This window comes from Staurois parvus, unplaced genomic scaffold (genome assembly GCF_062004578.1).
Source record: "Staurois parvus isolate SC_StPar_1 unplaced genomic scaffold, SC_StPar_1.0 ptg002044l, whole genome shotgun sequence".
Classification (NCBI taxonomy): domain Eukaryota; kingdom Metazoa; phylum Chordata; class Amphibia; order Anura; family Ranidae; genus Staurois; species Staurois parvus.
Genome location: NW_028319840.1, coordinates 84,704 through 156,792, shown reverse-complemented (window position 1 = coordinate 156,792; position 72,089 = coordinate 84,704). Strand labels below are relative to the sequence as shown.

General features: G+C 42.2%; 1 protein-coding gene across 1 annotated transcript; it reads right to left on the bottom strand.

The window, feature by feature from the left end:
• Positions 1–37,894: 37,894 nt before the first annotated feature.
• PHOX2A (paired like homeobox 2A) lies at positions 37,895–69,705 on the bottom strand. Its single transcript, XM_089664792.1, has 3 exons — positions 69,375–69,705; positions 44,779–44,966; positions 37,895–41,264 (listed from the first exon to the last, which is right to left on the bottom strand). The coding sequence occupies exons 1-3, from the start codon at positions 69,595–69,597 to the stop codon at positions 40,836–40,838; spliced, it is 840 nt and encodes a 279-aa protein (XP_089520918.1). The 5' UTR covers positions 69,598–69,705; the 3' UTR covers positions 37,895–40,835.
• Between the last annotated feature and the right edge of the window lie 2,384 nt (positions 69,706–72,089).

Below are 72,089 nucleotides of genomic sequence, written 5' to 3'. Positions count from 1 at the left end.
TGGCGGACCTACTCAGAGCGTGGGGTCTAAGCCCGGGCTGTGCTTTCACCAGGGCCCCTGATGGTGGGGATGGACTTAAAACAGTCCCGGGCCAGGTCACGACCTCCGAGCAGGCCCCCCAGCGGCCGAGGAGACCTTTGGGGACAGGTACCGGGAGAGCCAGATGTGAAGTGGCTAACGGCCCTAGCAGGGTAACAACTGATCGTGAGCCCGTGAGGCAAGCGGGGTACAGGATCGGTAGGCCAAGAGTAGTCGGGTCACACGCAGGGTCAGCAGGGGGTATCAATCCGTAGAATGGTCAGGGCAATCCGGGTCAAACGCAGGAGCAGGCAGAATAGTCAGGGTCAATCCAGGTCAAAACGCAGGGGCAGGCAGAATAGTCAGGGTCAATCCGGGTCAATCACAGGGGCAGGCAGCGTAGTCAGGGTCAATCAGGGTCTCAGGCAGGTACAGGAACTTTAGGATCACAGGAAGACCTTGCGGCAACTTGTGACAGTGCAGGGCATCTTTAAATAGTGCGCCCTGCACTGTCATTGGCCGGCTAGGACGCGCCCCCGGCTGTCATTGGACGCCTGAGGCGCGCCCGCGGCTCCTACTGCGCATGCGCGGCGTCCTGTCAGCCGCGGCTCGCCGGGCCCTGGTGCCTGTGTCCCGGCGCGATCTGCCGCCACCGCGCATGCGCGAGGGACGGAGCCGCGATCGCGGCTCCATGGGCCGTGATCCCTGACATTGCCGATGACTTTGGCTCTGTCATGTGATCAGCTGTGTCCAATCACAACTGATCGCGTGTAAATAGGGAAATGCCGGTTATCGGCATTTCTCTCCTCACATGCTGACAGAGGAGAGGAGAGCCGGAAATCGGCATTCCTCAGAGCGGACATCTACACTGATCATCGGGGCACTGATGATCAGTGGAGCTTCGTCAGCTGTCAGTGTCCATCAATGCCACCTGTCAGTGCCCATCTGAGCTGCCTGTCAGTGCCAACTATCAGTGCCAGTCAGTGCCGCCTATAAGTGCTAGTCAGTGCTGCCTATCAGTTCCAGTCAGTGCCACCTAACAGTGCCAGTCAGTGCCGCCTATCAGTGCCATATATGAGTACTGCCTTTCAGTGCCCATCAGTGATTCCTGTCAATGCCCATCAGTGCCACCTACCAATGCCTCCTAATCAGTGCCGCCTAGCAGTGCCCATCACTGCAGCCTCATTAACGCACATCAGTGAAGGAGAAAAATTACTCCTTTACAAAATTTTAAAACAACATTTTGAAAAAAAAAAGTTTTTTTCTTAGTTTCTCAATAAAAAAACCGAGTGGTGATTAAATACCACCAAAAGAAAGCTCTATCTGTCTGAAAAAAATTATAAAAATTTCATATGGGTACAGTGTTGCATGACCGTGCAATTGTCATTCAAAGTGCAACAGCGCTGAAAGCTGAAAATTGGCCTGGGCTGCAAAGGGGGTGAAAGTGTCCAGTAGGCAAGGGGTTAATGAATGTGACAACGTGTTAGGTGTCATCATCCTGATTTTTGGTTGCTTGAACAAAGCAAGATTCATACCATCATGTTCATCCGTCTCTTCACCTTCGGAGAGTCTGAAGAGGCTGTTGTGCCTAGGGAGGCTACGAGATTGCTCATTGCTATAACATATAACCCCAAACCGAGGTGAATGGAAAACGTAAATTCATGTTCATCATGCAGTCATGTTTATCATGCAGTCATGTTCATCTGCATCTTCTTTCTTTGAAATGTTTGAAGAGGGCTGCTGTGCCTAGGAAGGCTATGAGATTGCTCATTGCTAGAACAGATAACCCCAAACCTAGGTGAATGGAAAACGTAAATTCATGTTCTTCATGCAGTCATGTTCATCATGCAGTCATGTTCATCTGCATCTTTTTCTGAAAAGTCTGAAGAGGGCTGTTTTGCTTGGGAAAGCTCCGAGATTGCTCATTGCTAGAACATATAACCCCAAACCGAGGTGAATAGAAAATGTAAATTCATGTTCTTCATGGAGTCATGTTCATCATACAGTCATGTTCATCTGCATCTTCTTTTTCTGAAAAGTCTGAAGAGGGCTGTTTTACTTGGGAAAGCCCCGAGATTGCTAGTTACCAGACTATGAAAATGTTTTGTAAGAGGTAGGAATCTGCAACAGAATTACAAAATCATTCTGCAATGTACGCAATCCATCCAAGGAATGATTGACATCATAAAGACCTCTTTTTTTTTTTTTCCTGAGCAACTGGAGAGCACAAATATAAAAGGGATGTCCTATATTCCCAACAGGCAATGCTGGCTATGGTAGTCATCCACAGGCGACTCCTCTGCCTTCTCTGGGAATGCTGGTCTTTTGAGGGGGCTGGCATAATGGCACAATATGAGAAGCCACCAGCAGGTCAATGCCGTGTGTGAATGGACAAAGTATTACTTTGTGCCCCTTTTATGCAGAGTACTCCCAGTGGAGGAGCTCAGGGTATGTGCCTAGAGGAGACTCTGCTGACACGGACCCAGCAGACCCCAGACGAGGCTGTTAGCCGTGATAAAAGACGCCAGCAGCGGGGCTCCATGGATTATGGGTCATTTAGCCGGTACACCAAGGACTGCGTCCAGCTGAAAGTCACACGCATGGACGGAAAGCCAGTCATTTAGACCAGCCCGGTAGAGGAGCACACCGAGGTTCTGCACATGGGAGGACCAAAGAGAAATGCCAAGGCTGCAGGTGGGCTCACATTTATGAGTTAGGTCCTGGAAGCAAGGGGGAGGGCTTACCCAGGAAAAAGGCCTGGAAAGACAAGACACCAGCTGAAATCAGTAATAAGACAGCAATCCTGCCCCTTGTCAGGTTCAGTCTCAACTGATGGTCCATAAAAAGGAGTCTCGTTACCAAAGAGCTCTCTCAAGACCTTCGCAACCTCATTGTTGCAAAACACACTGATGGCATTGGTTATGGAAGGATTTCTAAACTCCAGTGAGCACTGTTGGGGCCATAATCCGGAAGAGGAAATAACATCGTTTCACCACAAACCAGCCATGACCAGGTGTTCCTCACAAGATTTTTGAAAATAAGAGTTGTCCAAGAGCCAAGGATCACTTGTGGAGAGCTTCAGAAAGACCTGGAATTAGCAGGTGCAATTGTTTCAAAGAAAACAATAAGTAATGCACTCCATGGCCTGTATGCACGTCATCACGCAAGACTCCATTGCTGAAGAAAACGCATGTGGAAGTTCGTTTAACGTTTGCTGTACAACATTTAGACCAGCCTGGGGGAATATTGTCTGGTCAGATGAGACCAAAACTGAACTCTTCGGTTGCCATGTTTGGAGGTCACATGGCACTGCACATCACCCCAGAAACACCATCCCAACTGTGAAGCATGGAGGTGGGAACATCATGGTGTGGTGTTGGTTTTCAGCATACGGCACTGGCAATTGTCATGTTGTGGAAGGAAGGATGAATGGAAAAATGTACCAAGACCTTGATAAATATCTGCTGCCATCTACCTGGATGATGAAGATGAAACGAGGGTGGACATTTCAGCCAGTCAACGATCCCAAACACAAAGCCAAGGAAACACTCAGTTGGCCCAGCCAATCACCTGACTCGATTCCAATAGAAAATCTATGGAAAGAACTAAAGATCAGAGTTCATAGAAGAGGCCCACGGAACCTTCAAGATTTGAAGACTGGGTCAAAATCACACCCGAGCCATGCATGCGGCTCGTTTCTCCATACAGAAGGTGTCTTGAAGCCGTCATCACCAAGAAAGGATTGTGTTACAAATTTCAGTTAGCGTGTTCAATACTTTTTCCCCCGTGTCATTCCATTTTATCACACATAACTTCATTTCTGAACATGTTTGTGTTGGTTTCTTTGTATGTACGGATTGCACGGGTTGTCACCGACGTGGTGGGAATTTTGGGTCACTAGCAGGTTGACGTGTCCAATACCCGCTGTGATTTTTAACGCCACCGCTAGCTCCGCCCAATTGTGTACCATCTGACTCGCAAATGTCAGATAGCGGAGAGTGCTCAGCGGGTGCAGATGGGTCTGCGGGCATCAAGTTTAATTTTTCATTTTGGCGAGTTGGCGTCGCTGTGACAACGCTGGACGCTGTGATTGATGATGGATTACAACGATGGAACCATTTTTTTTGCTTTTTTTTTTTTTTTTTTACTTAAATAAAGGATTTGTAAAAAACTGTTGTGTTTTTATTCACATTGTACACCTCTGGTGAATTGTTTGGGATACCCCATACTCATTCATGAATTGGGGGGGCGGGATCCAGATAAGTCACACACCCCTTGCAGACCTCCATAGCCCAGGGTTGTAGGGAAAAGGCCTTTGTCCCAATCAACATGGAGACAAGCTGTTTTTGGGAGGGAGCCCCCCCCTACCCCAGAGCACCCCCCTCCCCCCCTACCCCAGAGCACCCCCCCACATATTGAGGACATGTGGCCTGGTATGGTTCGGGTTGGGGGCACTCGCTCGTCCCTACCCCCCTTTCCTGGACTGTGCTCAGATCAAGGGTCTTCCCCCCTTCATTTTGTGGGGTTGGGTTCCCCTAAAAGTCCTAAAGGACCTGGTATAGCTTTTGGGGGGGGGGAACTCTCTGCAAAAAAAAAAAAATGACTGTGCGGTCCCTCCTAACCTTCCCTCCAGACCGAAACGGTCTGGTAAGGATTGGGGGGGGGCATGCTGCTGTTTTTTTTTTTATTTATTTAAATGTCACTGTACAGGTAGTTTAAAGGGACCCCCCAGGCATGATATTTAAAATAATTTTTATTATTTTTTTTATTTTTTACTTTAAGAAATGAAAAATGTCTGCCCCTTTAAAAACAGTACTTTTTGAAAAAAAATTTTTTCGCAGATTCCTGTCCCTCAGGGCCGTCCCCGAGTCCCCATACCCCTTTTATGGCCAATAATTTGCATACAAGCCTTCAAAATGGGCATTGTTTTGAATTTACAAGTTCGAGTCCCATAGACTTGCATTGAGTTTGAACTTTCGTTAGGTTCAGATATTCGACCGCGAACCGAACAGGACTGATGATTCTGGCTGCACTAACCTCCGTCCACCAGTAGATGGCGGTATCAGCACACCAAATGGAAGCAGTGGTTAGTGGACTGTGTGATTGCTCCATCAGCTCCGGCCACTTACCGGCCTCCCAGCTTGGACATTTTTCATACATATGTTAAAATATGCATTTTTTTTACTAGAAAATTTGTTAGAACCCCCAAACTATATATATATGTTTTAACTGCTTCTAGTCCGGACACCTTCACCCCCTTCCAGTCTGGACACTTCCCCCCCCCCCCCCCCCCCCCTCCAGTCTGGACAATTTCACCCTCTTCCAGTCCGGACACATCCCCCCCTTCCAGTCCGGACCAGGGGCGGACTGACCATTTGGAAACTCGGGCACTGCCCGAGGGCCTAGGGTCAGTAGGGGGCCCCATGAGATGCCCCTGGTACCTTTTCATAGGCTTTTCTGAGTTTGGGGAAGGACACAGGGGCCCCATGATCCCCTATTGCCCAGGGGCCCCATGAGTTGTCAGTCTGCCCCTGGTCCGGACACTTTCCCCCCTTCCAGTCCAGACACTTTCCCCCCTTCCAGTCCGGACAATTTCACCCCCTTCCAGTCCGGACAATTTCACCCCCTTCCAGTCCGGACACTTTCCAACCCCCCCTTCCAGTCCGGAGAATTTCACCCCCTTGCAGTCCGGACGCTTTCCCCCCCTTCCAGTCCGGACGCTTTCCCCCCCTTCCAGTCCGGACGCTTTCCCCCCCTTCCAGTCCGGACGCTTCCCCCTTCCAGTCCGGACGCTTCCCCCCCCCCTTCCAGTCCGGACGCTTTCCCCCCCTTCCAGTCCGGACGCTTTCCCCCCCTTCCAGTCCGGACGCTTTCCCCCCCTTCCAGTCCGGACTCTTTCCCCCCCTTCCAGTCCGGACGCTTCCCCCCCCCTTCCAGTCGGGACGCTTTCACCCTCTTCCAGTCCGGACGCTTTCACCCCCCCCCTTCCAGTCCGGACGCTTTCACCCCCCCCCCTTCCAGTCCGGACGCTTTCACCCCCCCCCTTCCAGTCCGGACGCTTTCACCCTCTTCCTGTCCGGACGCTTTTCCCCCCCCTCCAGTCCGGACGCTTTCCCCCCCTTCCAGTCCGGACGCTTTCCCCCCCTTCCAGTCCAGACACTTTCCCCCCCTTCCAGTCCGGACGCTTCCCCCCCTTCCAGTCCGGACACTTTCCCCCCCTTCCAGTTCGGACACTTTCCCCCCCTTCCAGTCTAGACACTTTCCCCCCCTTCCTTTCCAGGCCAATTTTCAGCTTTCAGCGCTATCACACTTTGAATGACAATTGCGCGGTCATGCAACACTGTACCCAGATGAATTTTGTAGTATTTTTTTGAGACAGATAAAGCTTTATTTTGGTGGTATTTATTCACCGCTGGGATTTTTTTTTTTTGCTATGAAGATGAAAAAGTCCAAAAATTTTGAAATAAAATGTTTTTCTTATAAAATTTTGCAAATAAATAATATTTCCTCATAAATCTTGGCCAAAATTTATTCCGTTATCTTTTTAGTAAAAAAAAAAAAAAAATAACCCAAATTAGTTTATAACCAAAAATTATAATTTTTCAAAAAAAAGTAAACATTTTTATTTTATTTTTTATATTATTTTTTTACATACTGTCACCCTAGCTGTGCAGTCACCATGGTGACACTGTACTACTTGTGGGGGGTGAGGAAGATTTTTTTTTTTACACTGATTGCTTTTACACCATAAAGGCTGTAACGTCAATCATTTCTCCTTCTCTCTGGTTGCATTCTTGCAGCAATACTCTGAAAGCTGTGATTGGTCACAGCTTGTCACATGGTACAAGGCTGTTGTGAATAGCCCTGTACCATGTAATCTCTGTGATCATTCACATATTTCACACGTAGTAAGCAATGATGTTTGGAAGTGACATCTTGATGACTACTATTCATGTGATCACTGATTGGCCAATCAGTGATCACATGATCGGGACCTCACACAGAGGTCCCGTACAGCGATCAATGTTCTGGATCGAGGTGCCGTGCGCTCCCAGGCTAAAATGGCAGGCACCTTTTATGAACAGCAACCCGCCCCTGCACTGCCCCCGTGTGGCCGTTTATATACATGGGCCGGACAGGAAGGGGTTAAGCAGAGGCCCCAGAGAATGCAATGGTGGGCGTTGCAATTTTTTATGTTGCACTATAACATTTGCACAGCGTTTTCAAAAATGCAAATTTTCAGGAAAAAAATCAAAAAAGCAGTTTAGCGCGCACAAACACAATATAATACCCAATTTTTGGGGTAAACGCTAAGGAAACGTGTTTTATCGAGCGAATAGATACCAACGCGTCGACGTTTAAAATTGCTCACCCCTATGAAATGACAACAGACTGCAGAATCTAAAATTGTCCACAGGCAATGCTTTAAATGTCTTTACAGGTTACCAGTTTAGGGTTTAATGTAAGCGCTGGGCCTAGAAGCTTCGCTTTCATTCTGCCGTTCAGGGTGATACCTCACGTGTGTGTTTGAATTTGCTGGGAGGGATGGTGGGAACCCCTCATAATGGGCACAGCGGGCGTACAGACCAAGGAACTCAGCACAGGGATGGTGGGAACCCCTCATAATGGGCACAGCGGGTATACAGACCCAGGAACTCAGCACAGGGATGGTGGGAACCCCTCATAATGGGCACAGCGGGCGTACAGACCAAGGAACTCAGCACAGGGATGGTGGGAACCCCTCATAATGGGCACAGCGGGCGTACAGACCCGGGAACTCAGCACAGAGATGGTGGGAACCCCTCATAATGGGCACAGCGGGCGTACAGACCCGGGAACTCAGCACAGGGATGGTGGGAACCCCTCATAATGGGCACAGAGGGTGTACAGACCCGGGAACTCAGCACAGGGATGGTGGGAACCCCTCATAATCAACAACTTTGTTTTTGTTTGTACTACCCTAAAGTCATCACTAGATGGCAGTGGTGAGTGGAATGTATGGCGGAATTTGCACATTTTCCATGAGATCAGAAATGTGGATCTGATAGAGCAGACAATAGTGATAGATAAGGACCCATATTCATGTGTTGGAGGAATGTAGTGCCAGTCATTCTGGAAGGCACCCTGTTGCACCTTGCTGAAGGATTTTGCAGCAATGCAGTAAAGTGGTGCCAGAAATGCTATGCTCACCTTTATTGGGACATTAGACAGTCAACTGAATAGACGGCCTTGGTGGAATGCATGGTAACACGCAGCACAACACGCATGTACTCACACCCTGCAATGGCATGAAGGGGTTGTAGCAGAAAATATAGGACACATTTTATTTCAGACTTGCAGGGCGGATCATGCTGATACTCATGGGTGTCTTAGGTTTCTTTCTCCATCAGCTACACATATGGATCTGACGGCGGTGCCATGTCCTGCAGCTGGGCTTCCGATGTATGACTCCGCCCCTTCCTCTGTAACTCCTGAAATACTCTGCGCTGCTGGAGGACTCCACTCCTTACATAGTTAGTCTGGCTGAAAAAAAGGCAAAAGTTCAACCAGAAAAAAAAGTTGTAATCCTACACCCACAGTTGATACAGAGGAAGGCAAAAAAACCCAGCAAAGCACGATCCAATCTGCTCCTGCAGGGAAAACATTCCTTCCTGATCCCCCGAGAGGCAATCAGATATTCCCTGGATCTACTTTCCCTATAAATGTTATATCCAGTTATATTCTGTGTATCCAAGAAAGAATCCAGGACTTTCCTACAGCAATCCACTGAGCTGGCCACAACCAACTCTGGAGGGAGTCTATTCCACATTCTCACAGCTCTTACTGTGAAGAAACCTTTCCCTGTTTAGAGATTAAATTTCTTTTCCTCCAGACGTAAAGAGCACCCCCTTGTCCTCTGTGATGACCTCAGGGGGAATAACTCTACACCGAGTTCACTATATGAACCACTGATGTATTTATACATGGAGATCATATCCCCCCCTTATGTATTTATACATGGAGATCATATCCCCCCTTATGTATTATACATGGAGATCATATCCCCCCCTTATGTATTATACATGGAGATCATATCCCCCCTTATGTATTATACATGGAGATCATATCCCCCCTTATGTATTATACATGGAGATCATATCCCTCCTTATGTATTATACACGGAGATCATATCCCCCTTATGTATTATACATGGTGATCATATCCCCCCTTATGTATTATACATGGAGATCATATCCCCCCCTTATGTATTATACACGGAGATCATATCCCCCTTATGTATTATACATGGTGATCATATCCCCCTTATGTATTATACATGGTGATCATATCCCCCCTTATGTATTATACATGGAGATCATACCCCCCCCTTAAGTATTACACATGGAGATCATATCCCCCCCTTATGTATTATACATGGAGATCTTATCCCCCTTATATATTATACATGGAGATCATATCCCCCCCTTATGTATTACACACGGAGATCATATCCCCCTTATGTATTATATACGGAGATTATATCCCCCCCTTATGTATTATACACGGAGAGCATATCCCCCTTATGTATTATACACGGTGATCATATCCCCCCTTATGTATTATACACGGTGATCATATCCCCCCTTATGTATTACACATGGAGATCATATCCCCCCTTATGTATTACACATGGAGATCATATTCCCCCTTATGTATTATACATGGAGATCATATCCCCCCCTATGTATTATACATGGAGATCATATCCCCCCTTATGTATTATACATGGAGATCATATCCCCCCCCTTATGTATTATACATGGTGATCATATCCCCCTTATGTATTATACATGGAGATCATATCCCCCTTATGTATTATACATGGAGATCATATCCCCCTTATGTATTATACATGGTGATCATATCCCCCCTTATGTATTATACATGGAGATCATATCCCCCATTATGTATTATACTTGGTGATCATATCCCCCCCTTATGTATTATACATGGAGATCATATCCCCCTTATGTATTATACATGGTGATCATATCCCCCCTTATGTATTATACATGGAGATCATATCTCCCCTTATGTATTATACATGGAGATCATATCCCCCCCTTATGTATTATACATGGAGATCATATCCCCCTTATGTATTATACATGGAGATCATATCCCCCCTTATGATTTATACATGGTGATCATATCCCCCCCTTATGTATTATACATGGAGATCATATCCCCCTTATGTATTATACATGGAGATCATATCCCCCTTATGTATTATACATGGTGATCATATCCCCCCTTATGTATTATACATGGAGATCATATCCCCCCTTATGTATTATACATGGAGATCATATCCCCCCCTTATGTATTATACATGGAGATCATAACCCCCCCTCCCTTATGTATTACACATGGAGATCATATCCCCCCCTTATGTATTATACATGGAGATCTTATCCCCCTTATATATTATACATGGAGATCATATCCCCCCTTATGTATTACACACGGAGATCATATCCCCCTTATGTATTATACACGGAGATCATATCCCCCCCTTATGTATTATACATGGAGATCATACCCCCCCCTTAAGTATTACACATGGAGATCATATCCCCCCCTTATGTATTATACATGGAGATCTTATCCCCCTTATATATTATACATGGAGATCATATCCCCCCCTTATGTATTATACACGGAGATCATATCCCCCTTATGTATTATATACGGAGATCATATCCCCCCCTTATGTATTATACACGGAGAGCATATCCCCCCCTTATGTATTATACACGGTGATCATATCCCCCCTTATGTATTATACACGGTGATCATATCCCCCCTTATGTATTATACATGGAGATCATATCCCCCCCTTATGTATTATACATGGAGATCATATCCCCCCTTATGTATTACACATGGAGATCATATTCCCCCTTATGTATTATACATGGAGATCATATCCCCCCCTATGTATTATACATGGAGATCATATCCCCCCTTATGTATTATACATGGAGATCATATCCCCCCCCTTATGTATTATACATGGTGATCATATCCCCCTTATGTATTATACATGGAGATCATATCCCCCTTATGTATTATACATGGAGATCATATCCCCCTTATGTATTATACATGGAGATCATATCCCCCCTTATGTATTCTACACGGAGATCATATCCCCCTTATGTATTATACACGGAGATCATATCCCCCTTATGTATTATACATGGAGATCATATCCCCCATTATGTATTATACTTGGTGATCATATCCCCCCCTTATGTATTATACATGGAGATCATATCCCCCTTATGTATTATACATGGTGATCATATCCCCCCTTATGTATTATACATGGAGATCATATCTCCCCTTATGTATTATACATGGAGATCATATCCCCCCCTTATGTATTATACATGGAGATCATATCCCCCTTATGTATTATACATGGAGATCATATCCCCCCTTATGATTTATACATGAAGATCATATCCCCCTTATGTATTATACATGGTGATCATATCCCCCCTTATGTATTATACATGGAGATCATATCCCCCCTTATGTATTATACATGGAGATCATATCCCCCCCTTATGTATTATACATGGAGATCATAACCCCCCCCCTTATGTATTACACATGGAGATCATATCCCCCCCTTATGTATTATACATGGAGATCTTATCCCCCTTATATATTATACATGGAGATCATATCCCCCCTTATGTATTACACACGGAGATCATATCCCCCTTATGTATTATACAAGGAGATCATATCCCCCCCTTATGTATTATACAAGGAGATCATATCCCCCTTATGTATTATACACGGTGATCATATCCCCCCTTATGTATTATACATGGTGATCATATCCCCCCTTATGTATTATACATGGAGATCATATCCCCCCTTATGTATTACACATGGAGATCATATCCCCCCTTATGTATTATACATAGAGATCATATCCCCCCCTTATGTATTATACATGGTGATCATATCCCCCTTATGTATTATACATGGAGATCATATCCCCCTTATGTATTATACATGGAGATCATATCCCCCCTTATGATTTATACATGAAGATCATATCCCCCCCTTATGTATTATACACGGAGATCATATCCCCCTTATGTATTATACATGGTGATCATATCCCCCCTTATGTATTATACATGGAGATCATATCCCCCCTTATGTATTATACATGGAGATCATATCCCCCTTATGTATTATACATGGTGATCATATCCCCCCTTATGTATTATACATGGAGATCATATCTCCCCTTATGTATTATACATGGAGATCATATCTCCCCTTATGTATTATACATGGAGATCATATCCCCCTTATGTATTATACATGGAGATCATATCCCCCCTTATGTATTATACATGGAGATCATATCCCCCCTTATGTATTATACATGGAGATCATATCCCCCCTTATGTATTATACATGGAGATCATATCCCCCCTTATGTATTATACATGGAGATCATACCCCCTTATGTATTATACATGGAGATCATATCCCCCTTATGTATTATACATGGAGATCATATCCCCCCCCTTAAGTATTATACATGGAGATCATATCCCCCCCTTAAGTATTATACATGGAGATCATATCCCCCCTTATGTATTATACATGAAGATCATATCCCCCCTTATGTATTATACATGGAGATCATATCCCCCCCTTATGTATTATACATGGAGATCATATCCCCCTTATGTATTATACATGGAGATCATATAACCCCCTTATGTATTATACATAGAGATCATACCCCCCTTATGTATTATACATGGAGATCACACACCCCCTTATGTATTATACATGGAGATCATATCCCCCACTTATGTATTACACACGGAAATCATATCCCCCCTTATGTATTATACACGGAGATCATATCCCCCCTTATGTATGATACACGGAGATCATATCCCCCTTATGTATTATACATGGAGATCATATCCCCCCTTATGTATGATATATGGAGATCATATCCCCCTTATGTATTATACTTGGAGATCATATCCCCCCCTAATGTATTATACATGGAGATTATATCCCCCCTTATGTATTATACATGGAGATCATACCCCCCTTATGTATTATACATGTAGATCATATCCCCCCTTATGTATTATACATGTAGATCATATCCCCACCTTATGTATTACACATGAAGATCATATCCCCCCTTATGTATTACACATGGAGATCATATCCCCCCTTATGTATTACACATGGAGATCATATCCCCCCTTATGTATTACACATGGAGATCATATCCCTCCCTTATGTATTACACATGGAGATCATATCCCCCCCCTTATGCATTATACATGGAGATCATATCCCCCCTTATGCATTATACATGGAGATCATATCCCCCCTTATGTATTATACATGGTGATCATACCCCCCCTTATGCATTATACATGGAGATCATACCCCCCTTATGTATGATACATGGAGATCATATCCCCCCTTATGTATTATACATGGAGATCATATCCCCCCTTATGTATTATACATGGAGATCATATCGCCCCCTTATGTATTATACATGGAGATCATATCCCCCCTTATGTATTATACATGGAGATCATATCCCCCCTTATGTATTATACATAGAGATCATATCCCCCCTTATGTATTATACATGGTGATCATATCCCCCCTTATGTATTATACATGGAGATCATATCCCCCTTATGTATTATACATGGAGATCATATCCCCCTTATGTATTACACATGGAGATCGTATCCCCCCTTATGTAGTACACATGGAGATCGTATCCCCCCTTATGTAGTACACATGGAGATCGTATCCCCCCTTATGTAGTACACATAGAGATCGTATCCCCCCCTTATGTATTACACATGGAGATCGTATCCACCCCTTATGCATTACACATGGAGATCATATCCCCCCTTATGAATTACACATGGAGATCATATCCCCCGTATGTATTATACATGGAGATCATATCCCCCTTATGTATTATACATGGAGATCATATCCCCCCCTTATGTATTATACATGGAGATCATATCCCCCCTTATGTATTATACATGGAGATCATATCCCCCCTTATGTATGATACATGGAGATCATATCCCCCCTTATGTATGATACATGGAGATCATATCCCGCCTTATGTATTATACATGGAGATCATATCCCCCCTTATGTATTATACATGGAGATCATATCCCCCTTATGTATTATACATGGTGATCATATCCCCCCCTTATGTATTATACATGGAGATCATATCCCCCCTTATGTATTATACATGGAGATCATATCCCCCCTTATGTATTATACATGGAGATCATATCCCCCCTTATGTATGATACATGGAGATCATATCCCCCCTTATGTATTATACATGGAGATCATATCCCCCCTTATGTATTATACATGGAGATCATATCCCCCTTTGGTATGATACATGGAGATCATATCCCCCTTATGTATTATACATGGTGATCATATCCCCCCTTATGTATTATACATGGAGATCATATCCCCCCTTATGTATTATACATGGAGATCATATCCCCCCTTATGTATAACACATGGAGATCATTTCCCCCCCCCCTTATGTATTACACATGGTGATCATATCCCCCCTTATGTATTACACATGGTGATCATACCCCCCCTTATGTATTACACATGGAGATCATACCCCCCCCCCTTATGTATTACACATAAAGATCATACCCCCCTTATGTATGATACATGGAGATCATACCCCCCCTTATGTATTATACATGGTGACCATATCCCCCCTTATGTATTATACATGGAGATCATATCCCCCCTTATGTATTATACATGGAGATCATATCCCCCCTTATGTATTATACATGGAGATCATATCCCCCCCCCTTATGTATTATACATGGAGATCATATCCCCCCCTTATGTATTATACATGGAGATCATATCCCCCCTTATGTATTATACATGGAGATCATATCCCCCTTATGTATTATACATGGAGATCGTATCCCCCCTTATGTATTATACATGGAGATCATATCCCCCCTTATGTATTATACATGGAGATCATATCCCCCCCTTATGTATTATACATGGAGATCATATCCCCCCCCTTATGTATTATACATGGAGATCATATCCCCCCCTTATGTATTACACATGGAGATCATATCCCCCCTTATGTATTACACATGGAGATCATATCCCCCCTTATGTATTACACATGGAGATCATATCCCCCTTATGTATTACACATGGAGATTATATCCCCCCCTTATGTATTACACATGGAGATAATATCCCCCCTTATGTATTACACATGGAGATCATATCCCCCCCTTATGTATTACACATGGAGATCATATCCCCCCCTTATGTATTATACATGGAGATCATATCCCCCTTATGTATTATACATGGAGATCATATCCCCCCCTTATGTATTATACATGGAGATCATATCCCCCTTATGTATTATGCATGGAGATCATATCCCCCCTTATGTATTATACATGGTGATCATATCCCCCCTTATGTATTATACATGGAGATCATATCCCCCTTATGTATTATACATGGTGATCATATCCCCCCTTATGTATTATACATGGAGATCATATCCCCCCTGATGTATTATACATGGAGATCATATCCCCCCTGATGTATTATACATGGAGATCATACACCCCTTATGTATTATACATGGTGATCATATCCCCCCTTATGTATCATACATGGAGATCATATCCCCCCTTATGTATCATACATGGAGATCATATCCCCCGCTTATGTATCATACATGGAGATCATATCCCCCCCTTATGTATCATACATGGAGATCATATCCCCCCCTTATGTATCATACATGGAGATTATATCCCCCCCTTATGTATCATACATGGAGATCATATCCCCCCCTTATGTATCATACATGGAGATCATATCCCCCCTTATGTATCATACATGGAGATCATATCCCCCCTTATGTATCATACATGGAGATCATATCCCCCCTTATGTATCATACATGGAGATCATATCCCCCTTATGTATCATACATGGAGATCATATCCCCCCTTATGTATTATACATGGAGATCATATACCCCCCTTATGTATTATACATGGAGATCATATCCCCCCTTATGTATTATACATGGAGATCATACCCCCCTTATGTATTATACATGGAGATCATATCCCCCTTATGTATTATACATGGAGATCATATCCCCCTTATGTATTATACATGGAGATCATATCCCCCCTTATGTATTACACATGGAGATCATATCCCCCCTTATGTATTACACATGGAGATCATATCCCCCCTTATGTATTACACATGGAGATCATATCCCCCCTTATGTATTATACACGGAGATCATATCCCCCTTATGTATTATACACGGTGATCATAACCCCCCTTATGTATTATACACGAAGATCATATCCCCCTTATGTATTATACACGGTGATCATATCCCCCTTATGTATTATAAATGGAGAACATATCCCCCCTTATGTATTATACATGGTGATCATATCCCCCTTATGTATTATACATGGAGATCAAATCCCCCCCTTATGTATTATACATGGAGATCATATCCCCCCTTATGTATTATACATGGAGATCCTATCCCCCCTTATGTTTTATACATGGAGATCATATCCCCCCCTTATGTATTATACATGGACATCATATCCCCCTTTTGTATTATACATGGAGATCATATCCCCCCTTATGTATTATACATGGAGATCATATCCCCCCTTATGTATTATACATGGAGATCATATCCCCCCTTATGTATTATACATGGAGATCATATCCCCCCTTATGTATTATACCTGGAGATCATATCCCCCCCTTATGTATTATACATGGTGATCATATCCCCCCTTATGTATTATACATGGAGATCATATCCACCCTTATGTATTATACATGGAGATCATATCCCCCCTTATGTATTATACATGGAGATCATATCCCCCCTTATGTATTATACATGGAGATCATATCCCCCCTTATGTATCATACATGGAGATCATATTACCCTTATGTATTATACATGGAGATCATATCTCCCCTTATGGTGATCATATCCCCCCTTATGTATAATACATGGAGATCATATCCCCACTTATGTATTATACATGGAGATCATATCCCCACTTATGTATTATACATGGAGATCATATCCCCCCTTATGTATTATACATGGAGATCATATCCCCCCTTATGTATTATACATGGAGATCATATCTCCCCTTATGGTGATCATATCCCCCCTTATGTATAATACATGGAGATCATATCCCCACTTATGTATTATACATGGAGATCATATCCCCACTTATGTTTTATACATGGAGATCATATCCCACCTTATGTATTATACATGGTGATCATATCCCCCCTTATGTATTATACATGGAGATCATATCCTCCCTTATGTATTATACATGGAGATCATATCCCCCCTTATGTATTATATATGGTGATCATATCCCACCCTTATGTATTATACATGGAGATCATATCCCCCCCTTATGTATTATACATGGAGATCATATCCCCTCCTTATGTATTATACATGGTGATCATATCCCCCCCTTATGTATTATACATGGTGATCATATCCCCCCTTATGTATTATACATGGAGATCATATCCCCCCTTATGTATTATACATGGAGATCCTATCCCCCCTTATGTATTATATATGGAGATCCTATCCCCCCCTTATGTATTATACATGGAGATCATATCCCCCCCTTATGTATTATGCATGGAGATCATATCCCCCCTTATGTTTTATACATGGAGATCATATCCCCCCCTTATGTATTATACATGGAGATCATATCCCCCCTTATGTATTATACATGGAGATCATATCCCCCCTTATGTATTATACATGGTGATCATATCCCCCTTATGTTTTATACATGGAGATCATATCCCCCCTTATGTATTATACATGGTGATCATATCCCCCTTATGTATAATACATGGAGATCATATCCCCCCTTATGTATTATACATGGTGATCATATCCCCCCTTATGTATTATACATGGAGATCATATCCCCCCTTATGTATTATACATGGAGATCATATCCCCCCTTATGTATTATACATGGAGATCCTATCCCCCCTTATGTATTATATATGGAGATCATATCCCCCCTTATGTATTATACATGGTGATCATATCCCCCCCTTATGTATTATACATGGAGATCATATCCTCCCCTTATGTATTATACATGGAGGTCATACACACCCTTATGTATTATACATGGTGATCATATCCCCCCTTATGTATTATACATGGAGATCATATCCCCCCTTATGTATTATACATGGAGATCATATCCCCCCTTATGTATTATACATGGTGATCATATCCCTCGTATGTATTATACATGGAGATCATATCCCCCCTTATGTATTATACATGGTGATCATATCCCCCTTATGTATTATACATGGAGATCATATCCCCCTTTATTTATTATACATGGAGATCCTATCCCCCCTTATGTATTATACATGGAGATCATATCCCCCCTTATGTATTATACATGGAGATCATATCCCCCCTTATGGTGATCATATCCCCCCCTTATGTATTATACATGGAGATCATATTCCCCCCTTATGTATTATACATGGAGATCATATCCCCCCTAATGGTGATCATATCCCCCCGTATGTATAATACATGGAGATCATATCCCCACTTATGTATTATACATGGAGATCATATCCCCCCTTATTTATTATACATGGAGATCATATCCCCCCCTTATGGTGATCATATCCCCCCGTATGTATAATACATGGAGATCATATCCCCACTTATGTATTATACATGGAGATCATATCCCCACTTATGTATTATACATGGAGATCATATCCCACCTTATGTATTATACATGGTGATCATATCCCACCTTATGTATTATACATGGTGATCATATCTCCCCTTATGTATTATACATGGTGATCATATCCCCCCTTATGTATTATATATGGTGATCATATCCCACCTTATGTATTATACATGGTGATCATATCCCCCCCTTATGTATTATACATGGTGATCATATCCCCCCCCTTATGTATTATACATGGAGATCATATCCCCCCTTATGTATTATACATGGAGATCCTATCCCCCCTTATGTATTATATATGGAGATCATATCCCCCCCTTATGTATTATACATGGTGATCATATCCCCCCTTATGTATTATACATGGAGATCATATCCTCCCCTTATGTATTATAAACGGAGATCATATCCCCCTTATGTATTATACATGGTGATCATATCCCCCCTTATGTATTATACATGGAGATCCTATCCCCCCTTATGTATTATATATGGAGATCATATCCCCCCTTATGGTGATCAAATCCCCCCCTTATGTATTATACATGGAGATCATATCCCCCCTTATGGTGATCATATCCCCCCTTAGGTATAATACATGGAGATCATATCCCCACTTATGTATTATACATGGTGATCATATCCCTTCCTTATGTATTATACATGGAGATCATATCCCCCCTTATGTATTATACATGGAGATCATATCCCCCCTTATGTATTATATATGGTGATCATATCCCACCTTATGTATTATACATGGTGATCATATCCCCCCCTTATGTATTATACATGGTGATCATATCCCCCCCTTATGTATTATACATGGAGATCATATCCCCCCTTATGTATTATACATGGAGATCCTATCCCCCCTTATGTATTATATATGGAGATCATATCCCCCCCCTTATGTATTATACATGGTGATCATATCCCCCCCTTATGTATTATACATGGAGATGATATCATCCCCTTATGTATTATAAACGGAGATCATATCCCCCTTATGTATTATACATGGAGATCATATCCCCCTTATGTATTATACATGGAGATCATATCCCCCCTTATGTATTATACATGGAGATCATATCCCCCCTTATGTATTATACATGGAGATCATATCCCCCCTTATGTATTATACGCGGAGATCATATCCCCCCTTATGTATTATACGCGGAGATCATATCCCCCTTATGTATTATACATGGAGATCATATCCCCCCTTATGTATCATACATGGAGATCATATCCCCCTTATGTATCATACATGGAGATCATATCCCCCTTATGTATTATACATGGTGATCATATCCCTCTTATGTATTATACATGGAGATCATATCCCCCCTTATGTATTACACATGGTGATCATATCCCCCTTATGTATTATACATGGAGATCATATCCCCCTTTATTTATTATACATGGAGATCATATCCCCCCTTATGTATTATACATGGAGATCATATCCCCCCTTATGGTGATCATATCCCCCCTTATGTATAATACATGGAGATCATATCCCCACTTATGTATTATACATGGAGATCATATCCCCACTTATGTATTATACATGGAGATCATATCCCACCTTATGTATTATACATGGTGATCATATCCCCCCTTAGGTATTATACATGGAGATCATATCCCCCCTTATGTATTATACATGGTGATCATATCCCCCTTATGTATTATACATGGAGATCATATCCCCCTTTTTTTATTATACATGGAGATCATATCCCCCCTTATGTATTATACATGGAGATCATATCCCCCCTTATGTATTATACATGGAGATCATATCCCCCCTTATGGTGATCATATCCCCCCCTTATGTATTATACATGGAGATCATAGTCCCCCCTTATGTATTATACATGGAGATCATATCCCCCCTTATGGTGATCATATCCCCCCTTATGTATAATACATGGAGATCATATCCCCACTTATGTATTATACATGGAGATCATATCCCACCTTATGTATTATACATGGTGATCATATCCCCCCTTAGGTATTATACATGGAGATCATATCCCCCCTTATGTATTATATATGGTGATCATATCCCACCTTATGTATTATACATGGTGATCATATCCCTCCCTTATGTATTATACATGGAGATCATATCCCCCCTTATGTATTATACATGGAGATCCTATCCCCCCTTATGTATTATACATGGAGATCCTATCCCCCCTTATGTATTATATATGGAGATCATATCCCCCCTTATGTATTATACATGGTGATCATATCCCCCCCTTATGTATTATACATGGAGATCATATCCTCCCCTTATGTATTATACATGGAGGTCATACACCCCCTTATGTATTATACATGGTGATCATATCCCCCCTTATGTATTATACATGGAGATCATATCCCCCCTTATGTATTATACATGGAGATCATATCCCCCCTTATGTATTATACATGGTGATCATATCCCTCGTATGTATTATACATGGAGATCATATCCCCCCTTATGTATTATACATGGTGATCATATCCCCCTTATGTATTATACATGGAGATCATATCCCCCTTTATTTATTATACATGGAGATCCTATCCCCCCTTATGTATTATACATGGAGATCATATCCCCCCTTATGTATTATACATGGAGATCATATCCCCCCTTATGGTGATCATATCCCCCCCTTATGTATTATACATGGAGATCATATTCCCCCCTTATGTATTATACATGGAGATCATATCCCCCCTAATGGTGATCATATCCCCCCGTATGTATAATACATGGAGATCATATCCCCACTTATGTATTATACATGGAGATCATATCCCCCCTTATTTATTATACATGGAGATCATATCCCCCCCTTATGGTGATCATATCCCCCCGTATGTATAATACATGGAGATCATATCCCCACTTATGTATTATACATGGAGATCATATCCCCACTTATGTATTATACATGGAGATCATATCCCACCTTATGTATTATACATGGTGATCATATCCCACCTTATGTATTATACATGGTGATCATATCTTCCCTTATGTATTATACATGGTGATCATATCCCCCCTTATGTATTATATATGGTGATCATATCCCACCTTATGTATTATACATGGTGATCATATCCCCCCCTTATGTATTATACATGGTGATCATATCCCCCCCTTATGTATTATACATGGAGATCATATCCCCCCTTATGTATTATACATGGAGATCCTATCCCCCCTTATGTATTATATATGGAGATCATATCCCCCCCTTATGTATTATACATGGTGATCATATCCCCCCCTTATGTATTATACATGGAGATCATATCCTCCCCTTATGTATTATAAACGGAGATCATATCCCCCTTATGTATTATACATGGTGATCATATCCCCCCTTATGTATTATACATGGAGATCCTATCCCCCCTTATGTATTATATATGGAGATCATATCCCCCCTTATGGTGATCAAATCCCCCCCTTATGTATTATACATGGAGATCATATTCCCCCCTTATGTATTATACATGGAGATCATATCCCCCCTTATGGTGATCATATCCCCCCTTATGTATAATACATGGAGATCATATCCCCACTTATGTATTATACATGGTGATCATATCCCCCCCTTATGTATTATACATGGAGATCATATCCCCCCTTATGTATTATACATGGAGATCATATCCCCCCTTATGTATTATATATGGTGATCATATCCCACCTTATGTATTATACATGGTGATCATATCCCCCCCTTATGTATTATACATGGTGATCATATCCCCCCCTTATGTATTATACATGGAGATCATATCCCCCCTTATGTATTATACATGGAGATCCTATCCCCCCTTATGTATTATATATGGAGATCATATCCCCCCCCTTATGTATTATACATGGTGATCATATCCCCCCCTTATGTATTATACATGGAGATGATATCCTCCCCTTATGTATTATAAACGGAGATCATATCCCCCTTATGTATTATACATGGAGATCATATCCCCCTTATGTATTATACATGGAGATCATATCCCCCCTTATGTATTATACATGGAGATCATATCCCCCCTTATGTATTATACATGGAGATCATATCCCCCCTTATGTATTATACGCGGAGATCATATCCCCCCTTATGTATTATACGCGGAGATCATATCCCCCTTATGTATTATACATGGAGATCATATCCCCCCTTATGTATCATACATGGAGATCATATCCCCCTTATGTATTATACATGGTGATCATATCCCTCTTATGTATTATACATGGAGATCATATCCCCCCTTATGTATTACACATGGTGATCATATCCCCCTTATGTATTATACATGGAGATCATATCCCCCTTTATTTATTATACATGGAGATCATATCCCCCCTTATGTATTATACATGGAGATCATATCCCCCCTTATGGTGATCATATCCCCCCTTATGTATAATACATGGAGATCATATCCCCACTTATGTATTATACATGGAGATCATATCCCCACTTATGTATTATACATGGAGATCATATCCCACCTTATGTATTATACATGGTGATCATATCCCCCCTTAGGTATTATACATGGAGATCATATCCCCCCTTATGTATTATACATGGTGATCATATCCCCCTTATGTATTATACATGGAGATCATATCCCCCTTTATTTATTATACATGGAGATCATATCCCCCCTTATGTATTATACATGGAGATCATATCCCCCCTTATGTATTATACATGGAGATCATATCCCCCCTTATGGTGATCATATCCCCCCCTTATGTATTATACATGGAGATCATAGTCCCCCCTTATGTATTATACATGGAGATCATATCCCCCCTTATGGTGATCATATCCCCCCTTATGTATAATACATGGAGATCATATCCCCACTTATGTATTATACATGGAGATCATATCCCACCTTATGTATTATACATGGTGATCATATCCCCCCTTAGGTATTATACATGGAGATCATATCCCCCCTTATGTATTATATATGGTGATCATATCCCACCTTATGTATTATACATGGTGATCATATCCCTCCCTTATGTATTATACATGGAGATCATATCCCCCCTTATGTATTATACATGGAGATCCTATCCCCCCTTATGTATTATATATGGAGATCATATCCCCCCCTTATGTATTACACATGGAGATCATACCCCCCTTATGTATTATACATGGAGATCATATCCTCCCTTATGTATTATACATGGAGATCATATCCCCCCTTATGTATTATACATGGAGATCATATCCGCCCTTATGTATTATACATGGAGATCATATCCCCCCTTATGTATTATACATGGAGATCATATCCCCCCTTATGTATTATACATGGAGATCATATCCCCCTTATGTATTATACATGGAGATCATATCCCCCCTTATGTATTATACATGGAGATCATATCCCCCCTTATGTATTATACATGGAGATCATATCCCCCTTATGTATTATACACGGAGATCATATCCCCCCTTATGTATTATACATGGAGATCATATCCCCCCCTTATGTATTATACATGGAGATCATATCCCCCTTATGTATTATACATGGAGATCATATCCCCCCTTATGTATTATACATGGAGATCATACCCCCCCTTATGTATTATACATGGAGATCATATCCCCCTTATGTATTATACACGAAGATCATATCCCCCCCTTATGTATTATACATGGAGATTATATCCCCCCTTATGTATTATACATGGAGATCATATCCCCCTTATGTATTATACACGGAGATCATATCCCCCCTTATGTATTATACATGGAGATCATATCCCCCCCTTATGTATTATACATGGAGATCATATCCCCCTTATGTATTATACATGGAGATCATATCCCCCCTTATGTATTATACATGGAGATCATATCCCCCCTTATGTATTATACATGGAGATCATATCCCCCTTATGTATTATACACGGAGATCATATCCCCCCCTTATGTATTATACATGGAGATTATATCCCCCCTTATGTATTATACATGGAGATCATATCCCCCCTTATGTATTATACATGGAGATCATATCCCCCCCTTATGTATTATACATGGAGATCATATCCCCCTTTTGTATTATACATGGAGATCATATCCCCCCTTATGTATTATACATGGAGATCATATCCCCCTTATGTATTATACATGGAGATCACATCCCCCCGTATGTATTATACATGGAGATCATATCCCCCTTATGTATTATACATGGAGATCACAACCCCCCGTATGTATTATACATGGAGGTCACATCCCCCCGTATGTATTATACATGGAGATCACATCCCCCCTTATGTTTTATACATGGTGATCACATCCCCCCTTATGTATTATACATGGAGATCACATCCCCCCTTATGTATTATACATGGAGATCACATCCCCCCTTATGTATTATACATGGAGATCACATCCCCCTTATGTATTATACATGGAGATCACATCCCCCCTTATGTATTATACATGGAGATCACATCCCCCTTATGTATTATACATGGAGATCACATCCCCCCTTATGTATTATACATGGAGATCATATCCCCCCTTATGTATTATACACGGAGATCATATCCCCCCTTATGTATTATACACGGAGATCATATCCCCCCTTATGTATTATACACGGAGATCACATCCCCCTTATGTATTATACATGGAGATCACATCCCCCCTTATGTATTATACATGGAGATCACATCCCCCTTATGTATTATACATGGAGATCACATCCCCCCTTATGTATTATACACGGAGATCATATCCCCCCTTATGTATTATACACGGAGATCATATCCCCCCTTATGTATTATACATGGAGATCATATCCCCCCTTATGTATTATACATGGAGATCATATCCCCCCTTATGTATTACACACGGAGATCATATCCCTCTTATGTATTATACATGGAGTTCATATCCCCCCTTATGTATTATACACGGAGATCATATCCCCCCTTATGTATTATACACGGAGATCATATCCCCCCCTTATTTATTATACACTGAGATCATATCCCCCCCTTATGTATTATACACGGAGATCATATCCCCCCCTTATTTATTATACATGGAGATCATATCCCCCCTTATGTATTATACACGGAGATCATATCCCCCCTTATGTATTATACACGGAGATCATATCCCCCTTTATGTATTATACACGGAGATCATATCCCCCTTATGTATTTTACACGGTGATCTTATCCCCCCCTTATGTATTATACATGGAGATCATATCCCCCCTTATGTATTATACATGGACATCATATCCCCCCTTATGTATTATACATGGACATCATATCCCCCCTTATGTATTATACATGGACATCATATCCCCCCTTATGTATTATACATGGACATCATATCCCCCCTTATGTATTACACACGGAGATCATATCCCTCTTATGTATTATACATGGAGATCATATCCCCCCTTATGTATTATACACGGAGATCATATCCCCCCTTATGTATTATACATGGAGATCATATCCCCCCTTATGTATTATACATGGTGATCATATCCCCCTTATGTATTATACATGGAGATCATATCCCCCCTTATGTATTATACATGGAGATCATTTCCCCCCCCTTATTTATTATACACTGAGATCATATCCCCCCCTTATGTATTATACACGGAGATCATATCCCCCCCTTATTTATTATACATGGAGATCATATCCCCCCTTATGTATTATACACGGAGATCATATCCCCCCTTATGTATTATCCACGGAGATCATATCCCCCTTTATGTATTATACACGGAGATCATATCCCCCTTATGTATTTTACACGGTGATCTTATCCCCCCCTTATGTATTATACATGGAGATCATATCCCCCCTTATGTATTATACATGGACATCATATCCCCCCTTATGTATTATACATGGACATCATATCCCCCCTTATGTATTATACATGGACATCATATCCCCCTTATGTATTATACATGGACATCATATCCCCCCTTATGTATTATACATGGTGATCATATCCCCCCTTATGTATTATACACGGAGATCATATCCCCCTTTATGTATTATACACGGAGATCATATCCCCCTTATGTATTTTACACGGTGATCTTATCCCCCCCTTATGTATTATACATGGAGATCATATCCCCCCTTATGTATTATACATGGACATCATATCCCCCCTTATGTATTATACATGGACATCATATCCCCCTTATGTATTATACATGGAGATCATATCCCCCCTTATGTATTATACACGGAGATCATATCCCCCTTATGTATTTTACACGGTGATCTTATCCCCCCCTTATGTATTATACATGGAGATCATATCCCCCCTTATGTATTATACACGGAGATCATATCCCCCTTTATGTATTATACACGGAGATCATATCCCCCTTATGTATTTTACACGGTGATCTTATCCCCCCCTTATGTATTATACATGGAGATCATATCCCCCCTTATGTATTATACATGGAGATCATATCCCCCTTATGTATTATACACGGAGATCATATCCCCCTTTATGTATTATACACGGAGATCATATCCCCCCTTATGTATTATACATGGAGATCATATCCCCCTTATGTATTATACATGGACATCATATCCCCCCTTATGTATTATACATGGTGATCATATCCCCCTTTTGTATTATACATGGAGATCATATCCCCCCTTATGTATTATACATGGTGATCATATCCTCCCTTATGTATTTATACATGGAGATCATATCCCCCTTTTGTATTATACATGGAGATCATATCCCCCTTTTGTATTATACATGGAGATCATATCCCCCTTTTGTATTATACATGGAGATCATATCCCCCCCTTATGTATTATACATGGAGATCATATCCCCCCTTAATCTCCTCTTCTCCGTAGAGAATACATTCAGTTCCTCTAATCTTTCCTCATAGCTGATCTCCTCTATGCCTCGTATTAGTTTGGTTGCCCTTCTCTGTATTTTCTCCAGTTCCCCAATGTTCTTTCTTTGAATTGGTGCCCAAAACTGAACTGCATATTCCAGATGAGGTCCTACTAATGATTTGTACCGGGGGGGAGGGGTGATATCTCTCTCTCTGGAGTCTATACCTCTCCTAATACAAGAGAGGATTTTGGTTGCTTTAGAACCTGCAGCTTGGCATTGCTGCCATTATTAAGCTTGTGATCTACCATTGACCCCCCAGACCTTCTCCACCATTGACCCCCCCCCGATCCTTTTCCACCATTGATCCCCCCAGAACCTTCTCCACCATTGACACCCCCCAGATTCTTCTCCACCATTGAACCCCCAGTTGTACCCCCCCCAGTATGTATGATGCATATTCTTAGCCCCCAAGTGCAGAACCTTACATTTATCACCATTAGCCCTCATTGGCCCCATAGTCCCCCAATTACACAGAGCATTGAGGTCGGCATGTAAATTGGAGACATCCTGTAAGGACGTTATTCCCCGGCACAGCTTGGTGTCATCTGCAAAGACTGGAATGGGATTTATAATCCCCAACCCGATATTGTTTATACATACACGGCTCAAAAACCGGAAAGGAAGACTCTGACAACCCATCAGATCCCAATGGGGACGAATCTCCTGCTCGATCTCTATACTGACATGGACGGGGGATGGTTGAGGAACGTAAGGACGCCCCATCATTGGATGGAAATGAAAAGGATCGACCTACAGAGGACTGAATTCAAAGACACCCCGAAAATCAAAGTGAAGAAATGATGCAGCAGGCGAGTCCATGTTGGTGAAATGTCATTGCAGCAACTCAGAATGGTCCTCAGTAGTTTGTGTGGCCCCCACGTGCTTGTATGCATGCCTGACAATGTCGGGGGAGGCTCCTAATGAAACCACGGATGGTGTCCTGGGGGATTTCCTCCCAGATCTGGACCAGGGTGTCACTGAGCTCCTGGACAGTCTGAAGTGCAACCTGGCGGTGTCGGATGGATCGAAATATGATATCCCAGAGGGGTTCTATTGTATTTAGGTCAGGAGAGCGATTCCTTCATCCTCCAGGAACTGCCTGCATACTCTCCCTACATGCGGTCGGGCATTGTCTGCACCAGGAGGAGCCCAGGATCCACTGCACTCGGAGGAACCCAGGACCCACTGCACTCGGAGAAACCCAGGACCCACTGCACCAGGAGGAACCCAGGACCCACCGCACCAGGAGGAACCCAGGACCCACCGCACCAGGAGGAACCCAGGACCCACCGCACCAGGAGGAACCAGGACCCACTGCACCAGCGTAGGGCCTGACAATGGGTCTAAGGATCTCATCCCCATACCTAATGGCAGTCAGGGTGCCATTGTCAAGCCTGTAGATGCCTGTGTGTCCCTCCATGGATATGCCCACCCAGACCATCACTGACCCACCACCACTATGCTGAACCATGTTACAGGCAGCAGAACGTTCTCCACGGCTTCTCCAGACCCTTTCACGTCTATCATATGTGCTCAGGGTGAACCTGCTCTCATCTGTGAAAAGCACAGGGTGCCAGTGGTGGACCTGCCAATTCTGGGGTTCAATGGCCAATGCCAATCCAGCTGTATGATGCCGAGCAGTGAGCACAGGGCCCACCAGAAGATGTCGGGCCCTCAGGCCACCCTCATGAAGTCTGTTTCTGATTGTTTGGTCAGAGACATTCCCACCAGTGGCCTGCTGGAGGTCATTTTGTAGGGCTCTGGCAGGGCTCATCCTGTCCCTCCTTGCACAAAGGAGCAGATACCGGTCCTGCTGATGGGTTAAGGACCTTCTACGGCCCTGTCCAGCCCTCCTAGAGGAACTGCCTGTCTCCTGGAATCTCCTCCATGCTCTTGTCTCCTGGAATCTCCTCCATGCTCTTGTCTCCTGGAATCTCCTCCATGCTCTCGTCTCCTGGAATCTCCTCCATGCTCTCGTCTCCTGGAATCTCCTCCATGCTCTCGTCTCCTGGAATCTCCTCCATGCTCTCGTCTCCTGGAATCTCCTCCATGCTCTCGTCTCCTGGAATCTCCTCCATGCTCTTGTCTCCTGGAATCTCATCCACGCTCTCATCTCCTGGAATCTCCTCCATGCTTTTGTCTCCTGGAATCTCCTCCATGCTTTTGTCTCCTGGAATCTCCTCCATGCTCTTGTCTCCTGGAATCTCCTCCATGCTCTTGTCTCCTGGAATCTCCTCCATGCTCTTGAGACTGTGCTGGGGGAGACAGCAAACCTTCTGGCAATGGCATGTATTGATGTGTCATCCTGGAGGAGTTGGACTGCTTTTGCAACCTCTGTAGGGTCCAGGTATGGCCTCATGCTACCAGTAGTGACACTGACCCTAGCCAAATGGAAAACTCGTGAGAAACAGTCAGAAAAGAGGAGAAGGGAAAAAAGTCAGTGGCCTCCACCTGTAAAACCATTCCTGTTTTGGGGGTCGTCTCATTGTTGCCCATCTAGTGCCCCTGTTGTTAGTTTCATGAACACCAAAGCAGCTGAAACTGATTACCACCCCCCTCTGCTACTTACCTGACCAGATCCATATCCCGGGAATTTCATCGACTTGATGCTAGACTCGGATTAAATAGTCTTCCTTTCATTTTTTTGAGCCGTGTATATTAAAAAGTAAGGGTCCCAAAACCTTGGGGTACCCCACTAATAACACTGAACCTTGTGGTACACCACTAATAACACTGAACCTTGGGGTTCCCCACTGACACCCCTAGACCATTCAGAGTATGAATCATTAACCACTACTCCCTGAATACCATCTTTCAGCCAGTTTTCTATCCATTTACATTCGGATATTTCCAGCCTGTAGACTTTACCTTACATATTAGCCGTGTGTGCGGAACTGTGTCCAAGTATACCACGTCCACCATCACCCCTCTGTCCAAGTATACCACATCCACCGCCACCCCTCTGTCCAAGTATAAAACGTCCCCCGCCACCCCTCTGTCCAAGTATACCACATCCACATCCACCCCTCTGTCCAAGTATACCACGTCCACCGCCACCCCTCTGTCCAAGTATACCACGTCCACAGCCACCCCTCTGCCCAAGTATACCATGTCCACTGCCACCCCTCTGTCCAAGTATACCACATCCACATCCACCCCTCTGTCCAAGTATACCACGTCCACCATCACCCCTCTGTCCAAGTATACCACATCCACCGCCACCCCTCTGTCCAAGTATACAACGTCCCCCGCCACCCCTCTGTCCAAGTATACCACATCCACATCCACCCCTCTGTCCAAGTATACCACGTCCACCGCCACCCCTCTGTCCAAGTATACCACGTCCACAGCCACCCCTCTGCCCAAGTATACCATGTCCACTGCCACCCCTCTGTCCAAGTATACCACATCCACATCCACCCCTCTGTCCAAGTATACCACGTCCACAGCCACCCCTCTGCCCAAGTATACCACGTCCACCGCCACCCCTCTGCCCAAGTATACCACGTCCACCGCCACCCCTCTGTCCAAGTATACCACATCCTCAGCCACCCCTCTGTCCAAGTATACCACGTCCACTGCTACCCCTCTGTCCAAGTATACCACGTCCACCGCCACCCCTCTGTCCAAGTATAACACGTCCACCGCCACCCCTCTGTCCAAGCATACCACGTCCACCGCCACCCCTCTGTCCAAGTATACCACATCCACTGCCACCCCTCTGTCCAAGCATAACACATCCACCGCCACCCCTCTGTCCAAGTATACCACGTCCACTGCCACCCCTCTGTCCAATCATAACACATCCACCGCCACCCCTCTGTCCAAGCATACCACATCCACCGCCACCCCTTTGTCTAAGTATACCACCTTCTCCGCCACCCCTCTGTCCAAGTATACCACGTCCACAGCCAGCCCTCTGTCCAAGTATACCTTGTCCACCGCCACCCCTCTGTCCAAGCATACCACATCCACCGCCACCCCTCTGTCCAAGCATACCACATCCACCGCCACCCCTCTGTCCAAGCATACCACGTCCACCGCCACCCCTCTGTCCAAGTATACCATGTCCACCACCACCCCTCTGTCCAAGCATACCTTGTCCACAGCCACCCCTCTGTCCAAGCATACCTTGTCCACAGACACCCCTCTGTACAAGTATACCACATCCACCGCCACCCCTCTGTCCAAGCATACCACATCCACCCCTCTGTCCAAGTATACCACGTCCACTGCCACCCCTCTGTCCAAGCATACCACATCCACCGCCACCCCTCTGTCCAAGTATACCACCTCCTCTGCCACCCCTCTGTCCAAGTATACCACGTCCACATCCAGCCCTCTGTCCAAGCATACCACATCCACCCCTCTGTCCAAGTATACCACATCCACCGCCACCCCTCTCTCCAAGCATACCACGTCCACCACCACCCCTCTGTCCAAGTATACCACATCCACTGCCACCCCTCTGTCCAAGTATACCACATCCACCCCTCTGTCCAAGCATACCACGTCCACCGCCACCCCTCTGTCCAAGTATACCACGTCCACCACCACCCCTCTGTCCAAGCATACCTTGTCCACAGCCACCCCTCTGTCCAAGCATACCACATCCACCGCCACCCCTCTGTCCAAGCATACCACGTCCACCGCCACCCCTATGTCCAAGCATGCCACGTCCACCGCCACCCCTCTGTCCAAGCATACCACGTCCACCTCCACCCCTCTGTCCAAGCATACCACGTCCACCGCCACCCCTCTGTCCAAACATACCACATCCACCGCCACCCCTCTGTCCAAGCATACCACGTCCACAGCCACCCCTCTGTCCCATAAGCTACCTGCTCAGAGAGCAGAAGACCCCTTTCCAGGTTGTTGGTTGTGCCTGTTGTTGCCTCTCGCTCCTCCAGATTTCTAACACAAGCTTCCGGAAGGGCAACCCGCTCACATCTGTCGTGGCGGTACCGGTTCTGGAGCTGCGGCTCCATTGTTGCATACTTGCGGCACTCATTATCCCAGTTACCATGTTATTATAACGAACAGGAAATATCAGATGTCACTTACAGGTCAGAAGACTCCTGAGATCATTTTCAATTCAGTTTTTTTTGACTCGGCTTAAATGTCCAGCAAGCTGAAGACTGAGCATGCTCAGAGTGAGCTCTACAGATAGTTATATAGCCCCTGTGACCAAATAACCCCTCCCATTAACCAGCAGACTGACTCCTTCCTCTATAAAGGGAAGAAAACTGCCCGAAAAATTTCCTTGAACAAATGATCGACCGATTTTCTGTTCGTTGATGAGCAGGATGTTATAACCGATAAATTTTTCTCGATTGGTTAATGTGGGCCACGATTTCGACCAGTGAACGAACATGATCAGGCGTCAGATGACCGATCGGTCGATTTTCTTACCGCGTATTCCTGCCATAACTCTCCTCCCCTGAAATTTTTTTAATTTTATTTATTTCAGGTACTTATATAGCGCCATCAATGTATGCAGCGCTTTACATATATATTGTACATTCACATCAGTCCCCGCCCCCGAGGAGCGTACAATCTAAGGTCACTAACTCACATTCATACATACACATACTAGGGACAATTTAAACAGGAGCAGGGGCTGACTGACCATTTAGGCGCTCGGGCATTGCCCGAGGGCCTGGGGTCAGTAGGGGGCCCCATGAAATGCCCCTGGTACCTTTCATAGGCTTTTTTGGGTGTGGGCGAGGACACAGGGGCCCCATGATTTCCTATTGCCCGGGGGCCTCATGAGTTGTCAGCCCGCCCCTGGACAGGAGCCAATTCACCTAGCAGCATGTCTTTGGAGTGTGGGAGGAAACCATAGTACCTAGAGGAAAAACAAGCATTCACAGGGAGAACATGCAAACTCCAGGCAGGTGTTGGGATTCGAACCGACGATCCGAGTACTGCCAGGTCGGAAGTGCTAACCATTTGTGCTGCCCACATACTAGGGCCAATTTAGACAGGATCAATTAACCTACCAGCATGTCTTTGGAATGTAGGAGGAAACCCGGAGGAAACCCACGCAGGCAAAGGGAGAACATGCAAACTCCAGGCTGGTGGTGCCAGGGTTGGGATTCGAACCTATGACCCGAGTACTGCCAGGCGGAAATGCTAACTATTTGTGCTGCCCACATACTTGGACCAATTTAGACAGGATTCAGTTCAGCTACCAGCATGTCTTTGGAGTGTGGGAGAAAACCGGAGTAAACTCACACAGGCACAGGGAGAACATGCAAACTCCAGGCAGGTGGTGCCCTGGCTGGGATTCGAACCGAAGACCCGAGTACTGCCAGGCGGAAGTGCTAACCATTTGTGCTGCCCACATACTAGGGCCAATTCAGACAGGAGCCAATTAACCTACCAGCATGTCTTTGGAATGTAGGAGGAAACCCACACAGGCACAGGGAGAACATGCAAACTCCAGGCAGGTGGTGCTGCTGTTGGGATTCGAACCTAGGACCCGAGTACTGCCAGGCGGAAGTGCTAACCATTTGTGCTGCCCACATACTAGGAACAATTTAGACAGGAGCCAATGAACCTACCAGCATGTCTTTGGAATGTGGGAGGAAACCAGAGGAAACCCATGCAGGCACAGGGAGAACATGCAAACTCCAGGCAGGTGGTGCTGCGGTTGGGATTCGAACCTACGACCTGAGTACTGCCAGGCGAAAGTGCTAACCATTTGTGCTGCCCACATACTAGGGACAGTTTAGACAGGAGCCAATGAACCTACCAGCATGTCTTTGGGATGTGGGAGGAAACCGCTGCAGTGTGTAGTAATGAGGTGACGAAGCGTGAAGCTTTTCAATAAATTAGTCTTTATTTGGGATTACCATAAATTGCAGATGGATCAATAAACGACATATCGGTGATCTCCCATCGCGTTCCTTCCATTACCTGTATACAGCGTCGTCCAATCAGACCTCACCAGTTCAGAAGATATACGGAGGTACACATAAGATACGGGATCGTCTCATGGAACGTCCCGTCGCCTGCAGCGTTCCGGAGACTGCGGCCGGTTGCCTGCTCTCCCATTGGTTGGAATCCTCGGAGGAATGCATTTCTGGGACTATCACCTGACAATTCGATGAAAATTGTAAACTTTGTAGCATTCGTAGGGCGTGGTCGGGTTTGGAATGTCAGTCTTTGGATGAAGAGGGAAAATATCGGATTGTAGGAGTCCCGACGTCCCTAGACGGACAAACCGCATGGAGGAGGCATTCAGCGTCCTAGAAGTCCGTATAGCACTTTATTAATGAATACAAGTTCATCACACGAAATATTAAAAACCAGAAAGGATCGATCGTTTTGCTGCAAACCTCTCATTACATTCACAAGAAAAGATCGATGTATAATATCACATATTGTGTGCAGATAATTGGTGGGAAGACTCTTCATTCTCAACACATATAAACATACAAAGGATTGATTATCCTGATTGTTGTTCGTTGACTCCCACTATGCGTGTATCTAATAAATCGCAACACGGATCAATATATATAAAATTTTGTAATAAAAAAAAAAACTAGTAAATTCTCAACGCGTTTCGTAGACCAATGGTGCACTTCCTCAGGGGGTCATTGAAGATAATTATCGGTGCACTTCCTCAGGGGATCATTGAAGATAATTATCGGTGCACTTCCTCAGGGGGTCATTGAAGGTAATTATAAGTTCACTTCCTCAGGAGATCATTGAAGGTCATTATCGGTGCACTTCCTCAGGGGGTCATTGAAGATAATTATCGGTGCACTTCCTCAGGGGATCATTGAAGGTAATTATTGGTGCACTTCCTCAGGGGGTCATTGAAGATAATTAAAGGTGCACTTCCAATAATTAAGGTAATTAAAGTGCACTTCCTCAGGGGATCATTGAAGGTAATTATAAGTGCACTTCCAATAATTAAGGTAATTAAGGTGCACTTCCTCAGGGGATCATTGAAGGTAATTATCGGTGCACTTCCTCAGGGGATCATTGAAGGTAATTTTTGGTGCACTGCCGATAATTAAGGAAATTAAGGTGCACTTCCTCAGGGGATCACTGAAGGTAATTATCGGTGCACTTCCTCAGGGGATCATTGAAGGTAATTATTGGTGCATTTCCTCAGGGGATCATTGAAGGTAATTATTGGTGCACTTCCGATAATTAAGGAAATTAAGGTGCACTTCCTCAGGGAGTCATTGAAGGTAATTATCAGTGCACTTTCGATAATTAAGGTAATTAACGTGCACTTCCTCAGGGGATCATTGAAGGTAATTAACGGTGCACTTCCTCAGGGGCTCATTGAAGGTCATTATCGGTGCACTTCCTCAGGGGATCATTGAAGGTCATTATCGGTGCACTTCCTCAGGGGATCATTGAAGGTAATTATTGGTGCACTTCCCCAGGGGATCATTGAAGGTAATTATCGGTGCACTTCCGATAATTAAGGTGCACTTCCGATAATTAAGGTGCACTTCCTCAGGGGATCATTGAAGGTAATTATCGGTGCACTTCCAATAATTAAGGTAATTAACGTGCACTTCCTCAGGGGATCAATGAAGGTAATTATCGGTGCACTTCCGATATTTAAGGTAATCAAGGTGTACTTCCTCAGGGGCTCATTGAAGGTAATTATCGGTGCACTTCCTCAGGGAATCATTGAAGGTGATTATCATTGCCCTTCCTCAGGGTATCATAGAAGGTAATTATTGGTGCACTTCCAATAATGAAGGTAATTAAGGTGCACTTCCTCAGGGGATCCCTGTATTACATAGAACACAATGTGGGGGAGGGTTACCAAAACTTGAGCAGCTGTGCATGGCAACCAATCAGCTTCTTTGATTTTCAAAGCTTAACAAGCTGAAGATAGAATCTGATTGGTTGCCACGAACAGCTGCTCCAAATTCTGTCTACTCCACTTCCGATACATCCCCCACCCCCAATATTTTCTATGTACCCTGTTCACAGCATACATATGCAGCAAACGCAGCTCGAGAGGGTGAACTAATCCCTTAAAATATTATTTACAAAGCTGAGGACAACATTTGGTATGGCCGTGTACTGATACGCAAGCGGTCTCTCTGTAAAGGATATTGATACTTTTATTATAATGATACATTTATATACTTTCAATAATTACCTTCAGTGTTTCCCTGAGGAAGTGCACTATTGGTCTATGAAACGCGTTGAGAATTTTTTTTTTAATTACAAAATTTTGAGTCATATTATATGTTGATCCGTGTTGTGATTTATTAGATACACGCATAGTGGGAGTCAATGAACAAAAATCAGGATAATCAATCCTTTGTATGTTTATATGTGAAAGTTCTGCTTTGTCCGGTTTACCTGTACAGGTGAGATCCTTCAGGCTGGAATTATTTTCTATGAATGACCAAATGACATGACTCCTTGATTGTCCTGAGTGCCTGTCTGCTGTGTGACTAAGTACATCCTGGCATTTATGATATGCAGCTGGCTAGTCCGACGCCCGCCGCCCCGATCCCTAGGGGCTAGCAAGGTGTTTATCTCCTCAGTCCGCTGAATTGCAGCCGGGGCGCTCACAAAGTGAAGCTCCACCTCCTGTAGCGTAGAATGGTTGCACCACACGAATTCTTCCCCAGATGCACTATGAAAAGCCTGCTGAATACAGCTGCAGAAACCAACCTGGCAGTGAGAATCATGCAGGACGCTAGCCTCCTCTCTGGCCTGGCTGTCATACCGATCCAGTGTTTTCAGTATGCTAGCCTGCAAGTTTTGACAGCATTTGCCATGATAGCCGGGTGACTAGCATTTTCGGGGGGTTTCTGTGGAGGGGAAGCTTCCGGCTGTCCTGAATATTGTGCAGTTTTGACTGACCTAAAGAAGAACTCTACACAAAAAATGGTCTGTTTTCCCTGAAACTTGTCAAATGTTTAATAGAAGATGATTACAATGATGTTGATTCCTTATTTACACCCCATTCCCTTCACCCCCCTGCATACCCTCTGAAATTTCAAATCAGGTTCACAGCGAGTGAGGAGGGAGCAGGCGAACAGCTGGAGTGAGCTTCACAAACACCTCGGAGGTGGGGCTGTGATGGAAAAACTAACTCTGCCGGAGGTGGGGCTGTGACACCAAAACTAACTCTGCCGGAGATGGAGCTGTGACACCAAAACTAACTCTGCCGGAGGTGGGGCTGTGACACCAAAACTAACCCTGCCGGAGGTGGGGCTGTGACACCAAAACTAGCTCTGCCGGAGGTGGGGCTGTGACACCAAAACTAACCCTGCCGGAGGTGGGGCTGTGACACCAAAACTAACCCTGCCGGAGGTGGGGCTGTGACACCAAAACTAACTCTGCCGGAGGTGGGGCTGTGACACCAAAACTAGCTCTGCCGGAGGTGGGGCTGTGACACCAAAACTAACTCTGCCGGAGGTGGGGCTGTGACACCAAAACTAGCTCTGCCGGAGGTGGGGCTGTGACACCAAAACTAGCTCTGCCGGAGGTGGGGCTGTGACACCAAAACTAACTCTGCCGGAGGTGGGGCTGTGACACCAAAACTAACCCTGCCGGAGGTGGTGCTGTGACACCAAAACTAACTCTGCCGGAGGTGGGGCTGTGACACCAAAACTAACTCTGCCGGAGGTGGGGCTGTGACACCAAAACTAACTCTGCCGGAGGTGGGGCTGTGACACAAAAAATTTGCACTGTCAGAGGTGGGGCTGGGATGCAAAAAATTGGTCCTTTTGAAGGTGGGGATGTGATGTAAAAATTAGCTCTGCCAGATGGGGGGCCATGACTTCAAAACTAGCTCTGCCGGAGGTGGGGCTGTGACACCAAAACTAGCTTTGCCGGAGGTGGGGCTGTGACACAACAAATTGGTCCTCTCAAAGGTGAGGCTGTGATGTACAAATTAGCTCTGCCAGAGGGGGGGGGCCATGACACCAAAATTAGCTCTGCCGAAGGTGGGGCTGTGACACCAAACTCGCTTGGCCGGAGGTGGGGCTGTGACACCAAAACTAGCTTGGCCGGAGGTGGGGCTGCAACACCAAAACGAACTCTGCTGGAGGTGGGGCTGCGACACCAAAATGAACTCTGCTGGAGGTGGGGCTGTGACACCAAAACTAGCTCTGCCGGAGGTGGGGCTGTGACACCAAAAACTGGTTCTGCTAGAGGATGGTGTGGGACGCAAAAATGAGGAAATGGCCGAGCAGCTGCATCCAAGCCTTCCATCACCAAGTGCAATGCAAAGCGTCGGATGCCGAGGTGTAAAGCACGCCGCCACTGGGCTCTAAAGCGGTGGAGGCGTGTTCTCTGGAGTGACCAATCACGCTTCTCTGCCTGGCAATCCGATGGATGTGTCTGGGTTTGGCGGTGGCCAGGAGAACGGTACTTGCCTGATTCCATTGTGTCAAGTGTACAGTTTGGTGGAGGGGGGATTATGGTGTGGGGTTGTTTTTCAGGGGTTGGGCTTGGCCCCCTAGTTCCAGTGAAGAGAAGGAAACAATTTCATGCTCCCAACTTTGTGAGAAGAGTTTGGGGATGGCCCCTTCCTGTTCCAACATGACTACCCACCAGTGCACAAAGCAAGGTCCATAAAGACATGCAGGAGCCAGTTTGGGGTGGAGGAACTTGACTGTCCTGCACAGAGTCCTGACCTCAACCCCATAGAAAACCTTTGGGATGAATTAGAGTGGAGACTGTGAGCCAGGCCTCCTCCCCCGACATCAGTGCCTGTCCTAACAAATGTGCTTCTGGAAGAATGGTCCAACCTTCCCATAGACACCCTCCTAAACCTTGTGGACGGCCTTCCCAGAAGAGTTGAAGCTGTTATAGCTGCAAAGGGCGGGGCCAACTCAATATTGAACCCTACGGACTGAGACTGGGAGGCCATTAAAGGTCATGTGCGTGGAAAGGGCGGGGCCAACTCAATATTGAACCCTACGGACTGAGACTGGGAGGCCATTAAAGGTCATGTGCGTGGAAAGGGCGGGGCCAACTCAATATTGAACCCTACGGACTAAGACTGGGAGGCCATTAAAGGTCATGTGCGTGGAAAGGGCGGGGCCAACTCAATATTGAACCCTACTGACTAAGACTGGGAGGCCATTAAAGGTCATGTGCGTGGAAAGGGCGGGGCCAACTTTATACTGAACCCTACTGACTAAGACTGGGAGGCCATTAAAGGTCATGTGCGTGGAAAGGGCGGGGCCAACTTTATACTGAACCCTACGGACTAAGACTGGGAGGCCATTAAAGGTCATGTGTGTGGAAAGGCCGGCGGCCCAATACTTTCGGCAATGTAGTGTATCTATAGCCGGTTGCTACATAGAGGCCTTTGTGTGTGCCCGGTGTTCTCCTTTAAGAGGTAAAAATATACAATTCATTTCATATACAACACAAATCCTTTAAAAAGTAAAAATCCAAAACATAAATCGGTGTTTTCTAGTCAGAAAAGAACTGAAAGAAAAAAAGAAACCGAACTACTTAAATACAATAAATAATAAATAAACGTGAATAAAGCGGGCTGCGGCTTGATGGGCGGTACCGCGGCGTCCGTGAAAGGTGTACCGTACATCCGCTGGTTCAGATCCCTATTTCTTTTAAAGGGCGCCTCAGTCTCTCAATGTACATGGAAGTCGCCCGCGGGCCCTACGCCCGACACGGGGCAGACACGTGAGGTTATGGGGACATATACATGGAAGGTCCTTCTCCCCAAAACTGACGGTTTTCTATATATAACCACGAAGTCTATAAATCAGATTTTGGGGTCTGTCCGCGTTGTGTTGGGTTTTATTTTCGTTTTTTTATACAATTTGCGGGTTTTTGGGGGTTTTTTGGCCTTCTTCTAGAACAGGTTTGTTTTGAGGGCGTTCGGCTTCCGGTGGAAGGTGGAAAGGACTCCGGCGAAGGGTCCGGGGACGGCGTCGGCCGGCTGCCAGGCTTTGAGGAGGTCGGCTGTGTTGGCGCTGCTGCTGGTCGGGATGCCGGGCCACACGGGGGCCTTCAGGCTCTGGGCCGCGTGGCTCGGCACCAGGTTGGCCACCGTGCTGGGGCTGGGGCTGAGGCTGGGGCTGTTGAGGCTGGCGGCGGTGGGCAGGGAGGCCGTGCTGTCGGGCGTCGGGCTGCAGTTGGACTCTTTGGACTCGTCGTCCTCGGAGGAGGACCTGGGGTCTGACTTTTTACCGCTCGAGCCGCTGCTGGAGTTGCTCCCCGACTTGGAGTTGGCCGCCCGCTCCTGCTTGCGAAATTTGGCTCGCCGGTTTTGAAACCAGACCTGAAAAAAAAAAAAGATTGAAATTGCAGATTTTTACTGAGAGGCATCTTAGACCCTAACATTTATTTTTCTGGCAAAGTGGGTTTGGGTCGCCAAAAATCTGTTTTTGGTTTTGATTTGAGATATGTTGGAAGGTGCAATAGTGGGTTTGCAGCACCTTCTAGATACGTTGGAAGGTGCAGGTGGGTTTGCAGCACCTTCTAGATACGTTGGAAGGTGCAATGCTGGGTTTGCAGCACCTTTGAGATACATTGGAAGGTGCAATGCTGGGTTTGCAGCACCTTTGAGATACATTGGAAGGTGCAATGCTGGGTTTCCAGTACCTTCTAGATACGTTGGAAGGTGCAATGCTGGGTTTGCAGTACCTTTGAGATACGTTGGAAGGTGCAATGGTGGGTTTGCAGTACCTTTGAGATACGTTGGAAGGTGAAATGGTGGGTTTGCAGCACTTTCTAGATACATTGGAAGGTGCAGGTGGGTTTGCAGCACCTTTGAGATACGTTCGAAACAAAGGTGCTGCAAACCCACCATTGCACCTTCCAACGTATCTCGAAGGTGCTGCAAACCCACCATTGCACCTTCCAACGTATCTCGAAGGTGCTGCAAACCCACCATTGCACCTTCCAACGTATCTCGAAGGTGCTGCAAACCCACCATTGCACCTTCCAACGTATCTCGAAGGTGCTTCAAACCCACCATTGCACCTTCCAACGTATCTCGAAGGTGCTGCAAACCCACCATTGCACCTTCCAACGTATCTCACAGGTGCTGCAAACCCACCATTGCACCTTCCAAGAGGGCTGACAATACTGTAAGACCACTGCTGAAATTCCAGCAATGTGGTCCCCTCCCCCATTGCTTCTGGGGACTGACCTCCTGTCCTGGTCCTGGAGGAGGAAGTGACATGGCAAGAGGCCCCAGTTGCCACTGTACTGTGGGAGAACGGGACCTAATGAGGAGATGTTCCCTCGCCCTTACTCTTTTTTACCAGAAGATGTCCTCAGCCTCCTAGGTTGACTGACGCCCAGCATCACCATAGAAGTGCAGGGTGTCATAGACCCCTCCCCTGAGGGGGCAACGCTACAGAAGTCTGTATTCAAAGCGTAATGGTCATGTGACTTCCACTCTCTGCATTACGGAGGACTGCCCATGGCCAGTAGAAGGTCCCAGGAGGATCCAGTGGGTCATGTGACCAGAGCAAAAAAAAAAAAAAAAAGAAGGAGATCTGGTCTCCACTCTTCCACTCTACTGTACAAATATGAGAACATTTGTTTGTGAATGCCCAATTTTCAACTACAGCTGCCCCCCTGCTGTACCTCTTCTTCACCCCAAGATGTCCTCAGTCTTCTGGGTTGAATGATGCCCAGTATCGCTGAGGACATACTATGAGTGCAGAGTGTCGCAGACCCCGCCCCCGAGGAGGCATCACTACAACAGCCTGCATTCAAAGTGTATTGGTGCAGAGAATGGTGCTGATGTCATTCATTCTTTCATTATATGAAGAAAGAGGAGTCTACAAAGTCACATGACTTTGGAAAAAAAAATCAAGTAAAATTAAAAAAAAAAAAACAAACCCATAAAATGAATTTCAATAAAAAATTAATTAAATATTGTGGTTTTCTTTTTTATTTGGGAAATTTTGCAAAAATATTTATCAACGGCCAACTTCACGTAAATCTAATAATTGCGCTTTGTGTCGCCGTTCCTATTTCCACTCCGGTGGTAAGATCCCCCCCCCCCCGACTCTGTAGCCATCACAGAGGCAAAGGATGGTGTCATCCTCCCCCCAACCTTGTGGGAGGGGCAACCACACAAACCACTTCGAGGAAACATCCCCTAGATTCTCCTTTGGTATTTACTGAACGTTGGTTCCATGTCCTGATCCTCAGTATTATCACTATCCTGAAACAGGAAGAGCAGGTGTTCTGACAGCCCTTTCATTTCACTTGCTGCATGCTTGCAGTGGATCAGTGAAATTATGGCAGCCAGAGACAGCCAGGGAAACAGCATTCTCAGAAAGAGATCAGCAATGGCAGCCTTTGTGTTTTTCCCATGACACGGGGGGTTCAGGTTCTAGGGCTGCCATTCTGCCCCCCCCCCCCCCCTTCCTTACTACCTTTTGAGTTGCTGACCCTTAGGTTTGGGTTCCAGGGCCATCATCCTGACCCCGCTCCTGACTACTTGGTGAGTTGCTGATCCCCCTAATAAAAACATAGAAAAGTGACGGCAGAAACAGACCGAGTGGTCCATCAAGTCTGCCTGTTTTTTTTTTTGGGGGGGGGGGGTTGGGGGAGGAGGAGTGTTTGGCTTTTTTTTGGTGAGTTGCTGACCGTTGGGCTTGGGTTTCAGGGCCATCATCCTGACCCCCCTTTTTACTACTTGGTGATTTGCTTACCCTTGGGTTCAGGTTCCAAGGCCATCATCCTGACCCCCCTCCTTACTACTTGGTGAGTTGCTGACCCTTAGGTTTGGGTTCCAGGGCCATCATCCTGACACCCCCTCCTTACTACTTGGTGAGTTGCTGACCCTTAGGTTTGGGTTCCAGGGCCATCATTCTGACCCCCCTCCTTACTACTTGGTGAGTTGCTGACCCTTGGGTTCGGGTTCCAGGGCCATCATTCTGATCCTCCCAATGGAAACATAGGAGAGTGACGGCAGAAAAAGACCGAGTGGTCCATTGAGTCTGCCTGCTTTTTTTTTTTGGGGGGGGTGGGGGGGGGGTTGTGTGTTTTTTTTGTTTTTGTTTTTCCTTTTTTTTTGGTGAGTTGCTGACTGTTGGGGTTGGGTTTCAGGGCCATCATCCTGACCCTCCTCCTTACTACTTGGTGAGTTGCTGACCCATGGGTTTGGGTTCCAGGGCCATTATTCTGACCCCCCTCCTTACTACTTGGTGAGTTGCTGACCCTTGGGTTCAGATTCCAAGGCAGTCATCCTCATGCCTCCTTGCTAGTTGGTGAGTTGCTGACCCTTGGGTTTGGGTTCCAGGGCCATCATCCTGACCCCCTCCCTCCTTACTACTTGGTGAGTTGCTGACCCTTGGGTTCGGGTTCCAGGGCTGTCATCCTGACCCCCCTTCTTACTACTTGGTGAGTTGTTGACCCTTGGGTTCAGGTTCCAAGGCCGTCATCCTGACCCCCCTCCTTACTACCTGGTGAGTTCTTGACCTTTGGGTTCAGGTTCCTGGGCTGTCATCTTGTTCCCCCTGCTGACCCACAACCCACATGTCCTGAAACGTCACTGCCACTATGCTTGTTCCAAGTCATTGGCTGAGCAAGCCATGAAGGGAGGAGAAGGATGACAGTCCTGGAACCTGCTCTCTCACCAACAAGCCACAATGGCCAACACAATCATGGAAGCCTCCAATGACCTCCATTGAACCTTCTCCTTAAAACCTCCAACCTGGACTTGCCCACCTTGAAAATATCCCAGTCACCGGTACATCCAGCAAGTATAATTCTGAAACAAAAACGTTTCTGCTCCACTCAAAACTGAAAAGGTTCGGTGGGCTGGTTACCTGCACCCGGGCCTCTGTCAGGTCTATCTTGAGGGCCAGTTCTTCTCGGGTGTAGATATCGGGGTAGTGGGTTTCCGCGAAGACTCTCTCCAGCTCTTTCAGCTGTGAACTGGTGAAGGTGGTCCGGATCCTCCGCTGCTTCCTCTTCTCGTTGATGCTGGACGGGTCAGAGAAAAACTTGTAGGGGACTGTCAGAGAGAAAGAGAGACACCACCATCAACCCAACGTTCCTAAAACCACCGTCACCCCAACGTTCCTATACCCCCGTCACCACAACGTTCCTACAACCACCGTCAACCCAACGTTCCTACAACCCCCGTCAACCCATTGTTCCTACAACCCCCGTCACCCCAACGTTCCTACAACCCCCGTCACCCCAACGTTCCTACAACCCCCGTCACCCCAACGTTCCTACAACCCCCATCACCCCAACGTTCCTACAAACACCGTCAACCCAACGTTCCTATAACCCCAGTCACCACAACGTTCCTACAACCCCGTCACCACAACGTTCCTACAACCACCGTCAACCCAACGTTCCTACAACCACCGTCAACTCAACGTTGCTACAACCACCGTCAACCCCTACGTTCCTACAACCCTCGTCAACCCAACGTTCCTACAACGACTGTCAACCCAACGTTCCTACAATCCCCGTCACCCCAACGTTCCTACAACCCCCGTCACCCCAACGTTCCTACAACCCCCATCACCCCAACGTTCCTACAACCACTGTCACCCCAACGTTCCTACAACCCCCATCACCACAACGTTCCTACAACCACCGTCACCCCAACGTTCCTACAACTACCGTCAACCCAACGTTCCTATAACCCCCGTCACCACAACGTTCCTACAACCACCGTCAACCCAACGTTCCTATAACCCCCGTCACCACAACGTTCCTACAACCCTCGTCAACCCAACATTCCTACAACGACTGTCAACCCAACGTTCCTACAATCCCCATCACCCCAACGTTCCTACAACCCCCGTCACCCCAACGTTCCTACAACCCCCATCACCCCAACGTTCCTACAACCACCGTCACCCCAACGTTCCTATAACCCCCGTCACCACAACGTTCCTACAACCACCGTCAACCCAACGTTCCTACAACCCTCGTCACCACAACGTTCCTACAACCACCGTCAACCCAACGTTCCTACAACCCCCATCAATCCAACATTCCTTCAACCCAATGTTCCTACAACCCGCATCAACCCAACATTCCTTCAACCCAACGTTCCTACAACCCCCATCAACATGCAGATAATAGTTCCCGATTCTCACAGATCCCAAAGTCTGACCACTTGTGGTCTGTTCAATCTGGATTTTAAACGGTAAAACACTTGATGATCCTTCCAGAAATCTAGTGTGCTGATAACTTCCTGTGCTCTCTGCCTATGCTGTACTCTTCCCAGCTATTATCTATGTGGACTACAGAACACCTCTCCTTATGGAGAGATTGGGGGGGGGGACACTTCCGTGTCTTAGGGTGACAACGCTGAGTCGCTGCACTGTATCAATGGAGGAGCAGTGTTGTCACCTTAGACTACAATGCCTTCCCCTCTCCTCATCTCCATTGCTTAGGGAGGAAGAGTTGTATGGTTCATGGAAGTTAGCTGGGAAAGCTGATGACATTGTGCACAGGAAGTGACAAGGACACAGCATTTGGGGCGGGATCAACAGGTACTTTCTGGATCTGCTGAGAACGTCCTCAGCTGGATAAAAAAAAACCCAAAAAACGAAAAAAAAAAACTAATGCAGCCCCCCTCACCTAAGGACTGGTAATCTGCAATGTATGACTGCTTTGGGTTTGGATCCAGCTTAGCTGGGTTTATGTGTAACATTTTATTCCATTGTTTTTTTTTTCTATTAATTAATAAATACGTAATAATACATAAAAATAAGAATGATACATTTGGAATGAAAGATAGAATTATAATAAAGGTTCTGTGTGAGCAGGCGTGGTGTATTTTTATGTTCAACGTTCTCTTCAGTATGTTGTAACAGGCCCGTTCATTCATCAGCTGCATCGGGCGGCCCATTCATTCATCATCAGCATCAGGCGGCCCATTCATTCATCAGCTGCATCAGGCGGCCCATTCATTCATCAGCATCGGGCGGCACGTTCATTCATCATCAGCATCAGGCGGGCCATTCATTCATCAGCATCGGGCGGCACGTTCATTCATCATCAGCATCAGGCGGCCCATTCATTCATCAGCTGCATCGGGCGGCCCATTCATTCATCAGCATCGGGCGGCACGTTCATTCATCATCAGCATCAGGCGGCCCATTCATTCATCAGCTGCATCGGGCGGCCCATTCATTCATCATCAGCATCAGGCGGCCCATTCATTCATCAGCTGCATCAGGCGGCCCATTCATTCATCAGCATCGGGCGGCACGTTCATTCATCATCAGCATCAGGCGGGCCATTCATTCATCAGCTGCATCAGGCGCCCCATTCATTCATCAGCATCACCCGCCTATGTAATGATCAGATATCCCAGGTAATCGGGTGACATCACCACATCTCACATTCAGCATCAGGCGGCCCGTTCGTTCATCAGCAGCATTAGGCGGCCCATTCATTCATCAACAGCATCAGGCGGTCCATTCATTCATCAGCATCAGGCGGCCCATTCATTCATCAGCAGCATCAGGCAGCCCGTTCATTCATCAGCAGCATCAGGCGGCCCATTCATTCATCAGAAGCATCAGGCGGCCCATTCATTCATCAGAAGCATCAGGCGGCCCATTCATTCATCAGCATCAGACGGCCCATTCATTCATCAGCAGCATCAGACGGCCCATTCATTCATCAGCTGCAGCGGGCGGCCCGTTCATTCATCATCATCGGGCGGCCCGTTCATTCGTCATCAGCATCGGGCGGCCCATTCATTCATCAGCAGCAGCGGGCAGCCCGTTCATTCATCATCAGCATCAGGCAGCCCATTCATTCATCAGCTGCATCAGGCGGCCCATTCATTCATCAGCATCAGGCGGCCCATTCATTCATCAGCAGCATCGGGCGACCCGTTCATTCATCATCATCGGGCGGCCCATTCATTCATCATCAGCATCGGACGGCCCGTTCATTCATCAGCAGCATCGGGCGACCCGTTCATTCATCATCATCGGGCGGCCCATTCATTCATCATCAGCATCGGGCGGCCCGTTCATCAGCAGCATCGGGCGGCCCATTCATTCAGCAGCAGCATCAGGCGGCTCATTCATTCATCAGTAGCATCAGGCGGCCCATTCATTCATCATCAGCATCAGGTGGCCCATTTATTCATTAGCAGCATGTACCGAGCCCAGCAAGCTGAGCCAAGGAAGCATCACCCGCCTATGTAATGATCAGATATCCCAGGTAATCGGATGACATCACCACATCTCACATTCAGCATCAGGCGGCCCGTTCGTTCATCAGCAGCATTAGGCGGCCCATTCATTCATCAACAGCATCAGGCGGTCCATTCATTCATCAGCATCAGGCGGCCCATTCATTCATCAGCAGCATCAGGCAGCCCGTTCATTCATCAGCAGCATCAGGCGGCCCATTCATTCATCAGCAGCATCAGGCAACCCGTTCATTCATCAGCAGCATCAGGCGGCCCATTCATTCATCAGAAGCATCAGGCGGTCCATTCATTCATCAGCATCAGACGGCCCATTCATTCATCAGCAGCATCAGGCGGCCCGTTCATTCATCAGCAGCATCAGGCGGCCCATTCATTCATCAGAAGCATCAGGCGGCCCATTCATCATCAGCGTGTACGGAGCCCAGAGAGCTGAGCCAAGGAAGCATCGCCCGCCTGTGTAATGAGCAGATATCCCAGGTGATCTGATGACATCACCACATCTCACATTCAGTGGCGTTTCCCATTCCTCTGTAGGCCTTCTAAGGACAATAAGTTCTCGGCTTCACACTGTATGCACAGTTGGGGGCCCCTGCGGAGCCCCTGCGGAGCCAATAATGGCCGCCTGGGGACAGTTCAGTGATGCAAATTGCCGGGGAATTAGTGATTGCTTTGAAGCCGTAATCCTTTCTGGCATCTAATCCTCAGCTGGAGGACCACCGACCGGCCGCTGAGTCTCGAGGAAAACATTTTTTCCCTGGAATTCCTCTCGTTCAGTCACATGAAGTAGTGTCCCCCACTTGATGATTTTCCCCCTCTGTTCCTGTTTTGGTGACAACTCAAAAATGTTGGATTTCCCCTCGCTACCTGTCTCAGAGAAGGTGGCCACAGGGACAAAAAAAAGAAAGGATGACCATCCCTCGAGGTCCATAGGTAGCCATAAGCAACCTGCCGGAGGGTCTAACCCTTCCATGCTCCGTCCAAAACTATACAAGAAAAAAATTGTCTTTGTATGCCCTTTGAGTGACAAGTGTTCTGTAGTCCTGCCCCTAGGGTGACAACGCTGCTCCTCCACTGGTACAATACAGTGGGTGTTGTCACCGCAATACGGGAAGTGTGGTACTGGCAGGATCACCAGGTGCAAATAAAAGGGAAAAATCCTAAAAAAAGAAAACAAATGCAGCTGCCAGATCTAAGGACTTTCTGATGGCCTACAGACCCCCCTCCCATGTCATTGAGAAGAAGGGTAAGTGTTCTGTAGTCCTGCCCTAGGGTGACAAAACTGTTCCTCCACTGGTACAATACGGTCAGCGTTGTCACCCTAATACAGGAAGTGTGGTACTGGCAGGATCACCAGGTGCAAATAAAAGGGAAAAACCCTAACAAAATGGACTTTCTGTTGGCCTACTGAACCACCCCCCATGTCATTGAAAAGACAGGTAGGTGTTCTGTAGTCCTGCCCTAGGGTGACAACGCTGCTCCTCCACTGGTACAATACCAACGGTCAGTGTTGTCACCCTAATACAGGAAGCTTGGTACTGGCAGGATCACCAGGTGCAAATAAAAGGGAAAAAACTTAAATAAACTCATGCAGCTGCCAGATCTAGGGACTCTCTGCCGGCCTACAGAACCCCCCCCCCATGTCATTGAGAAGATGCGTAAGTGTTCTGCAGTCCTGCCCTAGGGTGACAACGCTGCTCCTCCACAGAGAGTGTTGTCACCGTAATACAGGAAGTGTGGTACTGGCAGGATCACCAGATGCAAATAAAGGGTGAAAAAGACTAAAAAAGAAAACAAATGCAGCCGCCAGATCTAAGGACTGGTAAGCTGCGATATACAACATTTTTATTCTTGGGTTTAAATATATCTTTACGATTTATTAATCAAAAATCGACGAGATTTTAGTGTTTTGGGTGCAACCAAATGGTGTGTGAAGTGCAGTGATCTGTACAATGCCTATGTCAGTTCCTGGGACCTGGCAGCATCCTCACGTTCTCAGTGAGCCTAGGAAACTACTGAGGAACCGTCCAATGAACATCTGAGGAACCGACCAATGAACATCTGAGGAACCAACCAATGAACATCTGAGGAACCACCCAATCAACATCTGAAGAACTGTCCAATGAACATCTGAAGAACCGTCCAATGAACATCTGAAGAACCGACCAATGAACATCTGAAGAACCATCCAATGAACATCTGAAGAACCGTCCAATGAATATCTGAAGAACCGACCAATGAACATCTGAAGAACCGTCCAATGAACAGCTGAAGAACCGTCCAATGAACAGCTGAAGAACTCACCAATGAATATCTAAGGAACCAACCAATGAACAACTGAAGAACCGACCAATGAACATCTGAAGAACCGACCAATGAACATCTGAAGAACCGTCCAATGAACAGCTGAAGAACCGTCCAATGAACATCGCAAGAACTGACCAATGAACATCTGAGGAACCGACCAATGAACATCTGAAGAACCGTCCAATGAACAGCTGAAGAACCGTCCAATGAACAGCTGAAGAACTCACCAATGAATATCTAAGGAACCAACCAATGAACAACTGAAGAACCGACCAATGAACATCTGAAGAACCGACCAATGAACAGCTGAAGAACCGTCCAATGAACATCAGAAGAACCCACCAATGAACATCTGAAGAACCGACCAATGAACATCTGAAGAACCATCCAATGAACATCGGAAGAACCCACCAATGAACAGCTGAAGAACCGTCCAATGAACATCAGAAGAACCCACCAATGAACATCTGAAGAACCGACCAATGAACATATGAAGAACCGTCCAATGAACAGCTGAAGAACTCACCAATGAATATCTAAGGAACCGACCAATGAACATCTGAAGAACCGACCAATGAACAACTGAAGAACCGACCAATGAACATCTGAAGAACTGTCCAATGAACAGCTGAAGAACTCACCAATGAACATCTGAAGAACTGTCCAATGAACAGCTGAAGAACTCACCAATGAACATCTGAAGAACTGTCCAATGAACAGCTGAAGAACTCACCAATGAACATCTGAAGAACTCACCAATGAACATCTGAAGAACCAACCAATGAACATCTGATGAACCGACCAATGAACATCTGATGAACCGACCAATGAACATCTGAAGAACCGACCAATGAACATCTGAAGAACTCACCAATGAACATCAGAAGAACTGTCCAGTGAACATCTGAAGAACTCACCAATGAACATCTGAAGAACCGACTAATGAACATCTGAAAAACTGACCAATGAACATCTGAAAAACCGACCAATTAACATCAGAAGAACTGTCCAGTGAACATCTGAAGAACCGACCAATGAACATCTGAATAACTGCCCAATGAACATCAGAAGAACTGTCCAGTGAACATCTGAAGAACCGACCAATGAACATCTGACGAACCGACCAATGAACATCTGAAATACCGACCAATGAACATCTGAAGAACTGACCAATGAACATCTGAAGAACTGACCAATGAACATCTGAAGAACCGACCAATGAACATCTGAATTACTGACCAATGAACATCTGATATATCGACCAATGAACATCTGAAGAACCGTCCAATGAACATCTGAAGAACCGACCAATGAACATCTGAATTACTGACCAATGAACATCTGATATATCGACCAATGAACATCTGAAGAACTGACCAATGAACATCTGAAGAACTGACCAATGAACATCTGAAGAACTGACCAATGAACATCTGAAGAACCGACCAATGAACATCTGAAGAACTTACCAAAGAACATCAGAAGAACTCACCAATGAACATCTGAAGAACCGACCAATGAATATCTGAAGAACTCACCAATGAACATCTGATGAACCGACCAATGAACATCTGAAGAACTCACCAATGAAGCAACTGATTATCCAGCAAGTTTACCAGCCAAGGAACTTACAAAGGAATAAACCAAAGAAAGTAACCAAGGAACCAATCGAGGAACAGACCAAGGAAATGACTGCGGAACTGACCGAGGAACCATCTGTGGAAACGACGAAAGAATTGACCAATGAACCAACCAATGACCTGTGGAAGCAATCGAGGAGCCGATCAATGAAATGACCAATGACACACCCTAGGGACTGACCAAGGAACCAATCGAGGAACAGACGGAACAGACCAAGTAAATGACTGCGGAATTGACCGAGGAACCATCTGTGGAAACGAACAAAGAATTGGCCAGAGACCTGAGGAAGCAACCGAGGAGCTGATCAATGACCCAACCAAGGAAATGACCAAGGAACCATCTGAGGAACTGACCATGGAAGTCACCAAGACACTGACCAAGGAACCATCTGAGGAACTGACTGTGGAAGTCACCAAGACACTGACCAAGGAACCATCTGAGGAACTAACCATTTAAGTCTCCAAGACACTGACCAAGGAACCATCTGAGGAACTGACCGTGGAAGTCACCAAGACACTGACCAAGGAACCATCTGAGGAACTAACCATTTAAGTCTCCAAGACACTGACCAAGGAACCATCTGAGGAACTGACCATGGAAGTCACCAAGACACTGACCAAGGAACCATCTGAGGAACTGACCATGGAAGTCACCAAGACACTGACCAAGGAACCATCTGAGGAACTGATCATGGAAGTCACCAAGACACTGACCAAGGAATCATCTGAGGAACTGACCATGGAAGTCACCAAGACACTGACCAAGGAACCATCTGAGGAACTGACCATGGAAGTCACCAAGACACTGACCAAGGAACCATCTGAGGAACTGACCGTGGAAGTCACCAAGACAATGACCAAGGAACCATCTGAGGAACTGACCATGGAAGTCACCAAGACACTGACCAAGGAACCATCTGAGGAACTGATCATGGAAGTCACCAGGACACTGACCAAGGAATCATCTGAGGAACTGATCATGGAAGTTACCAAGACACTGGCCAATGAACCATCTGAGGAACTGACCAATTAACAAATGACCAAACTAATGAACCAACCAAGCAACTGATCAATAAACGATAAAGGAACCAACAGAGGGAGTAACCGAATATCTAATAACCAAGGAACCAACCAAGGAAAACAGTGAGGAACTGACTGAGAAACCATCTTAGGAACTGACCAAGGAATTGACCAATGAACTAACCAATGACCTGAGGAACAAATCGATGAACCAACCAATGACCCAATTGAGGAACTGACCAAGGAACCAACAGAGGGACCTGCTAAAGAAGTGACAAAGAATCTAAACAAGGAATCAACGGAGGAGCTGACCAAGGAATCAACCATGGAAGTGACTGAAGAACTGACCAAGAAACTGACCAAGGAACCATCCAAGGAATTGACCAACGATCAAACTGAGGAACCAACCAAGTAACCGATCAATGAACTGACAAAGGAACCAACAGTGGGATCCACCAAAGAAGTGACCGAGCATCTGACCAAGGAACCAGACGAGGAACTGACCTAGGAACCATCTGAAGTACTGACCAAGGAAGTGACTGAGAAACTGACCACGGAAGTGACTGAGAAACTGACCAAGGAAGTGACTGAGAAACTGACCAAGGAAGTGACCAATTAACCGACCAATGACTAAACTGAAGAACCAACCAAGTAACCGATCAATGAACTGATAAAGGAACCAATAGAGGGATCAACCAAGGAAGTTACCAAGCATCTGACCAAGGAACCAAATATGGAACTGACCTAGGAACCTTCTGAGGAACCGACCAAGGAATTGACCAATGACCCAACCGAAGAACCAACCTTCTTTTATAGGCATGGTCACTGTTACTTGCCAGCCTAGGGACACAGCGTCTATTATTCATAAATTAAGAAGCACAATAATAATATATAATAAAAATAACTAAAAATCAATAAAAATATTACCTAAATAAAAAATAGATTATGATGAAAATATTTCATTCCTAAATTCAAAATAATTATTTGTAATAAAAGTAACTACAAATAAAAAAAAAATATGTCAATATAAATCTAAATCTTTAAATATGTATATCTATATCTGGAAAAATAAATATAAATCTAAAATAAAAAAATATAAAAATGGTTTATTCAGAAATGTAAAAAAAACATTAAATAAAAGTAACTACAAATCAATAAAAATATAAACATGTCAATCTAAATCTATACACGTCTTTATCTAATATTTCTGTATCTATAAATACGTAAATCTATATCTGTAAATATAAATCTTTAAATTTGTTAATAAATATAAAAATAGTTTTTTCATAAATTAACATTTTTAAAAAATAAAAGTAGCTACAAATCAATAAAAATATAAATATGTCAATATAAATCTAAATCTATAAAGATGTACATCTAATATTTCTGTATATCTAAATCTATAAATATGTAAATCTATATCTGTAAATATAAATCCAAAAATCTATTAATAAATACGAAAATATAAACATTGTTTAATTATAAATTTAAAAAATGTCATAAAAGAAACAAAAAAACAATAAAAATATAAATATGTCAATCTAAATCTATAAATGTCTTTATCTAATATTTCTGTATCTATAAATATGTAAATCTACATATGTAAATATAAACCTATAAATGTGCTAATAATTACAAAAATATAAAAAAAAAGTATTCAGAATTAAAAAAAAATGTAATAAAAGTAACTGTAATCAATACAAATATAAATATGTCAATATAAATATAAATCTTTAAATATCTATATCTAATATTTCTGTATATCTAAATCTATAAATATGTGAATCTGTATCTGTAAATATGAATCCATAAATATAAAGAAAAAATATAAAAATTGTTTATTCATAAATTTAATATTTTTTATAAAAGTAACTACAAATAAAAAAAAAACTAAATAGAAATAATTAAAATAAATTATTATAAAAAATATTTCATTCATAAATTAAGCATAATCGTATGTATGTAATGTATCATAAAAAAAACCACCATAAATCGATAAAGTGATTACTGGAGTAAAAATAATTAATATAAAATAAATTATTACTAAAATATGCCATTCGTAAAATAGGCGCAATTATGAATTGTAAAAATAACTACAAATCAATAAATATCTGACTTAAATAGAAATAATTAAAACAAAATAAATGATTATTATAATATTTCCGTTGTAAATGGATCATAGATCATAATAGCAACTTTCAATAAAAATATCACTTGAATAAAAAATATTTAGGAAATAAATGACCAAAATATCAAAAAAATATTAATAAAATATATTCAAATGTTGGCGTCTGTTTTTTTTGTGTTTGTTTTATTTCCTTCCATGTGATTGGGTCTTGAGGGATCACCTTATTCACGAACAGGTGACCAGACTTTATTTCTTTGGTAAACCGACCCCAATATCCCCGGTCAGGAGCTGGAGGAACGATCGTCTTACAGAAACTAGCCAGCGTGCTGGAAAACATCCGACGGCTCTGGTATTCCTCCAGCTCTGCGTCATCCTCATCTCCTCTACTTTGTACATCCAGCCAATCGGATCGATCGGATGCAGAATATCCGGTTTGCACAACAGATGAAAGACAGTGGGGTGGATTTACTAAAGGCGAATCGATCGAGCATTTTGCACTTCTTCTCCCCAGATACTGTAATTGCAGAGTAGTCAGCAGTGGAAAATCTGGGCTTGTCATCATTACCGGGACAAGTTCATCTAGTGCCACCCAAACCCCCCCAGACACACTCACCCGCACCCGTGTCCATTCTCTGCCCTCCTGCTCTACTGTGCCCAGGGCCGCTGCTCCTCCTGCCCACCCCTTGCCCCAGCCCTGATCCCCCTTGCTTTGCTGTGCCCACCCCTTGCCCCAGCAATGCTCCCCCCGCTCTACTGTGCCCAGGGCCGCTGTCCCTCCTGCCCACCCCTTGCCCCAGCAATGCCCCCCCGCTCTACTGTGCCCAGGGCCGCTGTCTCCCCTGCCTCCCACCCCCCCTTGCCCCAGCAATGTTCCCCCGCTCTACTGTGCCCAGGGCAGCTGTCCCCCCTGCCCCCCACCCACCCCCCCCCTTGTCCCAGCATTGCTTTTCATGCTTTGTCTCTAATTACTCTAATTAGATAGCTGGGAGGGTTGTGTGACCTGGGGGGGGGGGGGGCAGATAATTCCTCCCACTGACCCCACCGGGGGGTTACATTAGCATTGCTCTGGATTATTAATGGGGACAATGACAGGCCAGACAGGATCATGTGACTTCATGACATCCGAGAACTGCTGCAGATCCCACCACTGTCTGGGGATGGATCTCCTGCTACAGGAAATTATATGAAGTCCTCTTTAGTAATAGCAGTAATACTACTACTACTAATAATAATAATAATAATAATAATAATAAATAAAATAAAATTACTAATAATAATAATAAAAAAATGAATTAAATTAAATAAAACTACTACTACTAATAATAATAATAATGATAAAACAAATAAATTAAATAAAATAAAACTACTACTACAACCAGGGGCGGACTGACCATTTGGAAACTCGGGCACTGCCCGAGGGCCCGGGGTCAGTAGGGGGCCCCATGAGATGCCCCTGGTACCTTTTTCATAGGCTTTTTTGAGTTTGGGCAAGGACACAGGGGCCCCATGATCCCCTATTGCCCGGGGGCCCCATGAGTTGTCAGTCCGCCCCTGACTACTACTACTACTAATAATAATAATAATCAAACAAATAAATGAAATTAAATAAAACTACTACTAATACTAATAATAATAATATTAATAAAAAATTAATAAAATAAAATAAAGCTACTACTACTACTACTAATAATAATAATAGTAATAATAATAATAATGATAAAACAAATAAATGAAATTAAATAAAACTACTACTACTAATAATAATAATAATAATAAAAATAAATTAAATAAAACTACTACTACTACTAATACTAATAATAATAATATTAATAAAAAGTTAATAAAATAAAATAAAGCTACTACTACTACTACTAATAATAATAATAATGATAAAACAAATAAATAAAATAAAATCAAACTACTACTTCTACTACTACTACTACTACTACTACTAATAATAATAATAATGATAAAACAAATAAATGAAATTAAATAAAACTACTACTTCTACTACTAATAATAATAATAATAAAAATAAATTAAATAAAACTACTACTACTACTAATACTACTAATAATAATATTTATAAAAAGTTAATAAAATAAAATAAAGCTACTACTACTACTACTAATAATAATAATAATAATGATAAAACAAATAAATTAAATAAAATAAAACTACTACTTCTACTACTACTACTACTACTAATAATAATAATAATAATAATAAAAATAAATTAAATAAAACTACTACTACTACTAATACTACTAATAATAATATTAATAAAAAGTTAATAAAATAAAATAAAGCTACTACTACTACTAATAATAATAATGATAAAACAAATAAATAAAATAAAATAAAACTACTACTACTACTACTACTAATAATAATAATAATAATAATAATAATGATAAAACAAATAAATTAAATAAAATAAAACTACTACTTCTACTACTAATAATAATAATAATTAGCCACTTCCTACTGTACCTTTACCCCCTCCCTCCTAGATTGTAAGCTCGAAAGAGTAGGGCCCTCTTACCCCTCGTACGTTGTTTGTTGTTGTTGTACTGTGCCATGTATTGTCCCCCCCTCTATTGTACAGCGCTGAGCAAACCCTTTGGCGCTATATAAACTCGAAGTAATAATAATAATAATAATAATAATAATAATAATAAAACAAATAAATGAAATTAAATAAAACTACTACTACTACTAATAATAATAATAATAATGATAAAACAAATAAATGAAATTAAATAAAACTACTACTACTACTACTACTAATAATAATAATAATAATAATAATAAAAATGAATAAATTAAATAAATTAAAAATACAAGAACTACTACTACTAATAATAATAAAAAGAAGATACCATAAAATATTATGTCATCATTACTATAAAAAATATTATATTAATAATATTAGGTATTATTTTATAAAAAAAATTATAATTATTATTTTTATTATAAAAATAGTAATGATAAAATATATGGCTATTTGAATTCACAGTGGAGTTGCGTCACTATATAACTTTAAAAAAAACCCAGCAAACTAAATGCATTTCCAAAGGTCGCATTTTTTTTTTTTAATGCACCACAAAGAGACAAATGGTTCCCTCCTGCGTACGTTGGGGTGGCGCTCCCATTTAGACCTCGGCATCCCGGGGCGTTGCATTAATCGCTGTTTTCATGCGATAACACACGTTGCATTAGGTCAGACCGCTCTAATTGGCAACAAAATATAAAATGAAAAAAAAATAAAATAAAAATACACCAATTTTTGCGGCGCAGTGCGCAGTATCATGTGCTGTGGTGCGGTGCAATGCGTGTGCGTTGGAGATGTGCGTTGGAGTGGCTTTGCGACGTGTTGATACATGTAACAAGCATCACAGCAACGCTCAGGCTACCACGACCCACGGGAAAGGTGTGACTATAGAGCCGCCCACAATGCGCCGCTGAACGCACGTTCCTGTTGCTGCCGACACGCACAGATGGGAGGCCATCTTGGAGAATTTTCCTACAAAGAGCCTGATGGTACCAAGGTGCGCGCCCATGCTGCCAGTGGGCGGGGCTTAGCAAAAATAACAACTGACCGCTCACTGGGGCAGATTTGTGACAATTTATGTTTTTTAATCTAAAAAAAAAAATTGGTCAGTGAAACCCGCCACCGACAGCTTCTACCGAAACCGCGAAAAGACCGAAACGTTCGGTGTAGGATAATGCGTAGAAACAACCAAAAAAGTGGTTGAAATTGGCAGAAAATGGAATAAAGCGACAGAACTTTCCATTCCACTTCGCGTCGGAGACCTCACAAAGACAGGACGGGAATTGCCCCGCTGGAAGCCAGTAAAAAAAATTTGACAAGCCGGCAGCAATTTTTTTTTTTTTTTTTTTTTTTTTAATTTTGTAAAAGAAAATTTTTTTTAATTAAAATTTTGTTAAAAATTGAAAATAAATTTAGAACAACAGGGTTGTAATTAAAAATAAACAAATACATAAATTTGAAAAGAAAAATTGTGTTCCGCATAGTGCCTGTGTTGCCTGAATAAACCAACCAGATTGCATCTGTCATTCCTCTAGTGGAGGATAAACAAAGGCCAACATCCCCGTCACCTGCCCCCCCCCCCCCCCCCACTGAATATCTGCACATTATCTGAGCAGCAATCACTGCGGCACTCCAGGCTATAGAGAGGGAGAGATCCGAAGATTTCCTGTGTACACAGCCCATGTATGCAAACAATCCCGACACTCTCAATTACCACCAACATTTTTCAACTGCCATTTAAAAAATTTTTATAGTGAATTTTTTAATTTTTTTTATTAGGAACCCGTCTATGCCAGACAGTCATTGTAGCAGAATTTGATACTGCAATCAGCGTGCTACTGGGTGAAATACAATTCTTTTATTAACATACTTTGAATCGAAGTAACAATTAAAACAAAAAAAAAAATTCTAAAAGATTGGATTTAAATTTTATTTTTATTTACAAAAATTTCACTGCCAAAAAAACAAAAATGGCCATTGCCAACGATATTTAACAAAAAGGAATGTAGATGTAATGAGACTGGAGAGAAAAGTGTGCCACAAGTTCTCCACTGCAGTCTTGGATTTTTAGATATAATAATCAATTCAATTAAATTTACATAACAAAAAATACTAGAATGGTAAATGCTCCATGATTGGATATAACATCACTTTGATATGTAATATTTTATCACTCACATACATAATATATATATTATTTATTAATATATATATATATATATTTATTTGTGTTTATTTATTTTAAGAATAACTCTCAAATGTATATTGTAGTAATAAAGTAACAAAGATTTATTTCATATACCTATTTATAAATATATATATATGTATATATATATATCACTCACAAAGGTAAAGATATTATATATAAATATATATATATTTTATATAAATATATATATATATATATATATAAAATTTAACTATTTTTGAAGAATAACTCTTAAATGTAGTGTAGTAACAAAGATATATATATATATATATAGGAGATATGAAAAAATGAAAAAAGAGAGAGAGAGAGGGAGGGGGAGAGAAAGAGACCTATCTACCTATGTATATTTTTGAGATATTAAATATAATTTTTTTACTTTATCATTTTTTTTACTTTGTTAGTACAATAGAAATTTAAGAGTTATATGTAAATGTCTTACTTTTATTGATTTCTTTTTAATAACATAAAATAAAAAAAATAAAATATATATGTATTAATGTTTTTATTTTTGATTTTTTTGATTTTTGTTTTAGATATTAAAAAAGCTAGAGAGAGAGAGAGAGAGGGGGGAGAGAGAGAGAGAGAGAGAGACCTATAAATATTTTTGAGATATTAAATATATTTTTTTTTACTTTATTACTACAATAGAAATTTAAGAGTTATATGTAAATGTGTTACTTTTAATTAAATTTATTTAGTAACATAAAATAAAAATAAAATATGTATATATGTTTTTACTTTTTTATTTGTTTGAGAAATTAAAAAAGAGAGAGAGAGAGAGGGAGGGGGAGAGGGAGGGAGGGAGAGAGAGAGAGGGGGGGAGGAAGAGAGAGAGAGAGAAGAGAAAGAGGGACAGAGACCTACCTATTTTTTTGAGATATTAAAAAAAATGAAAGAGAGAGATCTTTTGAGATATTAAATATCATTTTTTTTTACTTTATTACTACTATAAAAATATCAGAGTTATATGTAAATGTGTTGTGTTTATTTTTTTTTTTAATAATATAAGATAAAAAATAAACAATCACTAAAAACACATAACAATGTTCTTGAGTAATTGTGACATTAGAATTTAGTGATGCTATCATGATCCTACAATAATAGGTAACATAATGAAAAAAAAATTGTTCCATTGGATAGGGGTATGCTGGTGATGTATACATTTCTAGCTGAATTATTTTTTTAAATGAATTTTAGTGAAATAATGCTCTAGTAAACGAATGAACTCTGAAAAATAAATGTTATCCTTATACTTTATAATATTTTTATCGCTATTATTTCATTCTCTTTTAAGGTAGTATGGAAAAAAATGAAAAATATTAGCTGCTCTCTGTATGACACACTCAAAATACACTGTATTCCTCTAATTAAAAATAAATATATAAATAACTGAAATGTATTCCTCTAAAAAAAAAAAAGAATTAAATATAAATAAAGTAAATTCTTCTAATAAAAAGAATTAAAAAAGAAATAAAAATGTATTATTCTAATAAAAAGAATTAAAAAAGAAATAAAAAAATGTACTATTCTAATAAAAAGAATTAAAAAAGAAATAAAAAAATGTACTATTCTAATAAAAAGAATTAAAAAAGAAATAAAAAATGTACTATTCTAATAAAAAGAATTAAAAAAGAAATAAAAAAATGTACTATTCTAATAAAAAGAATTAAAAAAGAAATAAAAAAATGTACTATTCTAATAAAAAGAATTAAAAAAGAAATCAAAAAATGTACTATTCTAATAAAAAGAATTAAAAAAGAAATAAAAAATGTACTATTCTAATAAAAAGAATTAAAAAAGAAATAAAAAATGTACTATTCTAATAAAAAGAATTAAAAAAGAAATCAAAAATGTACTATTCTAATAAAAAGAATTAAAAAAGAAATATATAAAATGTACTCTTCTACAGTAATGCAGGTTACTAATGTAATCACAATAATATTGTTTTTTAATATTTAGCTGATATTATTTCTAGCAGTAGAACATATTTATGTGATATTGATAAAAAAATATCTAGAAATGATTGAACGGTGAGCAATTCCTCTATTAGTAATAATTTTCTAGTGATGCGGTGTCATTTCATTCATTTATTACATCGTCATTTTATATTGACATAGCTATGGAACAGTGTGACAATATAAGAGTTTTATACTGAATATTATTAAAACGATTTTATATAAATATTTTGGTTTTTTTAATCTAAGAACTGTGTTTTAAAAAAATGCGAAAAATACCATTTGCATGAGATATATTTTGATATTTACAATAATACAAAAGGTCTGTATCCTTTAAACTTCCTCCTACAATTAACACATCACTGTTCACAAATAAACAATGATATCTTCCACATAATAATAGTGACATGCCAGTGAAAGTAATTGCATCACAAAATACTGATTTTTTATCATTTTCTACTCATTTTTGCACAGAAAAATTAGGTTGATTTTTCCTTTTTTAATGAAATATAGTGTATGATATATGTGTATATGTAAAGAAAATCTTAATCTAAGAAATGTGTTTTAAGAAAATACAAAAAAATACCATTTGCATCAGATATATTTTGATAGGGACAATAATACAAAATGACTGTATCCTTTGAACTACCTACTACAAATGAACACATAACTGTTCACAAATAAACAATGATATCTTCCACATAATAATAGTGACATGCCAGTGAAAAAAATTGCATCACAAAATACTGATTTTTATCATTTTCTACTCATTTTTGTACAGAAAATGTAGGTTTATTTTTTTTTTAATTTAATGAAATATGGTATATGATATATATGTATATATCTATATATATATATCAATCATATACATGCTATACATATCATATACATACATATATCACACATGCACACACATGTATATGTTTTTTTTTATGAAATATAGTATATAAAAAAAATTTTTAAAAAATCAACCTAAATTTTCTGTATAAAAATTAGTAGAAAATTATAAAAATCTGTGTTTTTGTGATGCAATTATTTTCACTGGCATATATATATCTATATATATATATATATATATATATATATATATATATATATATATATATATATATATATATATATATTTAAATATAAAATATACATACATATACACATATATCATATACTATATTTCATTAAAATAAAATCAACCTAAATTTTCTGTATGAAAACTGGTAGAAAATGATAAAAAATTTGTATTTTTGTGATGCAATTATTTTCACTGGCATGCATATATATATATATATATATATATATATACATATACACATATATCATATACTATATTTCATTAAAATAAAATCAACCTAAATTTTCTGTACAAAAATTAGTAGAAAATGACAAAAATCAGTGTTTTTGTGATGCAATTATTTTCACTGGCATATATATATATATATATATATATATATATATATATATATATAAAATATACATACATATACACATATATCATACACTATATTTCATTAAAATAAAATCAACCTACATTTTCTGTACAAAAATTGGTAGAAAATGATAAAAATCTGTGTTTTTGTGATGCAATTATTTTCACTGGCATATATATATATCTATATATATATATATATATATATATAAAATATACATACATATACACATATATCATATACTATATTTCATTAAAAAAAATTAATCTAAATTTCCTGCACAAAAATCAGTATAAAATGATAAAAAATTGTATTTTTGTGATGCAATTATTTTCACTGGCATATATATATATATATATATATATATATATATATATATATGCGTGTGTGATATATGTGTAGATGTATGTATAATATATATATATATGAGTGTGTGTGATATATGTGTATATATATATATATATATATATATATGTGTGTATGTTATGGGAGAGCCTTCAAAGAGAGTCAATTGTAATATATTTCTTTATATAGTTATTAAACACTGATATATTATTAGTGGGAAGGGAATAAAATGTATTAATAGAAAGGTTAAAACCTAACAAAGGAACGGTGATCTGGTTACACTAACAATAGAACTATTATTTAATAATTCTATAATGTAAATAATAATATTAAAAAATAATAAATAATAATAATTATTAAAAAATTATATATAAAAAAATAATATTTTTATAGCTGTAATATAAATAAATAAAAAAAAATTAAAAAATATATATATACTATTATGAATTGACCTCACTGTTTTATAGTGACCTGGAGATTTTATACTGATAATAGAACACATTTTTTTTCAATTATAATTATAAACGTTTGTCAGTGATTTTCAGCTTTGACGTAAAATAATAGTTTAATAGGCAGGTGATATAGAAGAACATGTAAAGATCTGGTAATAATTGAATTTATTGCACACCCAGGAATACAGAGGTGGGTGGGGCGATGTTTCCATCGTAGATGGTGATGTAATATTATGAGCCCTGACCATGAAGGATTGTGATGTAATATGGAGTTAGAATGGATAATGTTTTTGTCTGTGAATTATTGGGTGACAGAGGACAGGAACAGGCGATGGTAGATGGATAATGGATGAAATAAATAATGGGGGGGGGGGGTATTTATTATACACCTCGGAGTTACTGGGGTGATGAGGAACACTCATAATTTTGCAGTCGTCAAGGATGATGGAATCACGTATTGCTCGGAGTTATTGGCGTGTGCGGAGACGGACGTGGTGTCGGCGTGTAATAAAGTCCTAATAATTGAATAAACATATCGCACCCCTGAGTTATGGTGGGGGGCGGGGTATGGGGGGGGGCAGTTAGCGCTCCGCTGTGTAATAAAGTTCTAATCATTGATTGAATGAGTTATTGGGGTGAGAACGACAGTCAACGGTAATAAAGTATCAGTTGTGGATTACATACGACCCATCTCTAAGCTACATGGGGGGGGGGAGGGGCAGGCTGTTGTTAGTAGTGTAATAAAGTTGTAATTATTCCATTCTAAGTTATTATGTAAATAATGTGCAGTGTACGGGGTGGGGGGGGGGCAGTTATTGGGGTCACTACGGGTTTATTTAATTGTACCTCTCAGTTATTAGTTTACATTCGGCACCGTCCCGAAGTTTCAATGATTCTTTCAGGTTGCTGAGTGTTCTGCGGGGTAACAAAGTCATACTCAGCTGAATATATCCCTCCTAGATTGTAAGCTCCCAGGATCAGGGCCCTCCTATCCCTCTGTATTGTCTCCCTTTATATTGTAAAGTGCTGAGCAAACTGTTGGCACCATATAAATCCTGTATAATAATAATATCTTCTCAGATATTTCTTTGCACCCCGGAGTCATTGGGATAATAGGAACAGTTGAGACTCGGCAAAGTTGCAAGTATTCTTCCATGTCATTGGGCGAGAGGTTTGCAGGATAACAGGGTTATAATTGCTGAATATATATTTTCACCTCATTTAACTGAGACATTTATTTGCACCTCGGAGTTATTAGGGTGATAGGAACACTTTACATTTGGAAGTGTCATAAAGTTTCAATTGTTCCTTCAAGTTATCGGATGAGAGGGTTGCAGAGTTACAATGTCATCATTAGCTGAATATATATCTTTTCACCTCATTTTAACTGAGAGATATTTCTTTGCACCCCCGGAGTCAATGGGATAATAGGAGATTGGCAAAGTTGCAAGTATTCTTCCACGTTATTGGAGGAGAGGTTTGCAGGGTTCAAAGGGTACGATTAGCCGGGTACATACCTTCACCTCGGAGTTTTTAGGGTGATGGGAACAGTTTACATTTGGAAGTTTCATAAAGGTACAATTATTCCTTCAAGATATTGGGTGAGAGGTATGCAGTGTATCAGGGTTAGAATTGCTGAATATATATTTTCACCTCATTTAACTGAGACATTTATTTTCACCTCTGTGTTATTAGGGTGATAGGATCGGTTTACATTTGGAAATGTCATGAAGTTTCAATTACTCCTTCAAGTTATTGGATGAGGGATTTGCAGGGTTACAATGTTATATATATTTGCACCTCTGTGTTATTAGGGTGATAGGACCGGTTTACATTTGGAAATGTCATAAAGTTTCAATTATTCCTTCCAGTTATTCGATTATGGATTTGCAAGGTTACAATGTTATCATTAGCTGAATATATATTTACACCTCTGTGTTATTAGGGTGATGGGAACTACGATTAGCCGGGTACATACCTTCACCTCTGTGTTATTAGGGTGATGGGAACAGTTTACATTTAGCAGTGTCATATAGTTGCAATTGTTCCTTCAAGATATTGGGTGAGAGGTTTGCAGTGTATCAGAGTTATAATTGCTGAATGTATTTTTTCACCTCATTTAACTGAAACATTTCTTTTCACCTCTGTGTTATTAGGGTAATAGGACCGGTTTACATTTAACAGTGTCATAAAGTTTCAATTGTTCCTTCAAGTTATTGGATGAGAGGTTTGCAGGGTTGCAATGTTATCATTAGCTGAATATATCTTTCACCTCATTTTAACTGAGAGATATTTCTTTGCACCCCCGGAGTCATTGGGATAATAGGACCAGTTGAGATTGGCAAAGATGCAAGTATTCTTCCACGTTATTGGAGGAGAGGTTTGCAGGGTTTAAAGGGTACGATTAGCCGGGTATATACCTTCACGTCGGAGTTATTAGGGTGATAGGAACAGTTGACATTTGGCAATGTTATAAAGTTTCAATTATTCCTTCAAGTTATTGGATGAGAGGTTTGCAGGGTTACACGGTAATAATTAGCTGAATATATATTTTCACCTCATTTAACTGAGACATTTATTATCACCTCTGTGTTATTAGGGTGATAGGAACAGTTGACATTTGGCAATGTTATAAAGTTTCAATTATTCATTTTAGTTATTGGATGAGAGGTTTGCAGGGTTGCAATGTTATCATTAGCTGAATATATATTTTCACCTCTGTGTTATTAGGAGGATAGGAACAGTTTACATTTGGCAATGCCATGAAGTTGCAATTATTCTTTTAAGTTATTGAGTGGTTTGCAGTGTTGCAAGGTGATAATTATCTGAATGTATGTTTGCACCTCTGTGTTATTAGGGGGATAGGAACAGTTTACATTTGGCAATGCCATGAAGTTGCAATTATTCATTCAAGTTATTGGATGAGAGGTTTGCAGGGTTGCAATGTTATCATTAGCTGAATACATATATTTTCACGTCATTTTAACTGAGAGATATTTCTTTGCACCCCCGGAGTCATTGGGAAAATAGGAACAGTTGAGATTGGCAAGGTTGCAAGTATTCTTTCACGTTATTGGAGGAGAGGTTTGCAGGGTTCAAAGGGTACGATTATCCGGGTATATACCTTCACCTCGGAGTTATTAGGGTGATAGGAACAGTTTACATTTGGCAATGTTATAAAGTTTCAATTATTCCTTCAAGATATTGGATGAGAGGTTTGCAGAGTTACATGGTAATAATTAGCTGAATATATTTTTCACCTCAGAGTTATTAGGGTAATAGGAACAGTTGACATTCAGCAATATTATAAAGTTTTTATTATTCTTTCAACTTACTAAGTGTATTGCCGTGTAACAAGGTTATAATTGCTGAATATATATTTTCACCTCATTTAACTGAGACATTTATTGTCACCTCTGTGTTATTAGGGTGATAGGAACAGTTTACATTTGGCAATGTTATAAAGTTTCAATTATTCAGTCAAGTTATTGGAGGAGAGGTTTGCAGGGTTCAAAGGGTACGATTAGCCGGGTATATACCTTCACCCCGGAGTTATTAGGGTGATAGGAACAGTTGACATTTGGCAATGTTATAAAGTTTCAATTATTCATTTTAGTTATTGGATGAGAGGTTTGCAGGGTTGCAATGTTATCATTAGCTGAATATATATTTTCACCTCTGTGTTATTAGGAGGATAGGAACAGTTTACATTTGGCAATGCCATGAAGTTGCAATTATTCTTTTAAGTTACTGAGAGGTTTGCAGTGTAACTAGGAGGTAATGAGCTGAATGTATGTTTGCACCCCTGTGTTATTAGGGTGATAGGACCGCTTTACATTTGGCAATGTTATAAAGTTTCAATTATTCCTCCAAGCTATAGGGTGAGAGGTATGCAAGGTTACAATATTATCATTTGCTGAATAGGACCGGTTTCCATTTGGAAGTATCATAAAGTTGCAAATATTCTTCCAAGTTATTGGACGAGGGATTTGCAGTATTGCAAGGCGATAATCAGCTGGATATAAATTTTCACCTCTGAGTTATTAGAGTAATAAGATGGGTTTACATTTGGAAGTGTCATAAAGTTGCAAATATTCTCTCAAGTTATTGAGAGGTTTGCCTGGTATCAAGGCAACAATCAGCTGAATATATTTTTGCACCTCTGTGTTATTAGGGTAATAGGAACAGTTTACATTTGGCAATGTTATAAAGTTGCGATTATTCCTTCAAGCTATTGGATGACAAGGTTACAATGTTATAATTTGCTGAACAGGACCGGTTTACATTTGGAAGTATCATAAAGTTGCAAATATTCTCCCAAGTTATTGGACGAGGGATTTGCAGGGTAATAATGAGCTGAATATAAATTTTCACCTCGGAGTTATTAGGGTATTAGGACCGGTTTACATTTGGCAATGTTATAAAGTTGCGAATATTCTCCCAAGTTATTGGACGAGGGATTTGCAGGGTTACAAGGCGATAATAATCAGCTGAATATACATTTTCACCTCGGAGTTATTAGGGAGGGTATTAGGACCGGTTTACATTTGGCAATGTTATAAAGTTGCAAATATTCTCCCAAGTTATTGGACGAGGGATTTACAGGGTTACAAGGCGATAATAATCAGCTGAATATACATTTTCACCTCGGAGTTATTAGGGTGATAGGACCGGTTTACATTTGGCAATGTTATAAAGTTGCGAATATTCAAGTTATTGAGGGTTGCAAGGTGATAATCAGCTGAATATATATCGTCACCTCAGTGTTATTAGGGTGATAGGATCGGTTTACATTTATCAGTGCCATGAAGTTTCAATTATTCCTTCAAGCTATTGGGTGAGAGGTATGCAGAGTTACAATGTTACCATTTGCTGAACAGGACCGGTTTACATTTGGAAGTATCATAAAGTTGCAATTATTCCTTCAAGTTACTGAGAGGTTTGCAGTGTAACAAGGAGGTAATGAGCTGAATGTATATTTGCACCCCTGTGTTATTAGGGAGGTAGGACCGCTTTACATTTGGCAATGTTATAAAGTTGCAAATATTCTTCCAAGTTACTGGACGAGGGATTTGCCGGGTATCAAGGCAATCATCAGCCGGATATAATTTTTCACCTCTGAGTTATTAGGGTGATAGGAAGAGTTCTCTCTTCGTAAGTTACAATGGAACGCAGTATGAAGTGCCCTTACCTGTGGAGTAGGGGGAAGGCTGGTGGTCCCTCAGTGCCCCCAGGGTGCAGTTGGCAGTGGTGAGAGGTGGGCACCCAGGGTTGGCAGTGAAGCTGCTCCGGATCGGGTTGTACTGGAAGCTGTTGGGCTGGCTGCACGAACTGAAGTCTGCGTAGGCAGAGGCTTCCATGGCCGCCATGCAGGAATCGTACGAATTCAGGTAGGAATAATCCATTTTGTACATAGAGGGTCCTGGAAGGAGAAGCTGCAGAAGAGGGTCTGTGGAGGGTGTTGGGCTCCTCTTCCTAAGGGTACATGTCCTGTAAGTGGGCACTGCGCAGAGCTGCCTCTAATAGACTGCCTGCTGGACGGGCACAATGACAAGGAGGTACTCTGCTTTACATGACAATACGGGACAAGTGTGCAGGGGGCGGGGCCCAATTCTCCGACCCCGCCCATCGTCAGGGTTGCTGCTAACTCTTTTTTTTCCCCGTCTCTTTTTTTTTTCTCCCCGCCCTGCAGGGATTGCACTTCCACCTGCCCTGGGCAATGCTGTGCTGCCTGTTTAACCCCTTCCAGGCCGCAGAGGCATTTTTTTTTTGAATTTTAACCCTCAACCTGCCCTGTTCTCTTCGCAGATGATATCTATTCGCAGCGAAGATATTATTTGTAAATCTAACCAGGGGCGGACTGACCATTTGGAAACTCGAGCACTGCCCGAGGGCCCAGGGTCAGTAGGGGGCCCCATGAGATGCCCCTGGTACCTTTTTCATAGGCTTTTTTGAGTTTGGGCAAGGACACAGGGGCCCCATGATCCCTATTGCCCAGGGGCCCCATGAGTTGTCAGTCTTCCCCTGCTTCTAACCTTTTCTTACCTCAACGAGCGAGCGCTCCAGCCTGGCTGTGCAATAGAATGGCCTTTAACCCCTTCCTGACTTCCAGACACTGATGCTGCCCCCCCCCCCCCCAGCTGCTTAATAAGTAGTTTAATCCTTTTAACTCCCCTTCAAAAGGGTTCAATTAACCCCTTCTTCTGTAGTTAACAGTTCTATTGGAGATTAGCCACCCCCCACCTAACTTTTTTTGTTAATAACAATTGCTTTTAACCCTTTTCATGCTACCCACCCCAACTTTCCCTGTTGTTTCACCCAATCCTGCCAGCAGGGGACAAAAGTGACTGCGATTAACCTCTTCCTTGCTGTTTGGGGCAGGCAGCCCCCCCCCCCCTTCCTGTCCTAAAGTTGAGAAGTTACCCTTTCCTTGCTGAAGGCTTTCACCCCACCCCCAACCTAACCTCCCAAACCCCCATCACATTAACTCTTTCCTTGCTGTAGTCTTTCACCCAACCTGACCTCCCAAAATCCAATCGCATTAACCCTTTGCTTGCTGAAGACTTTCACCCAGCCTAGCCTCCCAAACTCCATTCACATTAACCCTTTCACCCAGCCTAACCTCCGTTCACATTAACCCTTTCCTTGCTGAAGGCTTTCACCCAGCCTAACCTCCCAAGCTCCATTCACATTAACCCTTTCACCCAGCCTAACCTCCGTTCACATTAACCCTTTCCTTGCTGAAGGCTTTCACCCAGCCTAACCTCCCAAACTCCATTCACATTAACCCTTTCACCCAACCTAACCTCCCAAACCCCCATCACATTAACCCTTTCCTTGCCAAAGGCTTTCACTCAGCCTAACCCTCCCCAAAAACTCATCACATTAACCCTTTCCTTGCTGTAGGCGTTCACCCAGCCTAACCTCCCCCCAAAACCTCATCACATTAACCCTTTCCTTGCCGTAGGCGTTCACCCAGCCTAACCTCCCCCCAAAAACTCATCACATTAACCCTTTCCTTGCCGAAGGCTTTCACCCAGCCTAACCTCCCCCCAAAAACTCATCACATTAACCCTTTCCTTGCCGAAGGCTTTCACCCATCCTAACCTCCCTAACCCCATTACATTAACCCTTTCCTTGACGCAGACTTTCACCCAGCCTGACCTCCCCCCCAAACTCCCATCGCATTAACCCTTTCTTTGTTTGTTGTCTGCAGGAAAAAAAAAAACAGGAAACACCTCTTTAACCCTTTCCTTGCTGGGTAGATGAGAAGCAATTGCACTTTGTAAGTCACCAATTCCTCACCCCCCCCCCCCCTCTTCCATCTAACACCCAGCAATTCAATCAGTGCAAAATCTTCTCCATCTCCTTCCTATGGATGGGAAGGACCCAGGAGGGAAAAATCCAGACAATTTATTAAATGACGAATATGATGATGAGGTGTGAATGGGCAGACCCCGGCCAGCTCCACCATAAATTCATTTCCCACATTCCAGAACTTACTCCGGGGGGGGGGGGGCTCCTTCTGTGTGCACAGCCCCAACCAATCCGATTTAACAGCAAGCAGTATTCCTGCCCAAGGGCAGAAAATTGGAAGATCATCATGACACTTCATTCTTCAGAGGTGGATTGGAAATTTCATTTAGATTACAGAAAACAAAACCATTAAAACCACAGAAAATGTTCATAGATAAATGTATGTATTGTATAGAAAACATGACAGCATTTATCTCTCTATCTACAGATCTCTCCATATATCTGAGTCTCTCTTCTGTCTATAATACATCTCTCTACATATATACTTCTTCTGGACCGATCTATCTATGTCCATATCTATTGTCTATCTATCTATCTATCTATCTATCTATCTATCTATCTATCTATCTATCTATCTATCTATCTATTA

What these genes read in the sequence shown, in the direction of transcription:
- PHOX2A (XM_089664792.1), bottom strand. Translation starts at nt 69,597, where the DNA reads ATGTACAAAATGGATTATTCCTACCTGAATTCGTACGATTCCTGCATG. An exon ending in GCCTTCCCCCTACTCCACAG is followed by an intron (nt 44,967 to 69,374) that starts GTAAGGGCACTT and finishes TCTCTCTGACAG; the next exon opens with TCCCCTACAAGTTTTTCTCT. An exon ending in TGACAGAGGCCCGGGTGCAG is followed by an intron (nt 41,265 to 44,778) that starts GTAACCAGCCCA and finishes TTTTTTTTTCAG; the next exon opens with GTCTGGTTTCAAAACCGGCG.